This window comes from Taurulus bubalis (genome assembly GCF_910589615.1).
Source record: "Taurulus bubalis genome assembly, chromosome: 7".
NCBI lineage: Eukaryota > Metazoa > Chordata > Actinopteri > Perciformes > Cottidae > Taurulus > Taurulus bubalis.
In genome coordinates, this window is record NC_136595.1 from 13,790,077 (window position 1) to 13,862,165 (window position 72,089).

Below are 72,089 nucleotides of genomic sequence, written 5' to 3' on the forward strand. Positions count from 1 at the left end.
CAATATACAAAAGTATATCTATGAACATAAAACACAACAACGATGACAATGAAATGGAGTTAATAGGGCAAAAAGCTCAGCTGTGTGACTAGAAACAGAATTCAGTTAAAAATCATTCATTTCAAAATGCTGTGTTATGTATGGTTATGCAACAAGAGCACAGTGCAAAAAAAAGAGGTCAAAAGGGTTTCCAGAGCGCAACTGGAACAAAGATAGAATAAAACAAAGGCTGTTGGTAACTTTTTTTGTTTTAAAGGATCGTGCTGAATAATGGATTAATGTCAGTACTCCATATGTTGTCTTTGCACTGTAACTAAAGCAAATATATTTTTACTAATGATTAAGTTTGAGTTTTTTTTCCAGAACTACTCCCGGCTACTTGTTTCGAAGAATTTTGTTCTAGGACGGTTTCTTAGAACGTGTACGCTCAGCACCCTGTGGTACTGCAACCGAGTAAATTATGCAATTTATTGTAACCGTATAAAACGATTGGCTGCTTGCGGCACACTTGTCTTCTTGGCCGTTGACAGTTTTATGTTGATGTGCCAGACATGTGCATTTCATGAATACAATCGTAGTTAAAACAACATTCTTCTTCAAGTGCACAGATGCATGTAGCGTGCATTGCACTGTACTGTTGATCCAGGAATGTTTTTACAAAACATCCGGCTGGTTAGGACTGAAGTTCATTTCATCAACACATTAATCAAAATAATTCCTAGCCATTAACAAAACATTTTTGGTGTAGCTTTTTATGAGACGGTCATATAGCTGGAGGGTTTGACTATTTATATGAGGATAGCAGCATTTATGGTTTATTATTATAATCTTAAACTAAATGATGTCTACTTCTTCAAGGTTTCTGACAGTATCCCACATGTATATATATTCTCTAGCTCTCCATTAAAGCTACATGACGATTACACTGAGAGAAGTATTAAAACACAAAACTATTTGTTATGGCTGCACCATTGTATCAAATAGAAATATTGTACTATACTTTTCTCATTCATGATTTGGTATCTCAGGGACATTTTGGACATCAGGTGTATGAGTTTAAAAAAGTTGTATGAATTTGAACAATGTTTGGATGCACCTCATGAATTTATGCTGACTGGCCCAGCGAGGTTTGCATGGTGAAACATTTGCAGAGCAATTTTGAAATGTGTTGAATTAAATTGCAGTGCAGCTCACTATTCATTAAACAGAAATTAAGCAGATGTACAAATTCACTGAGACAGATAACAACAGCACAATATATTGGTTGAACAAATATATCCACATCTGCAGCTTTATCTCCATACAGCATGAGGATATTGTAGAAGAATAACCTCTGAACAACAGAGTGTATCCTCTGATTGAGTGGCTTTTACATCAGAAGTGAGGTTGTTGTCACCTGAAGTTATTTATGATGGCCTTTCCCTCTTCTTTTTGACCGATAGTCACACAGACGCGCCCCTTGCACTTCGACATGTGATCTTGTTTTCCTACTAAACCTACTCCACCATGTGCTCCTAGCTAGGGATCGTCAGCCAACCACTTGCGTAATGTTTGCTATCATTGGGCTTATGTTTTAGGGGTAGAAGGTGAAAGGAGGAGGAGAGGCAGAAAGCCTCCGGTCACAAGACAGTTGAGTCCTGGAAAACAATCCATACATGGTTTTAACTTGAACACCTTTGATAAACAATACATCACTGATATACAGAGGAAGTCTTTGGACAAGGGATTATGTGCAGTGATAAATAGTTAACAAAACAAATCAAAGAGAACATACTGTACAGTTTGACAACAAAGCACATGGTACAATAAAGTATTTGCACTTATTGGCATTTAATGCTGCATGTAGTCATTTTCTAATATCTGTATTTGACTTTAATTGAGGAGATTTTTGTAAAATAATCAACTAAGTAATAAGAGATGAAGGGTTTTGCCATCTCATGAATGTGCCTCTGTCAAATTATCATTGCCTTTAATCTCTGAAAATACTGCATGGATTTGTCATGTCTGTGGCAATATTGTGTTGGCATTTCACAATTAGCAGATGGGTGAAGAGAGCACACATTTCTACATCATCAGAGTAGATTTCCTTAATTATCACAACTATGAGACATCGTCTGAGCAGCCTCCTGCTTTGTTTGCCTTGTAACACTTCACAAAAGGTGCGCGCTTGTGTGTGTGTGTGTGTGTGTGTGTGTGTGTGTTTTTGGGCAAATAGACGTAATATCTAGCAAAGTTAGTCTGATGAAATCCAAATATTGGAGATTATTTTCTAGTTGCATCAGTGGTGTAAACTATAGTGCACTGAAGTACAGTTTTAGGTACGTTATAGTTCCTTGTTCTTTTTACTCGTCTGCATGTATTTGACAGCTGTAGTTACTGATTATTTTGTATATATGTGTAGGTTTAACACATACAACAAATGATCATCTTATAAAATTGGATGGTCATCAAACTACCCAACCGTAGGTAACACTATAAATGTAACCTTACTTGCCACAACTAAAATATTGCATTCACAGTAATCAGTGCAATCCAGTATTATAACATAAGTGACCTTTCTTTTTGAAACTGGTACATTTTGTACTTCAGTAATATTTATAGTGCAAGACTTTTACTTGTAGAGGCTTATTTTTTTCAGAACCTGAAACTGTGTGTGTGTGTGTGTGTGTGTGTGTGTGTGTGTGTGTGTGTGTGTGTGTGTGTGTGTGTGTGTGTGTGTGTGTGTGTGTGTGTGTGTGTGTGTGTGATACTGAAATACCTTAACAGCTGGGGTCATGCCAATACCCCAGTCCGAGTCCTTATAACACCCATCTGGCCATGGCCATTTATCACATGGGCATAATAATTACATTTAATAAGCTACACATGTACAATGTACCACTTCTTAGACACAGAAAGAGGGAGATGGGTAGTGTATGTCTGCTCATGCTCCTTGTGTAACATATTTTAAGTTAACTTTAGCTTCTTTTTAACGTGGCCTTGGCGTTCAGTGACAGCAGCATAACGTTATTATGATTTTAAACTGGTGGATCTGGTCCGTCTCTCTAGTGCTGACCGTGTTGATGTGAACGTACACGACTTGTCTTTCTTCTATAGATCTTATGGTAAAGCCCATAGAACAAAACAGAGCTGACTGGCTGGGTACCATTTCGTGTGTGTTAGCATCTTTGTTTCCCAGATTTACGGTCAGATATTCGCCCAAGTCGATATTAAACTGTTTAAATGACATATTTAATGAATCAGTGTCTTATTCTACGACTTCTGCACCACGTCGGGCAGCTATTTATGCGTCTGACCTCAAGAAGTGGTAACACTGTTGCAGAAAGACGAAATGGGACCGAGCCGCCATATCCGTTTCCAGAAAGCACGTGACGCCTCCGCTCTGTTGACGCAGTCCTGCGGAGGGAGGAGACAAGGAGGAGTCAGCTGGAGGGGAATAAAAACACCTCCGCTGTTGCTCGATCACCACCTTCCACGCACTCACTATCAGGCAACCCCCTCGACCGTCCTCTGCGGCTTGTGAAGCAGCGGGTCAAACAACGACGCCAACACTGGAGCTATAAAATTAACAACGGGGTGAGTGCAGAAAAAAATAATAGCCACTTGTTTTGACAATTTTAAATTGAACAGTTCTGACGTCAGAGTATTAACTTGACGGTCGCTTAAAGACTGCAGCGGCCTTCCTGCGTTGGTTAGAGCCGTCATTGTTAAACTAAAAACAGCGTGGCTTTCCAATGCATTTTGCTTATCTTACCCAAATGTTAGTATAGTAATGAGTTGTGTGTCTCATCCTCCACACTTGGCTCATGTAAACGGCTGTAGCCGACTTAACGGTTAATAAACATGGCGCTGTAACGGCAGCTAGCTACGTTAGCTGTTGTTGCACCCTGGCTGTTTCTATTGCCGTGTGACAAATGCCAGTCTCCCGTGGTCAGGTTAATTAGGATAGTCATTTATTTAAACGTGGTGAAACTGTGGTGCTGTTATGTACGTTGGTATCCGGTGTGTGGCTTGTAACGCTGCGGTGTGTGTGTGTGTTTTGTCCACAGGGCTCCCGTATGAAACGCCGCAGCAACCTGACCAGCGCAGTGTGATCACTTGCGACTCTCTCTGAAACGACTTTCTGTTTTGGAGAAGTGTAAATTGATTTAAAAAAAAGAACCCCTGCTGCCGCACATCCGCCAAAAATATCATCCCAAATCAACGCAAATATGGTGCAAAATAAGGTCGCCGAAGTCACTGGATTCCACCGCTCTTTCAAGGTGAGTTTGAGATGGTTGAGGATTAACATGCAGAGCTGCCACCATCGTGCCTTTTGGGAAGTCTCTATAATCAGAGTCCTTTTGTCAGCATGTAGGCGAGGACCTCACCTCGCTATATATAAACACATCTGTTGCTCTCCCACGCCTCATGGCTGACAAATATGCTGTGTGGCCTGGTTGCACGTTCAGTAATCGAGTCATGAAAGTAATGAAACGTTATGATGGACTGCTGTCGGCCTTCGCATTACTTGGGAACGTGCGTCAAATATTCACGATTGTTTTAAAAGTTTCCAACTTTCAGTTTTTGGTTTAAGGAGGAGAGATAACAAAAGCTTTTATCAGTTATGACTAACAATACGCTAAATATATAATTGATAAGTTTCTAACTTTAACAAGCACATTTTTAAATCATTCTCTAGGGCCAAAATCCCTTTGAATCTGACGACTTTACCAAAAATGGATCCCATCTTATGGATTCGTCATTTAATTTTGATTCCTCCCCAAGACATGGTGAGTATTTCCACTTAAGTGTTTTGTAATCTGTCACAGCCCTGTCTGTGAAGTTTGTCGATATATTCGACAATGCTTTAGTTACAAGAATTACAGTTTTGAGGCTTTTTTTTTTTTTTTTTTTGTATCATTGTGCTCTTAACTTTGGACAACCTGATTGTCGTTTGCGTTTTGTTTTCCTTTTGGTGCTTTTGTTGACTTTATTTGGATTGTTTTTCGTTAGCACATGATGATGTAGGCCCTCCTATTTTGACAGACATGACCTCCAGCCATCCTATCGACATCCCTGATGCCAAGAAGAGAAACAAGAAGAAAAAGCGTTGCAGGGCAACTGACAGTTTCTCTGGACGATTTGAGGGTAAAAGCTTTTATCTCCAGTATGATTATGTAGGAAAAACAACTTCATTACACATTGTATGGAGAGCTTCTGCCAAATATAGTTGAGTAGTTTCTTAACACCTGCAACTCTGCTACAGATGTCTACAGGCTGCATGAAGAGGTGCTAGGAGAGGGGGCTTATGCCAGAGTGCAAACATGCTTCAACCTCATCACCAACCAAGAGTATGCTGTCAAGGTAAAAAAGCATTTGCTGCATGACCATTTTGTATTTGAAAACATATTTCTGCAAGTCGGTGCTTCTGTCTCACGAGTCTGTGACTGTCGTCGTTGCCACATAGCACTTGCCTGTTGTCGGTGAGTGGTACCATGGCTAGTGATCAATATAGAGCCGTTACATTTCTGAGACCGCGCTTGGTTACATTTGAGATGCGAGTGGAATAATTAAATGCCTTTGCACATAAAGGAGCCCCGTGCCATTATAGGTGGTTGAAGTGCTAAATGTAAGGGAACCCTGCTACAGGATGTGTCGTTAGGTCCATGTTTACTTGTTTCTCTGGTAATTCTTCAGAAATCTTGTTGACAAGAATGATGTTTCTTTTCTCTTTTTTTTCCTTCCACTTTCTAAAGTGGATGTCTGCAGGCTCATCTGTGTTGTGCTACTGCTGAACTCTTTTCTTCTCTTTTTTTTTTTTTTTTTTTTTTTTTTTTTTTTTTTTTTTATTCTGAGAGCGCAACACTAGCTGCTGTTACACACTTCCCCTCAATGTTTTTACAGATGGCCATCCAATCACAGAGCTGGGAGGGATGCACCCACCCCTTTTTTCTTTACTTCTATGGCCTACAGAGGACGCTCGTTGTGAGAACATAATGTACTGGTTACTGTGCCAAAACAAAACCCACAAAGGGCGGAAGGCGGGGCGCTGGGTGAGGGTTGTGACCCAGGGTGTTTACACTGCTTTGTTCTCCTTCTTGCTGAGTAGGTTTTTGTGTCCAACTGGGTTGTGGACTTATGAATACAAGACTTGCCTCTTAGGAACTTCCTTTTCCCCCTGCTTTTTATCTATATATATATATATATATATATATATATATATATATATATATATATATATATATATATATATATATATATATATATATAGCTGATTTCCTCATTTTTGTAACAAAATATTTTAAAGTAGAACTGTGGCCTTTTTCTTTCTGTAAATTCTTGGCCCCCCACCCAAACCCACTAATCCCATATTAGGCATAACAACCAAGCATTTGTTTTTAAACTTCTAATTTATTTCAATTTGCAGTTGAAGTCTGTTACAGTTTGCGAAGAAGTGTTGACGGGTCATTGCTGGTTCCCCATAGGGCAAGTGTCCATATCATGCCGCTTAATATTTCATAGGACTTGGAGCACATATTCGGTCATGAGACTGATCTGTTAGCGTTGTTTACCCTGGGATGGTTTGGTAAATCCCTTGGGGCTTTTCCACTTCTGGGGGAGGAGGCCAGGGGAACGCCAGTGATTGAGGGTCATTTAGGAGTCTGAAGGGGTTACTGCCAGATGTCCTGTCTCTCCCCTCCCCCTCCAGACTGGGGTGAGTTGTATATGTGGGCTTTCTGTGTCGCAATTGCAACAAAAGCTTCGGCGCACCAAGGGTGAGCAGAAGGCTGAAGCTCTTTTTTGCCCACAAATCATTCTCTTTAGAAGTATTATTTCCCAACCCCATGGTTGATTGAACTTGCAGTATGACTTGGTGGCGCCTTGTCTTGCAGCAGGTTGTTGATTCTGATCTTTTTTTTTTTTTATCTGGATAAACAACCATAAAGCTAGTACTTTGATAACTGACTACCCACGTATCGGGTTGACTTTTGTGAGCTATATTTTGAAGTTTCCTATCTGCATGTCATTATCAGCTGATTGGAGGGCTGTTTGTGCAGCTGACTCAGACTGGAACAGTGCAGAGGCTTTGGACTGCTCACAGGCCTCTTGTCTGTCTATCAATCCTAGACACACACGGCATCTCTGGCCCCACTGGGCTTCAATAGCAGCTGTAATCCAACTACCAGGAAGAGAAACATGCACAGCCTCCCATGCAGACAATAACCAACTAGGGCTGGAAAATTCAGGCCTTTTGCTTTGGTGTCAGCAGTCTATCTTTCTGCCTCATGGTGGTTTAGTTCAAGGCAGAACAAAGTTATATTTAGTGATTGTTTTTTTTGTTTATCGTAATAGGGTTTTGGCTTGGCCTGTGATGTTTCAAAGAACACACATGGCTCCTTAAGAGCACTTAAGATTTAAATATGGGTCACACGTGAATGGCTAAATATAGAGATGCCGTGGCTTGTTGCATTCTCATTCTGTTGTCTCTGCTTTGGCAGGCAGCACTGAAAGTAGGTTAAATTATCCTTACATCTGTGTCACAGAGTGGGATAAAGGTAGGAAGGCAAGATAATTCTTGGATTACAGGAGTTAAAGTGTAAACCTTTTTTATAAATGCAGCAACAATGTGGCGGCGCTACATTTTCAGAGTTGTGATCTTCCTACTGCTGTGAAAATATGATGGTCTGACAATTATTTTTTTCAGTGAAATACATTTAGATAAAGTAACTGAATGTTCTGTTGCAGATCATTGAGAAGAGACCGGGTCACAGCCGCAGCCGTGTCTTCCGAGAGGTTGAGATGCTCTATCAGTGCCAGGGCCACAGGTAATGTCTTTTTGTCATGACCAACTAAAGTAATGCAAACTGATAAATGTATAGGGATGGTACCACAGACTGACTGACCCTATTTGTGCTGAATCTTTATTTGGTAGAAACCCCTTAGTCCTCTTACTCCATAGTGCATAAATCAACTTAAATGCTCTCTCTAGATGACTGACAGTGGCTAACAGCGTTCTTCTCTCTTCTGTAGCAATATCCTGGAGCTGGTGGAGTTCTTTGAAGAGGAAGACAAATTCTACCTGGTGTTTGAAAAGCTCAGAGGAGGTTTGTGAATTATAGCTGCTGCAAGATGCCTGCAGATCTGTGTTTATTTTGTATCACTGTAATGCATGTGCACGGTCTCTAGTCTGTGGAAAAGCATTCATTCTATGCCTTTTACTTGCAAATACAGCTAATATGCTCACATTATTTTGCTCCCGTTAGGGTCGATCTTGGCACACATTCATAGGAGACGGCACTTCAGTGAGCAGGAAGCCAGTGTTGTTGTGCAGGACATCGCCAGCGCTCTAGATTTCCTGCATAACAAGGGTAAGGCCACTTTGACAAAATGGCAAAACAAATTATTGCTCCTCATGATCACCAAACATTATACCATCGTTACAGAACATTTTCACATTCTTTCTTCAGACTGACCATGGGACACAAGGCCCCATTTGTTGACATTGGGAGGGAAAAAAAAAATCCCTGCTTGTTTTGAAACTGGCTTTCCTATCTTTTATATATATATATATTTTTTTTTTTTTAGGAATGGCACATAGAGACCTGAAACCTGAAAACATTCTCTGCAAGAGTGCAGACAAGGTGAGTTTTAAATAAACATGTTGGAGCCCAATTGGTTCAAAGGGCAACTAATAAGATGACTAAGTATGATATGGCGCTCTAAAATTATGATGATATGTACCTCGGCAATTGTAAATGTCAGTACAAATCTATGGCCCCACAAGTAGATATTTTACACAAATTATATGAATTTATCCAAATGTAGATTTATTTGAATGATTCTAATCTCTGTCAGATTTCCCCGGTCAAGATCTGTGACTTTGACCTGGGCAGTGGGATCAAGCTGAACAGCGACAGCTCACCCATCTCCACCCCTGAGCTCCTCACTCCTGTAAGTCCACCTGCATATTGTGCTTGTCTTGTTTGCCAAACAGTTGCAGTACTTTTATAAATGGGACAGTGCTATGGAAGGGAAACTAATACAATTACACACAATGTAAGCGTATAGCTAAGACGGTAGCGTCGGGTTGTAAAACCATGCCTTATCAAGTCCAACTGGCTGCTTGCCTATTGGGCACTCTTCAGTGGTGTTAACTGCAGGCAGCTCACTGATTGGGAGAGGGAAAGTGTTGTGAGGTTAAGGTAGTTCAGTGTTGGGCACCTTTTATCTAAAAGATGATGGATTGCCTCCTGAGTGGAGCCTCCAATCTGGCAGCTTTTACCTTCAGTCTACCTCCCTTATCATCAGCAACACTGAGACTTGTAACCCTCAGTTAAACGTCAACATCCTCTTGCTTATTACTTATCAGTTGCAAATATTGAGGCCCATGAGTTTAGAGGTTATGATTGTTTAGCTCTTCTGCTGTCGTCACAAAGCAAATGCTGCCCAGAAAAGTGGGACCCTTGCAAACTCGGAGGGGGGTGGTAAAGTTGAACTGGCAACATTTCTATGAGTCAACACACGCACTGTCTGGGGGAGGGGGGGTGATAGATGGACCACAGCAGGTGAAGGATCGTAGTTTAGCCTGCAGGAATGTATGGGGGGGAGGTTTCTACATTGGTAACTTCAGCTTTTAGCAGAACTAATAAAGCCCATGGACTATTTGATCGAGCGTTTTGTAGGTCTCATGTGTTCAGTCTACAGACTTTGATGTTGGGCCTGAATGATCTCCTGTGTTTGGTGCAGATGGATCCATCGACTACTTTACTATTTCATCCTGAAGTTTTGTTGAACAAGACTTCCAGTGAAAAGTTGACGCCTCAGGACGGTGCATAATGTGATACCCTTGAAGGCTGCAGGGAACACATTGTGACTCGTACAAGGCCATGTCCTGTGGCATGAAGTTGCAACAAAACCAAAACGCACCCAACTTTTTTTTTTTTTTCTTTTTTTTTCTCCCTGTGGTATGAGAGAAAAACATCCACCCTCTCTTTCTGCTCAGTCTCCACCCAGTGGCCCCAACCACGCTTGTGCTTGTCTGCGCTTTCTTTATGCTCGTTATACAAAGGCATGTTCTAGAAATGTTAGTCTTTCCTCTATACCTAGCAACTGGGATGTTATTGGCTAGACCTGTGGGAGGGGGAGGGTAACTGGGCGGGACAAATGCTAGTCTGCTCATGCGCTGTGGCTTGTTTTCTATGCCCTGATCACAGGAACTATGTCATCTGATTTTCATCTCACTATTGCCCCACTCCACTGCCCACATTCTTACAGTTGCTGTTGCACAACATGGCTTGCTTTTCCGTGCGTTTATGTCCTGATCCAAGTGAATGTGTTAAATCAACTATCTAGGGGCTGTTTTTAAAACCTAGAGGTTTACTGTGGATGTGTGCTCTCTAGTACACTGGGAAGAAAAGAGGGCCCTTTCTAGGAAAAAGCTAATTTTAGTTTACTGGGAACTCTGCACAAGTAACTACCAGTTTGCTCGGCATGAAATAAATCTGACTGCACAAATGTCAACGCTCATGTGCAGCAGTTGGAAACTGGGCTGACCTGCAACACGAAGAAACTACATACAAGCTGCTTGGACAGTTAAAAGAAATCAAGGGACTGCCTCTCACAGATTTAGGTGCAGCTGCATGACGACGTAACAAGTCTTCTTCCTCTAAACCTCATCAGATAATCCTGTAGTTTACAAATGGCAGAGGCGTGTGGTGTCAGTATGGCCTGACTAGTCACATGGTTTTAGGAAAGCCCCAGGTTGCGATGCCAACAAATTCTGTGGCCGCAGCAGCAGCTGATGAGCAGCTATGCATGAAAGTTTGAGGATGAGACTAATGCAAGTTTAGACGGTGTTTGAACAGGAAGGACAAATGTTAGATTGCTGTTATTGCCCCCACTTCGGCTCTTATTACTGGCAGTCCTGGACTGGCTATCTTTACCCGGTCTTGTCTATTTAATTTGGATGGCTCTGAAACAAGATTAGCCTCGATTGCTGTTCTTTGTTCAGCACAGCTATTGCATTGCCCTTCAGTTGTGGGGCACCTTGGTAGGCAAAAATATTCTTTTGTGCCGGTCTTATTTCTGTGGCAGCTGCATTTGGCCTGAATCCTGGGGTCTTCTCTGTGGGGCAGTTGCCCCAGACATGATGATGTTGATGGTGGGGGTTGTTTTTTTCTTCCCTGACAGAAGCAGCTTTGTCTGAGATGAGATTCCTGTGCAGCACATTTCATTACATAAGGGTCCAGAGAGGTGGTGGAGGAGGAGTTAGGAGACAGCTGGGATATGGTACTAGGGCACAATAGATGCCTGCTCAATGTAAACCTGCTCGCCCACAGAGGAAGGTCCACAGATGGAGTCTGTCTATATTTAGGACATCCTCCATAAACCTCAAATAATCCAAACTCAGGACATTTTCATATGAATATAAAAGCTATTGTTGATTAAGGTATATGCTTGATATAAGGCAACAATGAGATTTGCATCCTGCTCCCTTTTCCTGCTCTTAAAGTATTAAACGGCATTGGGTGTTTGTCTTTGTTACGTAACAGACGAGGGCTCAGCCCAGTCTCTGGCTCCACAGGACAACCAATCCTCTTTTCCCTGCTCAGTGTTTGGCCTAATTTCTTTCTTAGCTACATAACAAGGTACCGTCAGCGCTGAGCCAACCCTTGCCCTCAGCCTAGTCTGCCTGGTGCGTGTACAGCTGGATGGTCAAAGCAGTGAGTCACTGCTGCTGCCTGTGCACACCAACCTGCTTCCTTATAGTGTAGCCCTCCCTCTCTACCCTTAATATGTAATTGTACATGATGTTCCTACTTGGGTTTCCTTTAACGCATTGAGAAAAGCTGTATAGCACAATTTTAAATGAATCCCTTACTGCACATGTGACTGTCACAGTCCCCCTCCCGCCATACAGCCCAAGAGAAGGCACTAAGCTTTGACACTTGCAACCACGAGGCATCAGCTGAACGAAAGAATGTGGGCCGCAGCCCCTGCTATAGTTACAGCGTTCTGCTTTTCATCATCCCTGGGGCTAACAGACTTTTCTGGTTGGTTTCACAGTGTGGATCAGCAGAGTACATGGCACCGGAGGTGGTTGAGGCCTTCAGTGAGGAGGCCACAATTTACGACAAGCGCTGTGACCTGTGGAGCCTTGGAGTCATCCTTTACATCATGCTGAGTGGCTATCCACCCTTTGTAGGCCGCTGTGGAGGTGGCTGTGGCTGGGAATTAGGGGAGCCCTGCCACACCTGCCAGGTAAGAATTTGACACATAATTCAGCCCTCGGTTTTCCTCTGGCCGTTTTATAAGGCATTAGTGTAACTTAAACAACGCATCTTCTCCACCCAGGTTAAAGTAACTGGTACATGTTTTAATGTCCATTTCTAGAACACACTGTTTGAGAGTATCCAGGAAGGAAAATATGAGTTTCCAGAGAAAGAATGGGCTCACATCTCCTCAAGTGCCAAAGAACTAATATCCAAACTTCTGGTTCGGGATGCCAAAAACCGCATGAGTGCCAGCCAGGTGCTGCAGCATATTTGGGTCCAGGGGGTAAGTCAAAAATCATCTTCTGCATGTCTTTTACAGACACTTCATGTTTAGGGTTAGTAAGTACTTAAGTTTTAACTCTTCGTTTAATTTTATTCAGGGTGCATCTGACACTTTACCAACATCCATCCTGCATCAAAGGTGAGAACACTTTAGTTACAGCTGGAACGGACTGTATTCCTTTGTATACTTGACCTAAAATGTTTTAACCTTATAATTTAATAACCATTTTTTGTGTCTGCTCTTCCATTAGAACCAGCCATGCCAGGGATCTGACATTCTTCGCTGACAAGGCCATGGCTGTGAATCGGCAGCTGGCTGAACAAGATGACATCGAGGACCAGCAGCAGCAGGAAGTCCCGTTTGTTGTTACCGCTACTGGCTCCTCTGTGCGCCTCTCTCTTCTTTCCAACTCCAAGCTGGCCAAGCGCAGGCAGCAAATCAGCCAGCAAAACAGCCAGCTCAAGGGAGGTCCCGTCTCTGCTGCAGAGCTTCGTCAGCTCTTGGCCCCTCTCGTTATTGTGGGAGACTGTGCCTGAAATTGTCAATCGTGACCTCCGACCTTCCGTTAAGATAAAAGTCCAGATCTAGGACTATCCCGAGACTTTCTCCCCAATCCCGGCCCCCCTCTCTCACTCTAGTTGGCCTTGGTTCCTCTGCCATTCAGGCTCTCTTGCCTCACTGTAAAGGGAGGTGCTGCTTGCAGACCTTCCTCTAAATGCCTTCTGCCCTTCTGCAGCACTTCTGAAGCACATCAGCCCAAGGCCTGCACATAGCAAACACACATGTGCATGTCAAGGTTGGGGAGGAGGGTCAGTTTATGATTTTGGAGAGATGTTTTGTAAGTTATGTTCTCTTTTTCTCATAAAACTCAGTTTAGAAGAAAGCCGAACACTTATCTTCTAAAGTAAGCTCAGACACCAAAGGACAACCTGTTGTGCTGCTCCCACGTTACAACTGGATCCACTGTGAATTAAGTTATCTGGAATGTTTTCTTTGCCTGTATGTGCATGCAATGGCCCATCTGCACATAGGTACAAGCTTATGCAATATGCCAAGATGAAGGCTGTCCCTGTCTAAAGGGATTCAGTATAAGGGGTTGGGATGCTGTCCGTGCCTGGTGCGGTCCATTAATATGGCTGGGGACTTCAAAGCGTTTTGTCTCCATTAAGATAAATTCCTCAACACTGAGCCTCCTCTGGATATAATTGAGAAACACACTTGCTCATCTAGCTTGGTGGCCACGCACTTAATGCTCCGAGAGCAAAGAATGTCTGTACCCAGCCATGACATACTATTGCACCCATTCATACAGTATCACGTGAACATATATGCCAAATTATCTGTGGCTACATCTTTTGGTGTTTGAGACCATCAGTCAAGTTCAATGGCATTGAATTAAGCTATTTAACTTATGATGCATGGCCACCTCAAAACTAGACTTCGGAGCTAGCTCTGAAGTATATCTGGTATGTTGTATGCAAGTTTAATGTTAAATGGCTAGGCAAGTGAAATTGGGTCTGTTACTTTCATTGTAAACAATTCATGAAATGTCACCATGCCAAAACCAAACTCTTTTTTTTTTTTTTTTTTTTTCTTTCCAAAAATGTTTTTTTCTACAAATCAATTAATGCATTACATTTAGCCTTGATTATTTTGACAGTAAAGGTTTAAACTCCTTTCAGGGGTTTGAAAAGGCAATTTTGGCCAATGTGACCATGTGTCGTTTCTTGATCATTATCTCCCCCAAAGATTCTGTTGGTTTGAGACACTTTTCAAAATATTAAATTCTCATTACAAAATAAGCAGTTGAAATTTTTCGAAAAAGAAACCTAAAAAGGAAAAACATTCCACAAAAAGAAACTAGAAAAAGTCTTCCACAGACATGTAGCTGTATTAAGTTTACTTTATTTTTCAGGTTTGAAAACTGTCATTGTGCCACACTGATTCTTTTTATTTTCTCCTTTTTTGTATGGCTGTTAATAAGCTCTTATTTTCTATATGGTGGTTTTATTTCATGCAGGTGTTGTTTAGTTCAGGTGAAACACCGGATGTTTTCCTTGTCTTTTTTAAAAATTCAAGTATGTGGCGTAGAAGGTGATATGGAAAGAGTTTGTTTAGTTGATCTGGAGCGTTCATGCCCAGTGAAAGAAAGTTTAAGTTTTAATTATTTTATTTTTTTCCTTATGTGCAAGAGTTGGCTATCTTTTTATTTTAAATTCACATTAAGTTGAAGCTCATTCTGTAGTTGACAGGAAATGGACAGATGATGAGGTCTTGCCACACTAGCCATTTCACCGAAGAGGGTTCAAGTCATGACATTGAACATGCGATCATCACCGAGCAGTGAGTGGGGACTTCTGATTGTCCATGTCCTGTTGCCGGCAATGCAGCAACGGTACTCTGGAAATTGCTCTCTTGGTGTCATTATGCTGATAAAAGGACACTGTAATAGTTCTAAAAACTTTTCTAAAGATGCATCGTTATGGGATTTTTATGTCTTATAATAAGACTTACTTGAATTTGTGTACGCAGCTGTTTCTTCTCCATTTGGGAAACTGCTTTGCTATCGGTAATCTCAAAGCATTAAGCTGATGATCAAGGCAATCTTGGGGTTTTGAAAATACCTACAGTTCAGTGTTCTGCTTTTTTTTTTTTTTTCTCTCCCCCGTTGAGCATCGAACGAGTCAGTCCCTACTTTTTTGATAGGGTTGGATACTCGAATGCACAGATTTTGGCCATACTCTTTAATATCCTGAATGGTATCAGAGTTTCTTTGGTCATGACCATTTCTACTTGTGTCAAATGGCAGTAGCTTTTTGGACTGCCTTTTATTGGGGGGTGAGGGGGACAAAGTTATATCCTTAAGCCTCGCGATTTTTATATTGTACGGAAGTGTTAAAATCCAGTCATTCAAATGGACAGTCCATCATCAACCTCCCCATGATTTGAATGTAGCCCACAGGCAAAAGCATTTCCAATCCAGCAACATTGATCAAATGTTTTATAAGTGGTTCATTTCATGAACATGGTGTGGGGTCATTCTGTCTATGCTGATTCAGTCCTTAATTCTTTATTTTCAATGAAGAAAGTAGATTTTAATGCTGTCTGAATCACCCCAAACCCATTGTCTTCATGGGAAGAAATTAAAATAAATACATCCTTTAAATACAAATATTTTTGATTTTAAAATAAGCACTTTACTGTACCATGTGAATGATTGCAGTTCACTCAAGGCAACCTGACAGTTGCAGAATTTTGTATTGTTTTTCTAAAAAAAGAAAATGCAATAAAATGCTTTGAACTACACTTGTCTGCTTGTTGTGCTGTCTTTAAAGAGCTCAAGTGAGAACTTTCCCTCGTCTGATCTCTCCTGTATTTCTAGTTTCATATTAACTAGCAGTCTTATCTATCGGCCAAGGTTGAGGGCATTTCATCTGATTCGGTGCTGTAAATCCCCTAATCAGTAACACTGCCTCTGTGCCATGTCCTTGGCTGTTGGTAAATATGAGCTCACTTGTCTCCTCACAATGTGAAGGTGTTTTCACCTTGATAGTCATGAGCTGAGCTGCTGGGGGTGGCACTGTTCACAGCTGCACAGGCCTGATCCGACAAGACTGATGCAACCTGCTGCAAGAGCTGCAGCTCCTGTGTGTCACCTCACGACTGCCTGGGAATACATGACTTCTGCTGACTTAGCTAAATTCCAGTGTCATTTCAACACTGCTTCATGTCAGGAAGTGCATCCCTGTGGTTAAAAATTAAATCAAATCTGCTGTATCAACTAAAATTCCTGAAGAAACATTGCTGATCTTTTATGTAACTAAACAAGCAGTTGATTAAGTAAATGAGCAATGAAAAGCATAATACAAAAACGACCAGGAGACCAATTGGCACAAATTGAGAATTCTTTTAATTAGTTTATAAATTCATCTTTTAGTCTAGTCAATATAAAACAAACCAAGTCTACTAAAAAAAAAACAATGTCCATTTTCAAATAAATGAAAACATAGCAAATCCTCAGTGTAGCAGCAACTCACATAGCTAGCATTTGCATGTGATTAAAATATGTATCAATTAAACAGACTTTCAGCTCAACTAATATTTTACCACAGTGAACACATTGATTTTTAGGTGTCATTATTACCATTACATTTGTGTTTTGCTGCTACACAAACAGCCTGTCTATTGCATAACTTCTATTTCAACATTGCAAACGTCACAAGGCAGGAGGAAATTAAATGATGCAACTACAGAGGATTTTCTGTACAGAGGACACGAGTGATGGAGTAACTTCACATGAGTTTGTCTCCCTCTAGCGGAGACTTCTCACACCTGCACCACACTGCAAAGAGTAAGTTAAACATATGCTTTGGTTATATTTAAAACTATTTTATGAAGATAGAGTTTCTGACCAACACTTACAAAGAGAAGTTTGAACACACCAAACAGTACATAGGGGAGGAACAGATAAACCTTGTGAGAGCCACAGATCATGAGATTTAAAGTCATGGGATTCAAATCTTCTTCGATCAGAAGACGTTAGAGTGAAATCTATTTATGCACCGCGTATGAAGAAAGTAAATTATAAGATGGGGATCTTCTGACTCAGTGCTGTTTGAAATTCAAAAATCATACTTGTATAATTTGGTACAGATTGTAATGCGATTAACGTTTCTCATTTTTAAACTATTTGCTTTTACTGCTGACCTTTTTAATTTGTCCCTGATGTTAGAAAAGTGCAAAACAAAATAAATGAATATTATTATGTGATGTACTGATAGGGATACCAATACAAATCACAGTACCAGGAAACGTTACAAAGTTAGCACATTTTAAAAAGGAAATATTACTTTAATTTCTGTCTTGGTGACAGACCCCATTCCATCACCACTACCAACCCCTCTCCCACACTAATACCAGACCAGTATGTATGTATGTATGTATGTATGTATGTATGTATATATACATATATATCTTCATTATATTAACCACGACATTGCGCTGCACCTTAACTGCTTCTCTTTTGCACTCTGGACAGATGCAAACTCCATTTCGTTGTCATAGTACTATGTGCAATGACAATAAAGTTGAATCTGAATCTTGGTTTTAGCTAAATATCTTTCAGGAGTAGTGGAGACTGTTCAGCTGCTGCTTCATTGTCTCAGAGGATGCTTTGCTCAACGTGTCCTGAAGCCTCAAGTAGAATACCCAGTGTGAGTTTACAGTCTCAGTGGTAGGTTTAACATTTCTGTGAACTTTCTTGGAGAAATTATTAAATTATTGCAATGCCACATCTCAATCCAGTAATGACAAGTGAAGTAATTAAGCGTTGCAGTTACCTGGTCTTTCTTTTCACAAGATCAATACTCCCAACAGTCACCTGAGAGGAACAGTAAAGTGTGCATGCACTGAGGCTGCCAACATGCCTGCAGCAGGATCTTCTCACAGCAGGACCAACACAGGTGTCACTAACGATGGCTCCTTCTAGTCCAGTGTGCCAGCCTGAAGGAGCATTTATTCGATCATTTACACCTGTGGTTTTCCTCATGTGTGACACGTCAACGTTAGAAGATGTTTTAATTAAATGGACCCTGTGTTTTAATTAATGGGTTAGCAGTGTTTTCTGTTTTCTTATTATTCAGTCTGCTTTTCCATTCGAGATCAAAACTTCCAACGTCAAACATTTAGCTAAATGTGCAAGGTGTATTCAATCTTTAAAAAACGTGTGACACTAAATTCTCTAAAGATATGTTTATTTATTTATTTTTTATCTCTGCAACAAGATTATTATTTTATCTAAAATGGTATTTTGACACACATTTCACTTTAACAAATATTATCTAATATAATGTATAAATTGCATTGGGCCATCTTACTACTTTGAAATGTTTTTGTATTAATTGTGCAAACGTATTGGTGTTCTATTGTGGAAAAGGACCAGAATCAACAAACAGGTCACACAAATCAAGCTTAATTAAATTAAAATGTTTTAATTTTGCGCTAATAGCAGAAAAAAAGCAGAGATTATCCAAAGGACCAAACTTATATATCAGGGGTTAATAAAAATAGTTTTGAGTGCAATCATTTTAGATAATTCTTGTTTTTAAACAATTTAACAAGAGTTTAAAAGAGCATTATTTGGTATACAATTCAATACTTGTGTCTAAAAACATGTTTTCATTAAACATTTAACTATGCAATTGATGCCTTGATATAAAATACAACTTTTCTGAGGCGTGGAGTTGACTTTTGAAGACAAGACTGGCTGAGAGAGGGCCAATCATGACGTCACTGAGTGCAGCACACCTGAGAGTCATAATGATCAGGACTGGGATCACATGGTCTGTCTGTAATGCATAAAAAGCCTGAGCATGAGTTAGGCTGAAGTGTGATAGTCGAGCTGGAGGTGGGTATTGTGGAGCATTTGGAAGCAGTTGTAGAGTTTAGCGAAATGTTTTCTTTTTCTAACCCCTAAGGACATCAACAAAGGAGATAAGGAACAAAAGAGATACGTTTTGTTGAATGGATAAATACAAGTGGTAAAGTTTTAATTATTTTCCCTATTAACTATATATGTTATGCTTCTTTCAAGTCAAAGCATTTAAAAATATTAACCAATGTGTTCTTAATTTCTAGACTCCACATGTGGAAGCTTTTTTTTTTTTTTTTTTTTTTTTTTTAGGAATTGTCTTTCATTTTCCGCTGTTTAGCGAGTTGAGACAACCATTATATGTTATATATTGAAATTCTCTGCAATCAAAGGCAAGTTTCCTTAAGTGAAAAATGTCTTTATTTTAAGAAATGGATGTTTTCCACAGCAGATGTTTTGACTTGTAAATGTGAGGAAAAGCAAAACTGACTTTTTGAAATTGTCATATCACTATTTTACTTTACAATTTTGCAAGATCTCAACATGATTGTGTTTTTGTCTCATTGCTTCTCTGCATGTTTGTCAAATTTGCTCTAATCTGTATTGTTGCACGGCTACATGACATGTTAGAGTAGTCTTTGATGCTGTCTTTATGATGTCTTGTCCTCAGGCTGTACATTTTCAACCATCACCTTGCTGGTTATGAAACAACTTGCTGAGGAACAGTTGAAAATTGGCCATCTGGCTTACAATGGAAGATTTACAGAGATGTTATATAAATGTCCTTTTGTAAATGAAGGAAACCTTAACGTGGGCCTCCCTTGAGTAGCATGCAGTCTCTGTAATGTTAATAAACACCAGGGTTTTTTCCTACTGACATGACAAATGTTTGCTGTGAAAAATGTCCAGGCCTCCTGTCAGAATATGCGAGTATCCTCAGCCCTTCATCATTTCGGGCCATTTAATAACTTCAACCCCTTCCACGGATTCTTGTGAAATAAAAATGTTGAAAACGTGTCCTTATTTGGCAAAGTTGACTGAGCCTTGACTCTTTAGAAACCGTTTCACAATGTGGTGCCATCATGACGTGTCTGGCAATGCGAGCACTGAGCTAATGGTTAGCAGGTTAGAGGTTCAGCAAGGGAGAGAACAGAATAAAGTGAAGGCACATTCATTAACTATGAAAAGGTATCTACATCGCATTAAGAGTTATTTGCTTGGAAGTCTAACTTATTACATTTATTTGGCTAACTTTATTGGCGGCTCGGGAGCCACTTGAGTCGACTAACGTTACATTTGTGTCCGGGACGTTTGCGTTCCGTGACGTCAGGCAGGGCGACGAGTGTGAATTCTCGCGAGAGTTCACGTCTCCAACCAATCCAACATGGCGCCGTAGAGACGTTGTTATTGTTCTGTCGCCTCTTCAAGCTCCTGCTGTACGACAAAAACTACATGGAAAAACGGCCGAGCGTGTTCATGCGGGCATGAAAGCAACATCTGGGGATAATGCTGAGATCCACCGGCTTCTTCCGAGGCATTGACTGCCCGTTTTACCCGGAATACAGTGAGGGCAAAGGAAGCCGAAATGGGTGTAACAGACCGTACTGCCACTTCAGGCACAGCCAGCAGAGACGGGCGTCCTACGGAGCACCAGCAGATGTTAAAAAGCAAAGAGACCTTCATTCCGCAAAGAAAGGTGCCGAGTTTTCTGTAATTGAATCCCGACTTGACTTGAATACTTTGTGTCGGCAGCGAGGGCGTGCGTGTGTGTGTGCGCGCGCGCGCGTGTGTGTGTGTGTGTGTGTGTTAGTGGATTGGAGCACAGTGAGGAAACTATTAACGGTGTAAAGTGAAAAACAATTCATCCAGCATTTTACAAATTCTCCCCATGGTTTCTGTAAACTGAGGTGTAACACGGAAGTACAAGATGTATTGAGCCCACACAAGGAAGAGTCAAAGCGTCAGATGTATAGTATTAAGAGTTACTACCTATTACTATATACATTGTGAACATCTAACGTTAGATACTAAACGTTGCACGAAGAACAACAAATAAGGTACCAAATAATGTATACACCAATATAAATGATAGTGTATTGAGACTCAGATTCAGCCATGGACCATCTGAGCTTGTTATAGTTGCATGTTGTCATGTACTGTATGCTTTTTAAGATCGAGTGCTTAAAAGTAAGGAGGCCTCAATTTAAACCTAAACTCAAAGTCAGTCTGCCAATACCAATTCGCAAATGTTCCCAAAGTTAAAATCTGTGTATTGGCTGCAGAGATTAAAATTAAGTGAGTGGCCTTCTGTCACTGAATAAATGTAATTTAATGGAAAACATTTAATCTTCTAATTACAGTGACACATACACTGTTGTAATGTGCTTAAAAATGTCAACATTAGGGCAGACCAGACTAGTGCTTCCATACTTGAAAGCTCCAAAAAAGCTAGTAAGTGAATCTTTTATTACTTAATTGGTAAATCTCAAAATACTCTTTGTCATGCATTCCTGCAGAACAAGGTTATGATCCCTTCAACCCAGAAGTCGTGAGACCCCAAGTGCAGGAGAATGGAGCATCTGATGACTCGGGAGGCCTCAATGGGGCTCTGGATATTGTCAACAAGGCCATCGAGGAGGTCCGCAGCGAGGTGGAGAGGGAGAAGAGGAAGCTTTCTCGGATTGGGGATGAACCATACAATCCCAGCGCGAGTAAAACAATGTCTTCATCTAATGCTGTTAAAAGTAAAACCCTACCTTCACACATGGCTTATGACCCTGGGAGTTATCAGATGACATCTGGAGGTTATAATCCGACCCCTGGCTGCAGTAAGTATACCTTGGATTCAGACAATGAGGGGAACAATAGTAACTCTATGGAATATGTTCCTACTTCAGTGAGAAAGTCTTTATCTCGGACACACAAGCATCAACTCCCCTCTCCTCCCACCAGTCCAAAGTACTCAAACAGCACATCCTCCTCGAAGTGTAAATACACATTGGACAATTTAAAACCATCTACAGATATGGAGTATGATCCGCTTTCTAACTACTCGGCAGGAATCGCGGCAAAAAGCAAAAAGGACAGGGGTGCACAAGCTGTTACGACGGAACGGAGAAAGACGCATAAACTATTGATGCGTGTAGACCCTAAAAAATACACTTTCTCTGACTCTGATGGGGAGAGCTCTGGAACAGAGTATCGACCCGCCTTACTTAGCAGTCTCCAGCAGAGAAAAGGCAACAGAGGGTCACTTTGGAATGCTGTGGGGAAGGAGAGAGAAGAGAGAACTGAAAGTAAGCTAAATGCACTGACACAGAGGAATCAAGAGGACTATGCCGGGGACTCAGACGTCCAGGAACAGATGAAAGAAAAGGACAGTTTAGAGAAAAAGAAGGTGGCTAGTCAAACTAGTCACGAGAAAAGTGGCAAATTTGAGAACGTGCCTAAACTTGGAAAGGTTGCGAACAAAACAACTGCCAGTAAGAGTAAGAGTAGCAGCAGCAGCAGTAAAGACAAAGGGTCAATTAAGAGCTCAAACAAGGACTATGCAAAGAAGGAAAACAAGAGTCATGGAAAAAGAGACATTAGGAAAATCACAGTTCAGGGTAAAACATCTGATAAAGTTCAGAGGGAGGGCAGAGACAAAACGAGAATAGAAGGTAAGATCAAAGCTGTGGAAAAAGTAAAAATGGACTCAAGTAAACGAGATAAAGATACAGAAAATGGTGCAAGAGAAAGCAAGAAACCCAAGATATTAGAGAAGGAAAAGGAACACAGCAAGTATAAGGACCGCCAACACAAAAATGGTAAACTTGATAGCAGTAAAAGAGAAAAAGATGCAAATAAAAGCAGTTCAAGTGGTGGGAGCAGCAGTATTAAAGGGAATTCTGCAAACAGTAAAGACAAGCTGAAGCAAAACATAAGGTCACCAAATGGGAAAAGACGAGAGGAGAAACGACGGAATCTGAGTCTAAGCCATGCTGATCTATTTGGAGACGAAAGCCCAGAGGAGGTCGAACCAATAGTGGTGGATGATTATGATGATGACGACGAAGAACCCGAAGAAGTGCTCGTGAGAAAGTCTGCTGATGCTTTAAAGAGAGGCCGTCTGAACAAGAGGAAAGCGTCAGAGCTGACTCCGTCTTCCTCTGACGATGAGGGTGACCGCGGGGTGGATGGCAGCAGGGCAGGCAACGACGAGGTCAACTATGCTGCAATCGACCTCTCTGGTTTCCAGGATGATCTGGACTTTGACTCAGATCCCATGGAGGAGTGTCTGCGGATCTTCAATGAATCCAAGGATGTGAAGACAGAAGACAAGGGAAGGCAAACTAAACAGGTATTTCTGTCTTGCCACAGTGTTTCACTTAAGTTTTCTTGATCATTTACCACACACTGTCATGTTTTTGTATTTGTCATGTTTTGCAAATGCCAGCTAAACATGCTATGTTGTGCCCTTTTAGCCCTCCAGGCCTTTAGAGGAGGAGAGAAGCACAGAGAGCACTTTAACCACTCTCTTTCCCGGTCAAAAGAAGAGAGTCTCCCACTTGGTTGCCAAAGGAAGTGTAAGTTTGTCACCTCAACTTCATCTGCTCTTTCTCTGTCCTTCAATGCTGAGGCCCTTTTGAGTCAGTCAGTCAGGAGGGGTTACCACAGGATATCCCTTTATCACAAGATACGGCAATCAATAACATCATTGCATACAGTTTGTGTACAGAACAGTAATTAATTATATAATTTTAAAGGAGTACAAACTTCACAGGGGAATGCACAAAATTAGATTGTAAAGTAGCTATATTCAATAGTGCATCAAATTAGTATTATGACATGGAGATTGCTCAGTAAGCAGTTTTGATATTACCACTTGAAGTCAAACTTAATTAATCTATAAAAACATTGTTGTTGTTGTTGTTGTTCTTCACATTGTATGTCTTTGTGTTGAAAACTCACTTCCTGTCTTTGCGAGCATGCACATGGGAGGCAGAGGTCGGAAGAGCAGCACGGAAAAAACTCCACTTGTTCCAACAAGAACCTGCTGTGACCTTGTTTTATTTAATTACAGTACTGGTGGTCATTTAGGAAGCCTGCACGGTTACATTAAGACGAACAAAGAATTAAAAAACAATATGAAAATGTTAGCGCAGTGGGGATGATGTTGGGGATTTCCACTCGTTCATGCTGTATTACTTAAGTAGGACATCTGTTTTGACAGTACGCAATCGTCTGTTTCATAAACAATCAGCTGAGATATTTGGCAGTCTGGTTATCTTTTATTAGGATTCTTTTGATGACATGCATGACCTTTCTAGACTTGCAGTCTACTGCAACTGTATTGAAGGCCAGTTCATTTCTGTTTTAGTTTAGTTTTTAGCCATGACATTTTGAGGTATATTCACAGTTCAGGTTATGTATTGAAAACCAGTATTTTGTGTGTTTCATAATTGATCATAAATTAACTGTTAATTTGCTGATAATAATTGCCAATATAACCGTCTTTTCTCCTGTTATTATATATTAACCCATTAAACTAAACATAGGTCCATAAAACAGTAAATAATTCATTACAAGAGTCATATGTTCTACAGGGAAGTAGCTTCTACCAAATGTACCATGACATAACTGTACAGTTTGGTACATAACATGCAAATTTGCATGTCCTTCCACCAAAACCACCTTGGCGTCACATACTTCATTTCTAAAGAATAACTTGACTTAATCCGTGTCATTTCAGCATCATATCTGTATTAAGAACAAAGTGGCCACTTTCTGAAATGTGCTTATGTTTTTACCAGACTGACTCTATGAATGTGGCGCGACCAAACAAGAGACTCTCAGCTCAGGAAGTCTGCTACAAACGTATGCAAATGGCTCAGCATCAAGCGGCTCAGATTTCTGCCTCAGTCAAAGTTGCCTCACAAAGGTCCAGCCCCTTTTCTGGAGAGAAGAAGAGAATAGCTCACCGTTCCACCCCACAGACAACATCCTCCAAAACAAGTATGAGTGCCTCCGCTGTTCTATGTTGTAGCAGGATTCAGCTCTTGTTTTTGTTTTCACACAAGTATACCATTGCTTTCCGTTGATCATTTCTTAACGAAAATATGTTGACTGTTTAAGTAGAAAGTCGTGTGTGTGTGTGTGTGTGTGTGTGTGTGTGTGTGTGTGTGTGTGTGTGTGTGTGTGTGTGTGTGTGTGTGTGTGTGGTCCTGCAGATGTTAAACCAGCTGCCAGTCGAGTTTTATCCCCCAGCCAGACCCAGCAGACTGTCAAGGCCCAAACCATCGCTGGCATCTTGCCAAAGACTATGTCCACAGTCCTGCAGAGGAGGGTTGCACACACACCCACCATGAAGGTATCTACTGGACACAGAATGTAATGCTGCCACTGGTTGTTTTTCTAAATATTTGCTTTGTGTTGTATGTACTGGCAGAGGTGGACCGCCTCTCTAAAGAGAAATGTTTTCTTGAGCTGGAGGTGATTTACTCTCTCATTCACTCAATGTTCTGTTTCTGGTTTGACCTTTTCAGAGTAGTTCAATGAAGCGTCCCACCCTCCCCATTGAGTTTGGGGCCAAAGTTCCCAACAACGTCCGCCAGCGCTACCTCAACACTTTCATAGATGAATGTGTCAAATTTTGCCCATCAAACAATATTGCCTTCCAGATGGTAAGATTAAAACCCAGTTCACCAAGAGTTAGATGTTTTTTAGCCAACGTATGAACCTTGTATAATAATCGTTTTGAAAATGTCTCCATGAAAATGCTTCTTTCCGTAGAGAACGCTGCAGCCTCCAATCACACCCTGTCTTGAATGCAGGAGGATAATTCAATAAGTTGTGGTTTTGACAGTGACGGACGTTTTACTGTTTCAGGCCCTTGACGAGGAGAAGCTGGTGTATGACCGCAGTAGCAGTAAGAACATCTACCTCAATGTAGCCGTCAACGCTCTGAAGAAGCTCCGAAGCAAGAGCACTTGTCCATCGCCTGCCACCAGTATGCCCCCTCAATCCCTGTGCAGTATAACACATAGTATTTGCTATTAGTCAACATGTATATGATGCTTTTGTTTACACACATGAACAATAATCTACACACAAAATTAAGACTGTCTGCATTTCAGTGGTAACGTGTTTGTTTGTGTGTGTTTCTCTGCAGAGGACCCGGGGTTAGTCAACAAAAGAGCTCAGTCCCACGAAGAGGTTCTCGGAGGTCGTCATGCTGCTACAACCAGCTTCACTATCAACAGGACGGGTAAACAGCTGGAAGAGAAACTCATCGGTAAGTTACATTTTTCTTTCGTCAAGATGAATCATGTTTTCAGTTCTCTTTCTCTAGAACTGTTTTATGTCGTTTCCATTTTTCTCTCACTCTGTTTTTCTTCAGTCATCTGATAAAATGGAAATAGAAGAAACGAAAAGAACCTTTGTTGTCGAGATAGTTAACAGTGTAACAAATAACCATGTGACGATCTCTAGATCCTGTTTACAGGAGCAAACTTCCCACAACCTAATGTCAGAGGCAATTCACATTTTAATACAATTAGTTATTAAAAAAATTAGAGCTGATACAATAAGTCGATTGGTCAACTGAACATTATCAGCTTTATCGATAATTATTATTCTATGGATAATAGAAATATTCGTTAATTGCAGCCGTATTGAAAACATCTGGGTTAAATAGTACTTTAACTCTGAGTGTCAATATTTTGACAACTACAATAAATCACTTATTAATTCATCAACAGAGTAATACTAGATTAAATACCCTTATGAGAGGAATCATTAGTTGCAGTGCTACATTATTGTAGTTAAATGTAGGCGACAACATCCAAGTAAAGTTTCTTGTAACACATGTATGTCATGCCACTTGCACACAAGTACTTTTTCTGTTAGCCACCACCACTCTTTTCATGTGAGTTCACATGTTCAGTGTGTTTAAACACAGCCTTGTACAAAGACAACTGTAGTTTAACTTGCTGCTGTGTCTCACTCTAGGCGCCACCCTGTACAGGAAGCTGCAGTCGTACTTGATGACAGAGGAGCAGCTCCAGGAGCACGGATACCCGAGAACAAACCCAGAGGCTTCCGGCAAAGCCGTCATGTACAACCTCCCAGAGAAAAAGGCCATCACAGACCGTGAGCAGCTACATGACCCCACAGCTCTCTTGCCCATCTCTAATGAGCAATAATAAATGATGTTAACATATATATGATCGGTTATTATTTGATTCCATGTAATGTGTTTCCAGCGTTAAACAAGGTATGCTGCCGATGTGGAGCAGAGTATAAGATCAATATCAATGGCAACTGTATACGGAAGGAGGAATGTTGCTTTCACTGGGGACGATTGCGCAGAAATAAAGGTACGGTTGTTTGCATTTATGACGATATTATACTGCCATATTTAACTCTCCTCCCCTTTCCGACACTTTTATTTACCTCAATCTGTCCGCCTTGTTCTTTCCGGTTTTCTCTGTCAGGCGCTGGAGGCTGGGAGACCAACTACAGCTGCTGTGCTGCGTCTGTCGGTGCTCCAGGTTGCCAAGTTTGCAAGGTATTATTCTTTAATTTAGCTTCTTTACATGTTAAGAAGCCAAATATAATATATGAGCTGTCACGAGATGTTGATTCATCTTTGTTTAGTTTGTTCCCTTTCAAGGTTACATGTTTTTATCTGTGATACGTTTAAGAGTTTTTTTCAGAACTAATGGTTTTGTGTAACTTTGAATGATTAGCTGTGTCTTTTTTACTGAAGAAAACTTGATTTGAAACTTAAAATCAAGCACTACCAGGATACCTACAATAAAACGGCTGCTTACATGTATTGAAGTAATTTTCATATTCCCACAGCAACATGTTCAGGACGGGCGTAAAGAGGCATCTGATGGCTTCGTCACAACGTTTAGTAAAGCTCTACAACCAGATGGCAATGGAGGGGTGTTTGCTTTGGACTGTGAGATGGTGAGGTTTTTACCTGCTAAATGGCCTTAAAATCCTTAAAATGTGTATGTGATTTGAGAATTGATTTATTCTAGGCCTGTGTAATTCGAATGAGACTAGGAGACACAAGCACTCAATCTTTTGTTACAGCATATATTTTGTATTTGCAGTCACATTAACTTGTTTTCTCTCTCCTCTGAAACAGTGTTACACAAAGCAGGGCCTGGAGCTGACCAGGGTGACGGTCATCGACTCTGAGTTGAAAGTCATCTACGATACATTTGTCAAACCTCTAAGCAAAGTGGTCGATTACAACACACGGTGAGTTTGTCTCCCACACTCTCTGCTGTATGGGTCGCGTCTGCTATTGAATTGAACTGGTAATGAACGTGGTTGTCAGCTGTACCGCTGTCTTAAATGTGTCTTTGAAACGCTCACAGTGTTTTAAACGCAGTATAAACTGTATATCTCGAATGTAATTTGCAGATTTTCCGGTGTGACGGAGGAGGACTTGGAGAGCGCCACCATCACTCTGAGAGATGTTCAGGCCGTGCTGCTGAGTATGTTCAGGGCTGAATCCATCCTCATAGGACACAGTCTGGAGAGCGATTTCCTCGCTCTGAAGGTACCGTGGCTCCTCATTTATCATTCACCATTAAAAGTGCAAAATATATACTGCAGGTATAAGCACAAGTAATTGCAATAGTAGGAAAATGTACACAGAATATACTAGCTGGAGGTATAATATGAAGTATACACTGTAGGTCAGAAAGTATTTCCCAGATGAAAGATTTACTCAAACTACAATACCACAACAAATGATACACTCTTACCTAACTGATGAACATGATGGAGTTAACTGACCACAACGGTGCAATTTTAAAACACAAGTTTTGAGAGTTGCCTTTCGCTCCATCTCCTTAACAAGTGTGGTTTCAATACCTGTTTGGTAACTAAACTAAAAAAGGTCGATATAGAGCGTACTGTTGTGTCAAAAACTATTAATGTCTAGGCTTTACCTAATTCTTTATGAAATCAGCCAAAATAATCCACGGCTTTAACAAATACTCATTCACTAACTTTTGTGTACTATTTTGAATGACTCCGAGCTGAAACTCAAGGAAGTCTTCACCTATGTTTTTCTCTTGCGAAGCCCAAAAGTAATTTACAAATTCAAGCAGAGCAGAGCAGTGCGGTAACCGTGACATTCAATTACAAGCAGGAAGTAACTAGAAGATTCTTGTTTTTAAAGAAAACCTTTTGATGTAACCTTCTCTCTGGCCTCCAGCTAATCCACAGTACGGTCGTAGACACAGCCATCGTGTTTCCTCACCGCCTCGGCTTGCCCTACAAACGTGCCTTGAGGAACCTGATGTCCGAGCACCTCAAACGCATCATCCAGGACAACGGTGGGAAAATCACACGGAGCAACAGCAGTTTCTTTGTTGCTGTTATAGACATGTTTTATTATCCATTAGTTTTTGTGTTGACATATTAGTTTATTTACTTAAAATGTCTAATACATGTTATTTCATATTATATTATGTTATAAAGCAACCAATGTGGATGTGTGTGTGTGTGTATGTATGTGTATATATATATATATATATATATATATATATATATATATATATATATATATATATATATATATATATATATATATATATATATATATATATATATATATATATATATATATATATATATATGTGTGTGTGTATATATATATATATATATATATATATATATATATGTGTGTATGTATATATATGTATGTATATATATATATATATATGTATATATATATATATATATAAAATTGGAAGGATTCAAAGAAGTAAACTGGGAAATCTAAGATTTCTCAGAAACCATTTGAGTAGAAACATTGTTGGGATTTTTGTGGATAAAAGTCTTAAAGCATTTCATCCACATTACACACATCGTACATAATTCCCTGTCACATAAACACGGCCCCAGTTACACAAACAGGCCCCTGAGCAGCATAATCACATAATCTCCATTTGTAATCAACTCGTGTCAAATTGCATGCAAACAACAACAGATTAACTAATCAGTCAACATCAGTAAATCTTTATTTGTTGAGCACATTTCATTGAATGAGAGCCCAAAGATTCAGACCTGCCTAGTTAACATAAATTATATTTTCAAACAATCCCAGTCAAATTAACGTCAGGCACAGCAGATTCCAAAGCTCTGTTGACGACTGCAGCAGTAAAGGTGGAGCTCATTTTAAACACTTCATGTGCTGCTGAGTAGCTTGTAAATTTCACTACGGGATCAATACAATCATTCTTAATCTATAATAATACATCATCAATGTATTTGTTGATTTCTTCTTTGTTTTAATCATTTCAATCTGCAAAGTAACTAGCAACAAACACCTCTAAATATTTGTACAGTAAAAAGTACAATATTTGTATCTCAAATTTAGTGGAGTAAAAGTATAAAGTAGCAGAAAATGGAGATACTTAAGTACTTCAAAATTATACTTCAGTACAGATCTTGCGTGTACTTCGTATCTTTCGACCACTGCCTGTATCTTGTAAATGTGGCTTCGGTCAGCTGGCAAAATAATTGCAGTGATGTCCACTAAAGTTTGATTGCACTGCTTCCTTGTCACCAGCAGATGTCACTCATGTGTCAACAGTGTTAAAACACAGTTTTCATCCAATTTGCTGACACTCAAAGTTTTAGAAAGTCGTGTTTCTCCATCACTACTCATGATGTGTTCTTAAGATATTAAGGTCTGTTTAGGATTAATAAAAACCTTTTCAGAGTCAAAGATTCCTGAAGAAGCAGCAGCAGTCTCTTTGGAAAACTAAATCGTGTTGCCAATGCTTCCTTATTTCTTCCTCTCCATATCCTTCAACCTCAGCTGGGCCACAAGTTGTTCTCTATAATCAGGGGAAATGTTTTGGTCTGTCGGTTTGTTGGTCCACCTCTTCAGACTGAAATATCTTAACAACTACTGGATGGGTCACCACGACATTTTAATGCATTTAATTGCTTCAGAAGAAGTCAAATTGAATGTATGTATCTGATAGACGATTAAAATAAAGTTTACATTTATGTAATTTTAGCTCAAAGCATTATTGTGCCCAAGAACAAACTCACAGAGCTTGTTGCACAGCTGGAGTTTAAAATAAAAAACAATTCTTAAACATCTTTAGCATCAACACATTTTATAATTTCTTTCATGTTTCATCCAGATTACTAGAAATTACCTTTTATCCGTATTAATCTAATGGACACTGTAATTGCTTCTGTAGCTTTTTACATGTTCTTACGTACAAAAATACTAATTATCTTGCTGTGTTTTCAGTGGACGGCCACGACTCTAGTGAAGATGCGTCTGCCTGCTTGGAGCTGATGTTCTGGAAGATCAAGGAGGATGCAAAGGTCAAAAGATGACCTCTGACCCCTCTGCTCCACTTTCCTTGGTTCAAGTTCCTGTCTTCGTGTTGGTGCCAGTGGGACAGATGTTCAGGAGGCCTGTCCCTGCTCTCAGAGAGTTACGGTCAGAGTGTCGGCGGGGGGGGGGGGGCGGGGCTTGTTGCTACCTCCTGTACCGAACAGGAGAACTGCCAGTCCCTTCAAAGCAATAGGAGCCCAAATTAAAAGTTTTCATTTGCTGATTGGTATTTCAGTTGTAAATAATGTTAGGTAAAATGTATATCTGTTTATTTTGAGCAGTGTTTCTTTTAAAGCCTCAAACAATGTATGAATAATCCTTTCTATAGAAGAACCGGGGCGTTGTCCGCTAAACGATGGTGATTAATATCATACCAGGCTGTGTCTTCAGCCTAATTTGCACTATAGAGATGCTTGTGTTGTATAGGGCCCAAGTCTGGGTACCTCATCTATGCTCTGAAAGCATTCACTTCTAATGAATAACATTTCACCTGTTCTTTGTTCCACTTAAGTGCATTGATGTCTTCGTCTCTCGAACATTGCTCTGTAAAGGCACTTGTGTTTTTTACATCGCACCTCGTTCTCTCGTCACCGATGCTCTGTCTATCGAGTATATTTTGGTGGTTGGCTCTCAAACCGGACTAATCCTATAATATTTGATCATATATAAGACACCCGGCAGAAATGTAAAGCCTCTGCTTGCTACCTATTTGGTATCGTTGATGGAATATATCCCTGTATTTTATAGTTCAGACAAAATAGTGATACAATGTCCACCAGTGTCTCTGTCATGTGCACTGCATGAAATAAAACCACAGGAGTCATTGTGATAGCAGATATGGTCGGTTATTCCTCCAGAAAGACCAAATGAAGTTGTTGAATTAGTCCTGGGTTATTAATTACAGACCATTATCATTAAGTGAGTACCAACTAATCTCTGCTGTTTTATGTTAAAAATGACTGAACAATATTTGAGTGCTGTACATACTCCATGTTTCCTTTTGTATTTGTCCATTTTTGGTTGTTTATCTTTTTCTATTAAAAGATATTAGTTCAAAGAAGAGGTTGCCCTGTCTTTACGTCACAGAAGAAGTCGATGTATTCAAGTACTGTACAAGTTTGAGATATTTGTACTTCACTTAAGTATTTCCATGTTATGCTGCTGCACTACATTTATCTGACTGGCCGTTATAGTTACTGGTTACTTGGCTCAGTAAGATTTGACATACAAAATATTTGATTAGTGTATCAGTTACAGATTAAACAAAAAAAAAAAAAATTAAACCTAAAAGCATGTGCAATTTTAGTTCAACTTAACATAAATTACCCTGCGGCCTTAAAAATGTGAGTTAACTGAACTCGGGGTGAATAAGTAGCTCAAAGTTGTCTTATGAGTTCTTAAAATGTAACAGTCCTCTATTATACTGATGCTTTTTCAACCAATAATGGAATGAAGTGGTCTAAAAAAACCTCAAAATGAACAAAACGTACCTTAACTTTTGATATTAAAGAACATTTTGGTGATGCTACTTTCATTTTAGGACTTGTATTTGTAATGGAGTATCTTTACACAGTTGTATTGCTACTTTTTGCTCCAGTAAAGTATCAGAAGACTTCCTCCACCTCTGCTGCACAAATAGTTTTTGACAGTGTGACAGCTTTTTCTCTGTACAGTGCCGGGCCTCTTGCCGTCTATATGTCCCTTTTAACAGCAGGTGCAGCGGCCGTAATTCTCCTTTCTTCAGCAGATGTGTAAATTGAGAAAAAATAGGAGAGAAATGCTAAACTGAGAGGCCCATCCTTTCTTCGGTGTGTTTGCCTGTTAAGCTCCTCCCGTCACATGTCAGTATGCATTTCCCCAGGCCGGGCCACAGACCCCAGGTATTAAAAGAGCCAGTTAGCTGGGATCAATACCTACACAATGTTCCAGTGACAGGGAGGGGGGCTTCCTAGTGTTTATTGAGTGTTGCAGAGATTTTGAACATGTGGAGCAAAGCAGCTTAGAGGGGTCGTCTTCATTATCAAATTCGATCAGTGCCTCTCTTTCTCTCTCCCCCGTGATCACCTTTGACTAGCGGGGGTCATGAGGGGGAAGCTGCAGGCCGGGCTCCGAAACTGACCCCATGCTGAGAGATGAGGAGCTGCATTATCTTGGCAAGAGCCAGAGCAAATAAACACTTTACTGCCTGCAGACTGGAACAATCAGTCGATTAACTGATTTGACCATCTACAGAACCACCTTGCTAAGAGATTAATCAAGAAATAGTGCTTGAGAATAATCATTTGTTCCAGCCCGTGGTATGTAGGGCTGCAGATAATTATATTTTTTCTTTTCTATTTTCTTGAATAATTGTGTTTTTTTTCTAAAATATAAAAAAATGTCCGTTACAATATCCAAGAATCTCAAGTGACTTCTTCAGATGTATTGTTTTGTCTGAGCAAACTCAAAGATAAGCTCCAACCTGCAGTCTTCCATTTTTGTTTTAATAATGACTATAACAATAAATAAATATAAAAATAGTTGTGGATTAAATTGTTTGTCAAGCCACTAACCAATTATTTTACAAATCATTTCAGCTCTAAAGGTATTTTAGGAAAAAGTTCTCAATCTGTTGCATCCCTAAACAACCAATCGGCAGCGCTGGAAAGATTAAAAGTGACATATTCTGATGCAACAGAATCAACTCAATGGGACGATATGAAAACGATATTGTCCTGGTCATAACAACAATGAACATACTGTAATCCCTTTACCTTACGCTATTGCGTCACAGAAAGGACACACATTGTTTTAGTGGACATCCTTTTTAGTTCAAAACAAACAATCCTAATTATCATAAATCAAAAGGTTCCACCGCATAAATAGAGGATAATATATATATATATATATACGTATATATATATATATACGTATATATATATATATATATATACATATATATATATATATATATACGTATATATATATATATATATATATTTTTAAAGTTGGCAACATTTTGAGTCTGTTCTTTCTTACCTGTTAATTTCTGTGTTTTAAAATCGGGCTAATTGTTTCACTTGTCTACCATGATAGCGAGCTAGACAGCATTTTTAAGTCTCCGCAATCAACTTAACTTTAAATTCTTTTTAATCAAAGATGCAATATAATCCTCTAGTACGTCATCCACAGAATAAACTGTAGAAGATGGTTGAAAGAGCTTTTAACGATTCTAAATACTTCAGACAGAGAACTTTATGCCATTGAATGTCTGTATTTGTGCACCTATTTTTCATGTTTAGTGTCCATACTTCCCTGCACTCGATGGCTCCTCTCCCATCTCCCATGCAGCTTCATTCCTCTCCAGTTTGGATGAAACTCAAACCTAAGTCTTTGTTTACACAGTCTGTATTATCACTGGGTCTTAAAAGGTGGTGCTGAAAAGACGATGGCTTAGACAGGTTAGGCCCTCTGTTGGTCTGAGTTCACCCCTTGCACCCCGGTCTGGCCCATGTTTGGTGCCCTTGACCCTCGGGACACCCACAGTCGCCTGTCCCCCTCTCTCTCTCTCTCTCTCTCTCTCTCTCTCTCTCTGCCTTTAATACATACACTCTTGCCCCAATTAAGAGTCTGATCTTTACTCAGTCCCTCGTATCGATCTGCTGGTGTAGCTGCTTAAACAGCGCTCCCAGGGCCTACAGGAGATCATAATAAGCTAATTGGAATGTAATAAGTCACAAGGTCTTATGAAGGAGGCATTATGCATAGATCTGACTAATAGTTTGTTCACATAAAATAAAAGACATATTTTCTTATTTAAACTCTGCTTTGTGTGTGTGTGTGTGTGTGCATGTGTGTTTGTGTTTGAGATTGAGTTTGAGTTTGAGATTGAGAGTTTTGTGTGTGTACTTGGTGTGTTTGCAGCCAGGTCAATGTCACTCTAAGCCCTGAGTGTGTCATAGCCGGTGTCAGGCCTCACAGCTTGATCCCGGGGCTTAAGAGGACCGATTGACCCACCGCTCATCTCCCTCAGGTCAAAGGCCAGCCGGCCCTATCGATTCCCCACGATGAAGAAGCCGTTAGCTCTCCCCTCTTCGGCCCACATGCTCCCGCTCTATCATGGCGGCCCCCGAAGGCCCCTCAATTGTGTTCTGCATGCCAATCGATCCAGTTGGTGTCTGAGGGGGGCCTTCCTTTGAGATCACTGACAACTACAAAGGCCCCCTCCTGACAGGCTCTTGTCAATACAAATTTCCACTATTGATAAGTAATTAAAGAAAGCTTGAACATAAGGGGAGGACTGCTTTCTGAAATATCTGTTAAACAGGAGACATTTACAAAGCTCAAGTGACAAAAAAAGAAGAAAGGAAGAAAATTAACTGCCCCTCCGTTAATAAATACAATTTAAATTAACAAATGGGTGTATTGAGTCTGGGTTCATGAGTTCCTAATACTGCTTTTATAAGCAGTATTAAAATAAGATGCAAAATAGGTGTCAAATGTGTTTCTTCTTGTAGATTAAAAGCATAAACCTAGTCTAATAAAATCTTTTATTTTATCGCTGTTTTACTTAAAATGTTGAATCTCCCAACTGAATTGTTATCAATTCATACAGCATACTTATTAGCTATTTATTTATTATTACCTATAAAATACAGCGTTCACAATGTGAAAAGTGAATAAAGATAAGGAAGGAGAAAAACTGAAATGATCAGTCAATGGACAGAACAATTAAGTTGGAAAATCCTGATGATGAATTTTGATTTTAAAATGATTTACATCACAGCTTTTGTTAGTCTTTTGATGAATTATTCTTTTTTAAAATGTTTAGAAATCATTAAGGCCACACTTACAAAAACTTAGTAAGTCATTAACAAAGAGTTTTTTTCATCAAGTCTGCAGTTTTGAGTGTTAATGTATTATTAGGATCCCTTACATGAGAAGATAAGTGGTCAAACTAATCAAAGGGATCTTTCACATCCAGTCAACATACACGTTGTTCATGTTTATGGCTTATAACTGGATTACTCAATGATTTATTAACCATAGTTAATGAAGGTATCGCCTGGTATCGGTTTTGCAATAAATTCAGCCAGTGTTTGCTGCAGTACAGGAAAGTATGTGATATGGCTTTTATTAGCTAAACTTTAATAACTTCATGTTATTTGCCATCAGGTGGGATAAAGACGGGATGTTTTGACAGTCACTCACTATTCACGTTGTCATTTTCTTACTGTAATTCCATCTTTCTGTGTGACAACAGTTATTAAACCTGCACGGGTTTCCACCTGCTCAGCGGTGAGACTGTCAGTGATGTGACTTAGCCTTTTGTCTTTTATTCACTGTAATCCATGCATGTGTAAGTGGATCCTCTAAGAGCTGGATAACTCCCTTTAAGCGGGTTTTAAACACTACAGGAGGGACTCACATCCAGTAACTTCTCATTTACCTCTGCACCGAAGTCTTTCATGCAAAACACTCACGTCCTGGTGATTAGACCTGCTGCACCAAGGCCTGTTACAAAACCGCTGATTGCCTTCAAGGAATATGATGTTAGTGTTGTTTAGAGCTCACCGAGTGAGTCAGTCAGCACGTTTTGGATGACAAGAGGCCATTTAAACTGAACCCTGGTTGTCTTGATGGGTAGGAGGTGAAGCCCTGCCTGGCCCATAGAAAGGGAAAATGATCCAGAGAGGAGGGGGCGTTGAGTGAGTCAGTGGTGGCAGCTCTGGGATGGGGAGGGTCACACACAACCACACTCTTTGTGTGCCTCTAATCCCCCCAGCCAACACAGCTTTGGCCAGGTTTCATCATGAAAGTGCCATGAAATAACTACTTTTTTTCTCTCCTCGCAGTAAATCTCTCCTAATCCTGTGGGCTGCGGAGACAAAGACCTCTGGGACCTAATCCTGGAGCTTTTAGTGGGACTGAGGGGCTGGCCGACAGAGCCTCTTCTAAATGACTTATTTCTATCGGACACTAATATAGCTTGACAGCCAAGAACGGCGAAAGGAGGAGGAAAAAAAACCTGAAGAAAAGAGCACAAACATTTTCACATATTTTGGAAGTCTGAGCAGTTTGAGATGGAGAAGCGAACCAGGAATATTTGTGTACAAGTACACAACTGTCAAGATGTCTTACATGTTTACCTGTGATTATTAAAACACAAATTATCTGTGTTTTTATAGGCTGGAGGAATATACTATTATTTACTTTCTTAGATGAGAATGCAGGGAAGCAGCTCTGCAGTGATTAATGTATGCAACAAGTTGTACTCACAGCAAAACATTAGTTTTAGAGATTTTTCACTCAGGAAGTTTTATTCCCTGTTGCAAACTAAAACAATTCATAAATACAATTACATTTTAAATTAACTTTAAGAAAATGTAATTTGAAACAAATAATTACACTCCTGTCTCCTACATTTTTTTAAGTATGATCAAGTTGTCAGATTTTAAAATGCTTTGTTACTGTGGAGTTGTTCTTATCCAACTGGATGATGTAAATATAGAAGTGATGTATGTTGTTGGGCTATATAAATACTTGGCTTGATGGGAAATTAGGGATTAGGGATGGAAGACGTAATACAATATGTTCCTTATGTAAAAGTTGTCATTGCAGATGTTCACAATAAAAGAATTGTGAGCATTTTAAAGTCCATGTTGGCTCATGGAACACAGACAAGTAGTCTTCCATCAAAAGCTCCAGTGCAGCTGCAGCACAAAATGGATCGGTAACTTTTAACTGCTGGGCAGTGCAATTTCAAACAATACATCAGTTTATATAGCTTCATAGATCAAATCTGAATCTATAAAAAAATCAATAACTATAGCTGTCAGATACATTTGGTAAAAATTACCTTTAGATTGTTGTTCAGTAGAAATATAGAGTGGCATAACATTGACATAATCAATTTAAAATATGTAATTAAGTAAAGTAGTGGAGTAACAATAACATAACATTTTACTATAACCCCTCTATTAAATATTCATAAGCAATATCTAATACATGGATTAACACATTATACTGTAGATGTAAGCAGATATACATGTTTACTATAACTCTACCTGTGGCCGCACAGGCTGATTTATAAACAGATAAGGAATAAAACACAGTTGGAATATTATGAAGTAGGAGAAGTTATAATTACTGACAAACCCTGCATGCGCATACATTTAAAAAAATGAATGCCCCTATAACTGCATTGTATGCATTTTACAATATACTGTGTAAATGAATGTGGTGTGGGTAAAATCTGAATTAGCAAAATAATAAGTAACTTTAGATAATTTATTAAGATAATTATAGTAGAATTACTTAATTAGCAGTATAAAGTGGCATGAAATAGAACGCTCAACCTAAAAACTGAAACTAAGCCAAGTAATTGCACCAGTTAGTTTCTAAAATGCAGAAGTGAAGGTGATGAAAATGTTTACGACATGTTGTTTTGAAGTTTGTTCCTGTTTTCTGTTCCTGGGAAGACTTCTAATTTAGCTCAGCTGGATTTTTAAAGAAATAGTTCTCATTGAGGAGGTTCAGATTAACTTCACGTGGTGACAGTTTATGGGCAAAATATGGTGCCTGTTAGCAAAACAAACCCTTAGAGAGAAAAACCCCTCCGAGTGGAGACTGTCAAAGCCTGCGGTCTGGGAGAAAGAGGGCTGAGGGGGAGAGCACAATCAAAGGCTGTTATTTTAATCTGCCCTGCCTCGGAGATTAGCCGACCGCATTGTTTTAATTGTTTTAACGGGAGGGAATGAAACGCTCGCTTATAGGGGGATCCTTGGCATAAATCTCTCAAGTTCAATAGTTTCACAAACTTGAGCTCCTTGCAACCCCCCTCTCGTCCCTCATCCCACCTAATCCCGGCTAATACCTTTCTTTCTATTGGCTAATGGCTGAGGGGAGCCTGGGTAAATGCTTCTTAAATTGTCGTGGGTGAGAATGGTTTCGGAGAATTAGATTGGTGCCGCGACAAAGAGCGCTGGTGTGCGAGGATTTAATAAGGGCCAAACTGGACTAGGAAATACTGGACTACACAGCTCACCACATCCAGACTTCTGTGCGTAAGAGCGCACCTTGATTCCACCACGCTCTGGATCTCAGGTAAACTGCCAAGGACCCCGACAAACTGAAGGTTTTAATGACGTTTTCAGCTCTGAATGAAGGGAGAATTGTTGTGTCTTGATTGTAGGATGGATATACAAGGATTCTGACTTTTGAGTTGTTGTTGTTTTAGTTCCAAAGGCTGCTTTGGAACTAAATATGTAATATGCAAAAAAGTTGTCACATCTGTTTCTTCTTGGAGATTAAAAGCATAAACCTAGTCTAATAAAATCACGCTGTTTTACTTAAAATGTTGAATCTCCACCAACTAATGTTAGCCCGTCACCCCAAGTAATAACAATGTTCTGTCTCAGATTTTTTTTTGGCTTCTTATTCCAACAATTTATCAAATTAACAGATAATAACATATGCATTTACTCATTCTGCAGTAATTGCTCCTTGACATCATCAATTGAACCTTTAACAGCCAAGGTTCTTAGTTTATGGAGTATATTTCAGTAACAAGGCAATTCAACTTCAAGATTTGAGACTACTCGGGTTCGCTGTTCATATAAAATGTAAGTTATATACGTTGTTCTGCCTCCTTAGATTCAACATGAACTCCTTGAATTTCTGCGGGACGTCTGACGGTGGTGGTATGTATCCCCTCCACGGTGTTCACTCCATGCTGTTCGACCTGCACCACCAGATGGCGGAGCAGTACCACGTGTACTCGGCAGCCAGCCCCGCCGTGCACACCCTCTCTGTGGCGGAGAGACTCGCAGGTGGGTCACCCTGGTCCTTTACGCTTCAAGTGTCTGAGAAACGTGAATCAAACAGTTTAATCTCGAGGTTTAAAATCATTTTATCTTCTCCAGGACTATGTTGATATGCAATGTTATGTCACTTATTAATACACAAGGATTAGAAAAGTCTAAAATCAGGTCAATGATGTACTGCATCGCTGATAAGAAAAAACAACAACATGGAAATGTGGTAGCAAAAAAAAAAAGCAAAGCAAATGACTTCCCTGTCATGCTCCTTATTACAGAAAATGTAACTTGCTGCTCACTATATTTTGGGGATGACTTTTTGTCTCTTTCTGTCCTAACAGAGCTCATTCTGGAGGCTCGATATGGCAACCAGCAGAAGCAGCGCCGCAGCCGGACGGCGTTCACCGTGTCGCAGCTGCAGGCGCTGGAGAAAGCGTTCCAGCAGACTCAGTACCCGGATGTCGGCATGAGAGAGAGGCTGGCGGTCTGCATCAGCCTGCCGGAGGCTCGCATTCAGGTGAGAGAGCGCTACACCCAACACACGACTGACTGTAAACCTGCTGAAACAACACTGTTTGTTTGTAGTTGTTTATGGTGAACATTTAGCTGGAAACATGAATAAAACCTAAAGATCTATCTATCTATCTATCTATCTATCTATCTATCTATCTATCTATCTATCTATCTATCTATCTATCTATCTGAATAGATGCTCTTTTCTTTTTCAATTTCTCACATGAAAAAAAAAAGATTACTACCAACGGCTTTTTAATAAATGTCTTTACTTTAATTTTGATATCAGGATTGCCTCTAAATTTCCACCCACGTTCACATAGGCCTACCTTTGACGTTTACTCTCTCTCATCCAGGTCTGGTTCAAGAACAGGAGGGCAAAGTTCCGTAAAGGTCAGCGGTGCTCACCCCTCTCCAGAGACCACAGTCTGGAGGAGGCACCACATTGCAACAAGGTGGGACCAGAGGAAGTCAGGACTAAAGTCAAAAAGGATGTCACCATATCACATATTGACAGAAACATCCGTCCTTGTCTCTGCCCTCCTCCTCATGTGGCTAAAACAATGGATGTTTGCGCCCGTCGCCCTTCTTCAGACTCTGATGTTTCCCGGTGCCCCCTCAGACTTCACTCTCCTCCACTTTTCCCCTTCATGACAGGGGAGCGCTACAGCCACCCACCTCACCAACAAGGTGTAGGAGTGCTGTCCAACGAGCTTGCCCTTCCCCCGGTGTTCTGGCCTCTCATACATCAGCACGGTTCCACCCTGGAGGTGCATCCATCATCACTTACTAAAAACTGTAGCCTCTCCCTTCAGACTGCTTGTTCCAGTAAAGCTGTGCCACACCCTCACCTGAGGCTGCAACTGTAGTCCTGTTCTCCAACAGCCTGAAATCTCTGCTCCTTGTGGACTCAGGTACACCTGAAGCAACCCTGTGTGGGAAAAGACAAGATGGAGAAGCACTTACTACCTTGTTCCTGTAAACCTGACTAAAGACAGAATGTGAATTTATTGAGAAAGCTTTATTGACTGTCTGCCTGTCTGTCTGAAGGGTTTTACAGCTGTACAGTTATAGTACAGTTATATACGTCCAGGTCTAATCTGGGTCTGCTTTAATTACTATTATCTACATGTTGCTTTAAGTTAGCTAGTGAGTTTGCTTGAAAGAGGTTGTTGTTTAATCCATCACAAGTAGTGTAAACACCATTTCAAGATATCATTGTCTCCTTCAGCATTATTTCGCTGGTTATACTGTCAAGTAGATACACAGTTATAATGATGGTAAAACCATTTCAGAGAAATTCCTAATTGTAACTAGCCACTGAAACATGTCAAATAAAATCAGTTGTACCTGAATTTTCTTTTTTGTTGTTGTGGTAAATGACTTGTTGATGATTACATGTATTAATTTATCAACAGCAAAATTAAGATGACTTGATCTAACATGTTATCAGTTTTTTTTACCTTGATTTTGATTTATTAAGTATATATCAGAAAATAGTGAAGCAATCCATTACAATTCCCCAGAGCCCAAGTAAACATATTCAAATGACTTGTTTTGTCTTCCTAAAAGTAACATTTTAAGCTAATCAATACTCTAACTCCACTACAAATTCAGAGGGGAATATTGTATTTTCACAAGGCACTCGGGAGTGTATAGAATAGTTTAAACATAGCCATACCTTTCAATATTGAATTTAATACATACATTATTATAATTCACTAATATAATAAACATCATTCTGAAATGGGCCATTCTGCATAATGAGTACTTGAAGCCAATAGTACTTTAACTTAAGTAAAAGTTTAAATGGATTACTTTTACTTACTACTGAGTATTTCAACACTTGGGTATTACTTTTAGTAGTACAACATTTTAGTACTTCTTCCATCTCTGTTGACTCGACATATTGACTGTCAAAAATCATGTTTGAGAGTATCATATTTAGGACAATACCCCCCTTTCTATTAATAGTGTAAATATGTCAACTAAATCGACCAGTTTGGTGCAACTCCCCAATTAGCAACGCATGCCTGATGTTTTTTTCTTTATTCCTCAAACCAGTTGCGCAAGTTTCCCAGCGTATCACAGTGTGAGCCGGCGTGACGCGGTACCTGCCCGGGTATCGGCGGTGGAGAGAGGCTTAAAGAGACAACAGCAAAATCATAGCAACTTGAGGGCAAGAGAAACGCAATGAGAAAGATACCCACACACGAAGAACCATGACTTCGACTGCGTTTCGATAGCTGACATTTAAAGGTAACGCGCTTTCCTCTGGCGATAGAAATGTATCCGTAACTGTTGTTTTTCAGACAACGTCCCGCCGGACGTTCACGCTAATCGTTCGTGTGCTAGCGTTAGCTCGCTAAATAGCTAGCTAGTGAGCTAAACGGTAAGAGATCCAGGCAGCTTTTGCTGTGCCGTTGGTTGTTCAGGATTTAGGAGTTGCCCAGCAGTGGTCAGGTTGTGGCTGTAGCTGGAATATGAACTCCTAAAACGATACTCTTAGGTGACACAACGACCACTTCCATCACATCGGTGACATTAAGTAGCTAATCACAACGTCGCTTGGGACGTTATTTCCCAGTTATTAAGCATTTACTAACTAACCAGGTATGTTGCACAGGGGATGACAATCAATGACTCGTTTATGTTCCGTCCAGGTTACCGGTTAGTTATCTAGCGTGTGTCCTTCTGGCGCAGTGTTGTAAACAGATTATCTGACGTTACATCGCTGTATCTTTCATCAGGCGTCGGGCCAAGAGGAACGGTGTTTTTGGTCGGCGCTAGCTAGGTTAGCTGATTACTGCTATGTGGCGTTTAGATTTAGCGTTGGCAGTAACGTCAAGATACACTGCTAATGTTACTCTATATTGATTTACCTAGTTAATGCTGTTTCTATCTAGTTATAGAAAACAGCAGGCCAGGCTTAAATTGGCCGCGGTTGAAGATATGAAGCCAACTTGAGCTCGCTAACTAACGCCAAGATAGCTTAAGAGTATCTGGCCTTGTCCGCCGAACCAGACAGCTAACTAACGTCAGTAACGTTCACTCTGGGCTTTCTGACACTGGTCGACGCGGTTTGCCTGTAATGTTGTTTTTCTTATTCTCTTTTTGTCAAACAAACTTTGTGCAATCAAAGAGAGACCGCGGGTACTTTGAGCCAATCGTTCTCGTTAGAGTTAAATGACCACTGGTTACTAAGCCAGTTAACTAGTATTAGCTATTAGCCAGCATTAATGAGAGCTCTAAAAGACGGATATATCTTTTACCTCGGGAAAAGAACCGTTGTCATTCTTGTCCATGTGACAGTGTTCATTGTCGATTTGAGTTCTTCTGTTGGTAGTAGAATGCATATGTATGATGATTTTAAATGGTCTTGTCGTGTTATTTCTTGCTAACATAACTGAATTGACGAAAACATTAACTGACGTTAGGTTTCGTTTAGTTGAGGTATCGTTCAGTTTTGTGTGTGTCTCTATTGCATGTGCCTCCTCAAACCTTGGACTATGTGACTACTCAGTTTGTTTTAAATAACTTGGTAGCTAAAGTTATATCAAACAGTTGACATGAAAAACAATATACAACTTCCTGAAAGAGACCAAGATGTGGGCCAAAAAGTTGCCCAAGACAGTAACTTATTTAGATCTTTGTTGTATTCTTGGGACATCGCTGTTCTCTGTCCTTTCTTATATCCAAGCATTATCATGTTTGTGTTTTAAAAGAGTGGGCTAGTGCAGTTTTTGTCTGTCACCCTGACAAATGACTTGCTTGTTGTAGTGCATTTAACCGTTTCAGTAGTTGTTGTGATCATTTTACTTTGCTCTTACCCAATTTGTTTATTGTGCTTCCAAATCTTGTGGCCAAGCAGGCTAGTTTCTTCTCATTTCCTACAGTAAGTATCGCCATGCAACATGCCAGAAGGAAGACGGTGTAATGATTGACTGCATACCTGGCTTACAAATGTGTTCCTTTTCTCAGGCGTGCTTAATGAAAGAGTACAGACATATTTTCATTGGGTTGCCATTGTTTATTAGATCTGTAGAACAGATTACATTTACAAAGGTATTATGTGTGAAGATTTGAATTAATATTTTACATGCAACAATGCTTGCTTATCAGCATACGTATGTCTGATTATACTATAGTTTATTTCTGTGATGGCTAGTTCTTAGGCTGCCAGACACAGCTGAACTAGCTGTAGTGTAGGCTGTATCCAAATCTCCCAATATTATGCTCCCCAATGATGCAAATGTTATGAGATGAAACATTACAGCAGTCATTGATCCGTGTAAGTGCCTTTCCATAGGAAAGAGTAGCTGCCAATTACTAGTGCCTGCATTACCTGCTCTATGGACGGAGTCGTCCGCATGTGATTGTTGGCAAAAAGCAGCACAGAGATGGTCTAGTTTTACCACCAATGAAAACGGAAATGATGTTTGTGATTAATGTTTGTTCCTCGAACGGTGTCTGTTGGAGTGTATGGCATGGTCTCATATCTTGTCTTTAAAAACAAAACAAAAAGGCACCTGGATGGCAGTGTGCTTTCAAAGAATAGTTTAATTAAAAAGAGATTTTTTTTTTCTTCTCAAGCCTGAGGTCCACTTTGGAATATTTCCGCTCATATTGATTGCTTTATTAAATTTGCCTTGCGCAGGTCTGGAGCAAGATCTCATTTCAGCTGTAGTGAGGAACAGCCACAGTAGACATAATCTGATCTTCAAGTAAAAGGTTAAAGTTTTATTCTGAAAATGTTTATATCCTCACCAATCATGACCATGAAATGTTATGAAAACAGACGATTCTAAATACAAATATAAAAAGTCCAAGACAAAATCTATTCTCATATCACGGTATCAATATAATATTGATATATTGCCCAGTTATATTTAATAGAAAAAAAGATATTGTACAAATTATTAATGACTGAGTTTATTTGTGACAGATGATCCATGTTTTTGTACATACAGAAAATTGACTGATTTCTGTCTGTTTTTGTTTTTTCAGATATCCAGCTAACATCAAACCTATCGGTTACCTGTCTTTCTCATCGCTGTTTTCTTTGACTCTGGGTTGCCACCTTGGATGCAGCCCTGCAACATGGAGAGTATTCACTGTGTCACTGAAGGCTGACCAGAAGGAATGAGGAACTTCAGGAGATGTTCCAAAGTGGCCTTGTGGATGCAGTAGCTGGGTTTCAGATTGCTTTTTTATGACTAGTATTGTATGTGTGTCTGTGGGCACATACCCGCACAACCTGCCTATTCTTCAGGCACGGACATGCTACTCTGAGACTGGAGCTGGAGAAAACCCAAGATTGGAGCCCCTCTAGTAAACAAGAAACACAAAGTAAAAAAGGGAAGTACTCACCAGAAGAGCTCTCGGATTGACAGACAGGGCACTTCAGCTCATTTAATGGTCTTCTGAACAATTGCACATTTTAACAGCAACATCTTTCCTCTGTCCTGAGAGATTTTGTCTCCCTACCCCTTCTTCAAGAGTCCTCAGTCGTTGTCATTGGAGTTTCTATGGTTTGCATGGCTGGAGAATAACCGTGGAGAGGCCAGGTTATCACAAGCTTATGGATTTTGATAAGAGCGGGGGCAAGGGAGAGACAGAGGAAGGGAAAAAGATGTCTAAGACAGCAGGCAGCAGGACTGGACATGGGGGCCGGAGTTCGGGGACCAATTCTGGAGTTCTTATGGTCGGCCCAAACTTCCGTGTGGGGAAAAAAATTGGCTGCGGGAACTTTGGAGAGCTGCGGTTGGGGAAAAATCTCTATACTAACGAATATGTGGCCATCAAATTGGTAAGTTTATCCTTAAGGATGGTAAAGTAACACAGAAGAAATTAACTTACAATTTAACGTATGCTCCACATTACTGATCTGGTGCGTCTCCCATATCCTATGTGAGGAATCCTACTCACCTGTTGTTATTTTAGCGGTTAACATTATGTATTTGAATGTCCAGCAGACTCCTAGTGCAGTTGACTCTTTGACCTAAGAGAGTCAAACACAGGAAGTAAATAGGAACTGTCACCCACTCTCTCCTCCCACAGGTTGGCTCCATGTACTGTTAATGAGTCAACCATTCTCTGCTTGTGTTTATCAAAGGGGTGAAGACAACTAGATTGGATAACATCTTAAACCATGTCTTGTCTGTTGTTTCTTTTTCACAGGACAAGCAAGTTGAAATTAACTTTGTATTTTTCAGCTATAACTTCTTTTAGTTCATTGACGTTCTCAAAAAGTGTGGTACGGATTACTTGCTGTCCTCTTGACTGAAATTCATGCCTTGACGGTTTCTAAAGTCTAAACAATATTCTTTGTAAAAGCTTCAAACTCACTATCTATTCTACACTTTTCTTTGTAGGGATTTAAGTTCAGTTCTTGTGAAAGCTCTCCCTCTAATATGCTCACACCAGACTATGAGCAATCAATAATATACATTTTTGTTTTGTGTCGGTATGAACCCCCTTTTTTCAGAGCCACTGGTTATGTAGCAAATGGACAGTCTGTGAGAACGCACATGAACTGTCGAGGCCCATTGGTTTACTGATTGTTAGATTCATGCCAGTAGTGACTGCTCAACCATTTCCTCTGCATCAACTTTTCTCTTCCTCACATCTTTTCTTTGCTATAAATGTTTTGCCACTTGTAGTGCTTTGATCACTGGCAGATATGTTCTCTCTCTTGCAATGCCTTAATAAAAGTGAGGCATAACTCAGACTCCAGTTAAGTAGTCATACTGGAGCTGATGGGCTTGGCGTCATCCCCACCACATCGTATCTCCCAGCAAGGTTATTATCTCTGAATGGGCATCTACTGAAGGCTTTGCTAACCACAAAGAAGGCAGAGGTTAGCAAACAGCTGTAATTGCAGTTCTCCTCTCTAAAATCTGTAGTTGTGCCGCCTGCCTCTTCCCCGTTGCCTGTGAACCCTCCCATCTGTTTGGGTATTTTTATCCCCATGGTGTCCGGCTATATCTGGATCTGGCATTAGGGCATAGCATTGCTCCATGTATCTTGTAGCCCACTGGACCCAGTGTGTATTTGAATGTATAAAAGTGAGAATAGGAAGTAATCTAGTGGTGTCAACAAGCCAGAAAAGGCCAGCTAATAGTAGGGCAAGGACTTTAGATTGATTTTTAATTTCATTTGGAGAATTTCTTTTAAATAGATTAATGTTTTCTTGTTCATTGTATTTTTGGAGCTGCATTGATGACTCCAATTGCTTAATATTTTTTATATATAAAAAATTAGGGCTGGGCAAAGTTGAAAACATTTAACTGATTAATCACATGCTTTTTCTGTGATTAATCGCATTATGCTTCAAATTAAATAATGAATGAAAAAATAGTGTATTGCACGCTTTTATTTTAAAGTAATGTTATCAGAACAATATAACAGACACTCTCGGAGCAACAGCAAGTTAACAACAGTATATAAATCAGTTTTCTTTTTTTTTCTGAACAGGTATCAGAAGAAACATTTTATTTTATCAGGGAACAGCATAAACGATCTATTCAGTAGTAAGGGTCCCTGTTGGAGGGACAAGCGACTCCTTCATTTGTCCATGTTCAAACAGTAACGCTAAAAAAAATTCAGAAACAGTCAAAGCATGTGAAGCAACACCCACAGTTCATCAATATAATGAACTGTGGGATCTTTAAAGACCATCTGTCGGAGGGGTTCACTACAAACTGTAACTCAGAGATAACTGTGGTTACCCCGCGATGTCCAGTGGTCTTAGTGAGAGCAACAGGTGGTGCACATGTAACGCTGTCACTTTTGTAGTGTGCTCCGTTTCATACAACTTGTGTATTCTCCTGACGGTGGTGCGTCGTCATTCGTTGCGACTCTAAGGACGCTGGTGGCTGCATCAATGCTGTGTAACGTTAAGCCCCTCCCAATGCAAAAAAACAAAACATGCAGTTAACGCATGATAAAATAATTGGCGGCGTTAACGAGATAACGTTGGCGGCGTTAGAGATAACGTATCATCTTTGTTTGCTGTATTGCCCAATCCTAATATTAGGGCTGCAAGTAAACATTTTAATGAATGTAATGATTATTATTTCCATTAATTGGCTTCTCTGTAGGAAATAAATTATATAAATTCTAAGAAACAAAAAAGAATAATTGATGTGCCTTTTTTATTATAGACTACACTTCCCCCTGGTAATTAATATCAAGTCGATTCTTAACTGGACTCAGTAAACTTCTTAGGAGGTTTGTCAATAATTCCTTTGTGACTGGTCAAGTGAAGCTTTGATCTACTAGGAAACCAATAAGGAAACTTTGTTTAGATAGCAAAGTGTGATTTGTTATCTGGCTGGTTAAAACTAGCTTAATCGCTCTCCTTTGTTGCTACTTGAATTGTAGATGCCAACCTCTGCAGGACGGCACATATTGATTACTCAGTGTTGGAGCTGGTGCCTTATGTACCCAGTGTCCTGTGTACCAACTTGTAGAGTAGAGCATGTGGGTGGTGCCTTCCTGCACCTGGGACAAAGGTGAATGCCAGTGTCGCCCTGCTCCACCATGTGATAGCAGAGATAGAGATGTATGGCAGGCCAGTGCACAAGATCCTCTGTCAGTGGATCTGGAACTGCTGTGAATGCTGCTGCAAAAAGCAAGAGAGAAGGGGGAAAACTGTGGAGTGCTGAAAGGTCTTCTTTGTTAGCAGGCCTTGTCGAGACACAGTGCTTCAGTCTTTGGTTCAGCTGGATGCTTTCTCACACTGACAAACACTTATGTGATGGAGGCAGGTCCATATAGCCACTGCTGTATGTACACTGCAGGCTTTACTCCCAAGGGGAGATCCCAGTGTCTTAAAGAAACCGCAGCATTTAATGTCTGTTTTCTGTTGAGGCTTAATGTAGAAACTAGCCACTATCACCACCACGACACTCCCCTGGCATGATGGCATAACTGTTCACTGAGAAAAGTATTGTCTAATCCTCTTTTTCCCTGAAACGTTGATTCCCCGGTCCACTTTGCAAACAGTTGAAATTGACAACTTTTATTTAATTATAGCCCCATTGTATGTAGTTGGTCTTTGACAGATAGGAGGTGCCTGTGAGACATGCTACTGGCAAAACTGGCATCATCAGTAATAAACCAATTGGAGGCCTCATTGTGTGGATAAACACTTTTGACAATGACAAGTGTCTGTATGGTCATAAGAGAGAGGGAGTGATATTGGAGTGACCATATAGGGAGACAAACACAGTAAACAGAGACCTTCTGTGCATTGTGTGCCAGCCATGTACAGGGCAGTGTTTTACCCTATGCATGTTGGCAGTGCTTGTTCAAAGCACAGATGGGTTTCAGACTTGAAAATTAAATTTCCCATTGCCATAAAAAAAATACAATGGTAGTGGCTTCTTATTCTCGATAGTACCGGCTGAAATGACAAGTGTTGTCTGTGGACTTTATCAGCTGAAGCTATTTCAGGTTAATTCCACGATTTGACTAAATCACTAAATTAAACACATGGCTGTTGCCTGACTTGTAAAGACCAGATAAAGTTACACTTATTTTGGTATTCAAAAGGCGTTATCTAAGGACCTAGCCTGTGCATCTTGTAATTTAGACAACCTAATTAGCTAGCGAGGTTTGTAGTCTAGTGTTAATAGAAAATGAATGACTGAAATTTTAGTTACATTTTTAAAGCTGTACAAATTAGAACACACAATTATCACCTAACTCTGTAGTTCCCCTCAGCTCTACAGTTTGTTTTATCATCTTTCAGCTCATTGTCTTCATTTACCATAGTGCAAATGTACTGTTGGATTCAGTCTCACTGCTCGCATCAGTGTTGACAAAAACTCTAATGTGGTTTAAAAAAAAAAAAAACAGTTAGAAGGAGCGTAAAAGATGGATGTACAGGTTGTCAGATATCTGATACCAAATGATTGTATATGTAGTTGCATGTCTGCGAGATGTGTAGATTGGCAGATTACATGTTAGCCATAACAATCTTTTGAGGCAATGATGTCGGCTTGTACTGCTCTCAAGTACTGCTCTCAAGCGGCCAAAAAAAAGTTAAATGATGCTTTAAGTATTTCATACAATGTTGTGTATTGCGCCCAACGAGCACCTATGGTATGTAGTTGTTTTGTATGTATAGGGGAAATTGGAAAGTGTCAGGCAGACTTTTTATTTTCTCTGGCTGATCCAGAAGAGTGAGGTTGTTTATGTGAGTGAAGCGGTGCTCGTCAGTCGTGATACTCTGAAGGAAATCTGAGATGTTGTACGGAACTCCCCGGTGCCTCCCACTGAACCATGATAAGCAAGACCAGAATTTTGAAGGCACAACAGCTCCATCAGCATGTTTGGCTGGAATTAAAGTGACATTTTGACGATTTAAGTTCTTTCATACCCTCTCCAGAGAACATTTTGGGCAGGCTACATGAATATATCCTTTTGATATCAACAGCATGTAAAAGCCTACCTTCCGTCAACTAGCTCATCCTCTAATGAATCAGTAGCCAGCAGCAACACGGTACAGACACGTTTTTGCTTCGTATCAGTCACAGTACCTGCACAGGAAAGTAAATGTTACTGACTTCAGAGTAACAACAACAGAGAGATGTAGACAAACATTAGTGCAAATGTTGATGGCACACAAAATAGGTTTTACTAACCTGGAGAGCAGTGAGTGCGGTGTAGTTGTACCTTGCAAGTGTACATCATAGGTCATGGCAAAGCTCATCACATCATTTTTTTCTAAATGATGTTATAATAATACTTTCAATTTATATAGTGCTTTTCTAAGTACTCAAAGACGCTTTACATAGGGCAGAGACAAATGGAACAAAACAAACAATAGCAAGACAAAGCAGCACACATCCACATACGATGAATTGTGGCAATTGTCGACCTTATTACGCATAGCACTCTGATTTTACAAAGCAACATATTTTGGAAAAATAAAATTTTGTTGAAAATGCAGTTAATGACTTCTCTAAAGTATGGGAGTTATCAGCGGCCATTTGGTTTTGTCGGCGTCGTCGATGATGATGATGATGATGATGATGATGATGATGATGATCTCTCATGACAGCTTTAGTTTCTTCACCAAGTGAATCTGATACTCAGTTGGTCAGTTAACCATCTGAACCACTAAGGATAATTTCACTTTTTGGGCTATGAAGAAAAAACAAAAACTAAGATACTATGTTTATAAAAAGTCATCCATTGTGCTCAGAAATTTGAACGTGAACATCATAATGCTGAAAATGAGCATGTTAACCTCTGTTTATTGAGTTATAAATTAAACAATAGCTATGTTAACAGTACAGACTGTATGTGGAGATCTCAAACAACAAAAACAACTCTCTGTCCTACTACTTAGTGACAAATTCCTAACTATGTCAAGACTCGATAGAAAACATTTGTACTGGGTACAAGCTCAAAGTTAAACAAATGAGGACGTACACAAAACAATGCATTGAACTGATGCCACGCCGTGTGTGTGTGTGTGTGTGTGTGTGTGTGTGTGTGTGTGTGTGTGTGTGTGTGTGTGTGTGTGTGTGTGTGTGTGTGTGTGTGTGTGTGTGTGTGTGTGTGAGAGTGATGACAAAGTAGACTTGCCTCTCGTGTTCACATGAGTGGAACTTCCCCTACCTGTTTAGATCTCTTGTAACATTATGCTGTGTCTGCCTTCTACGGACTATAAAACATGTGGCTAAAGAGCCAGATTCGACATGAACGCTGATATATAAAATTGTCCAATGCTTTTCTAGCTTCCTGAGTCAATACCTATTACTATAAGCCACTTGACGTCATAACGATCTGAAGAAATGTTTTTATTCAGAATTATCTTTAAAAAGTACATGGCAGCTCTTGTCCACCCGCGACCTGATTAGGGATGGGTATCGTTAGGATTTCATCGGTGCTACATTACGTTTCATTTAGCTGACGCTTTTATCCAAAGCGACTTACATTTTTGCTCTATACACCGTAGACACGGCAACGGGGAGCAATTAAGGGTTAAGTGTCTTGCTCAAGGACACATCGACATGGACTAGCAGAGCCGGGGCTCGAACCACCGATCCTCTGATTGAAAGACAGGCATCCTAACCACAGTCGCCCTGTGCTAGTGCTATTACTAGTACTCTTATCGATACTGTTTATCGGTTCGGTTCCTTATCAATACTCTTATCGGCTTGTTCTTAGCAACAAAGGGCTAAATAAAGTTCAACCAAACAGCTGCTCCCCTTGACAAACAACGCACTATACACTGACAGACTTATTAGTTGTTACCTAAATGCCTTTGAGTCCACTGTTGAGAAGGCGTGCAGGCCTTTGACAATAAACTGGGTGACAGCCCTGTGCCATCTCTCCATTCATTTAGCTGTACCACACCTCTCCCTCAGACCCTTAGACATATTACAATTCAATTTCAACACGATCAATGTTCATCATCTGGACTAAATCACAATGATTTGTCTAACTTGGCACATGAAGAGAACCAGTGTCAAAGGTCACGGTTACCACAACTCTATTCAACTTCTCCAGAACATTCAATTGATGTCTAATTCTGTCTGATTTCAACCAGTGCTAGATTAGTGCTCTGCATTTTGGGAGGCAGCTGATGGCTCCATCTGGCTGTGTTAAATCTGAGCTGAAACGGGAGAAGTGCTGGACGGCGGCCGGCTGTTGCTCTCTGACACCACTCGCTCCTCAACACCACCTCCCAACCAAAGACACCTGGTCATAAAGACTTCATGAATGGAGAAACACACACACACACACACACACACACCTATATCCTCTGTATTTGTTTTAGCTTTACAGTTAGCATCATTGCTACCCCTGTAAAGGCTGCTGAGTAAAGAGGCACTATTTAGACATTTGAGTTGCTCTGTCTAAAATGAGGAGAGTCACATTGCCAGTTGCATATTGTGAATTGGTTTACAGGGTGTCAGGCAAAGGTCAGGGTCTATTCTGGGCCTCATGCATAATGCTTGGTCTGTTCCCCTGAATATGGCACACATAGGCATACATGTGTGCACGTTAAATGTCAGATTGGCTTGACACATGATAAACAACACAGATGTGTCTTTATGTGTTACATTACATCATGGCAGCTGTCTGTTTTACTAAACCATGCTGTTTCAAAATGCAGTTTATTGTTTGTGGGGTCCCTTTTTTTTATATTTCACCACAACATGGCATCATGTGTCTAGCAAGTAAGAATGTGTGATATCAAGAATTTTTACAATATTGGCATTTTGGAGGATTAACAATAGTAATATTAAAAAGGAACAATTTATTAGACTCGACTGTAGGGCTTCCTGCTAATAACAATTATTTGTTATTGATTCATTTTTTTAATAGATTGATTAATTGTTTGTCTATAAAATGTCAGAACAAAGTGAAAAATGTCCATGTTTACTTATATAAATTGTTTGTTTTATCCAACCAACAGTTCACAACTCAAAGGATATGCAGCTCAACGTGTAAAGGCTGTGGTTTATTGTTACATATCTGTTATTTGCTGCCCATCCCCCTTCATTTGGTGGTGATTACTCCATCCTGTCACAGAGGTCAATTCTGATCTTTCTCAGCTGTGTTGGAGCAGAGATCAGATTTAGCCCAGATGACATCATATGCAGAGTCGGTTAATCCCGGGAAGAGGACTTTGTGTGGTGCTGATGGCTCGCTCCATCCAAGTCTACGTAGGCTACCGCATGCTAAAATACAGAAACCACCACCACCTAATCCGTCATGACATAATCATATGTTTATACGCGCTTCAAGTGTTTTATTCTAAGCGAGATCCTTGAAATGGCATGTATCATTCCACCTCGCACCCATCCCCAGGATGTTGTAATTACAGGATTTTATCCCACTCGGGAAGTATTTGCTGCTAGTGCTGATATCGACAAATCTGTAAGCCTTTTAGCAGCAGCTAGTATAAATCACTTGCCACTATTTATATGCTCAAGTCCATCATCCATGCAGTCATTGTTGTGATTTGACTGAGAAGCCTGCAGATGAAGGCTGAATGGTGGTATCTGATTGTTGGGATCCCACATTGTTGCATGTAAGGTCCGTCTCTAAAAGGCACAAATTTGTGAGTTTGGTATAACTGGCAGAAACCACAGTTCTGGTAGCATGTAGTCTGATTTGAGTAGAAATTAACAGTATTAACTCAACTCACTAAAATATGACAAACAAATCAGCAATGCAACAAACTGTTAAACTGCAGGCACACAAGATTAGTTAATTTTCAAATTTGTATTCAACTCGTTAAACGGTCGCATTTGGTGGGTATATATATATATATATATATAGAAAAATTTGTATTCAACTCGTTAAACGGTCGCATTTGGTGGATATATGTGTGTGTGTGTGTGTGTGTGTATATATATATATATATATATATATATATATATATATATATATATATTAGGACTGCAACTAACGATTATTTTAATAATCGGTTGATTATTTTTTCGATGAATCGGATAAAAAAGCAAAAAAACATTACTTTCCAACCCTTTGTTCAAAAACAGAAGTGAAAGTGCAAATTCACAGTGCAAAACATGTTCAGAAAGCACAAACAGGTTGCTCCTTGAACATCCCCGAGCTGTTAATTAAACAAATTAGATTAAAATGGACTAACACTAAAAACATACACATGTATGCTTTACATCTGCCTTTTTACTGTAATTGATCTCCTTGGAGCAGAGGCTGCTTTAGCATGCCCTGCTTTATCAATATGTATGAAACACTGGGACAGTAGGAAGCTGTACTGCTCCTCTCACGTCTGTTTTGATCGAAACCTCCAGGCCCAGCTCCATCTCATCTCAGCTCTGCATCAAGCTGTGCTGCATATAGAGTCCTCTTCCTTAAACTATTTCATTCTGGGCCTCTTACGACCACGAAATGACGTTGTTGGCTAAGCCCAACTACGTGATTTGATTCAGTCTACTTTGAGTAAAAAAACAACCTGCAGCCAGATCCGCCAGTGTGCCGATTTAACGTTAACGAGTGACAGCGTGAACTGAACCAGACCGGGGGGTTACGGCATGTTTCACCACGTTACGGTTTTTTACAAGCAAGACTGAACTGTAACGGAACATAACGTAACTTTAACGACAATACACAACCCAAACACGTTAGCTTACGTGATAGCAAGCTAGCAAGCTGACTAGCTTCCATTAACAACAAGTTTGAGGGAAATAAAGCCGCTGTAGACGCTTAACGCTTAACGCTGGTTGGCCAAGACTCGACACGTCACATCCAAGATGTTCTATTTTTGCTAAGATCACGACTTAAGCGTTTCTCAATCTCTCACTCCAATCTCAGACAAGCTGGCGACTCTGCGCCGCTCTTTTTGTTTTTTCCTCCGCGACTTTATAGCTGCCGTAATAATCGCGCGACACAACGAATCGATAATGAAATTCGTTGCCAACACTTTTGCTGATCGATTTTATCGATTCGTTGTTGTAGCCCTAATATATATATATATATATATATATATATATTAGTGTATATGTGTATATACACTCACCTAAAGGATTGTTAGGAACACCTGTTAAATTTCTCATTCATGCAATTATCTAATCAACCAATCACATGGCAGTTGCTTCAATGCATTTAGGGGTGTGGTCCTGGTCAAGACAATCTCCTGAACTCCAAACTGAATGTCACAATGGGAAAGAAAGGTGATTTAAGCCATTTTGAGCGTGGCATGGTTGTTGGTGCCAGACGGGCCGGTCTGAGTATTTCACAATCTGCTCAGTTACTGGGATTTTCACACACAACCATTTCTAGGGTTTACAAAGAATGGTGTGAAAAGGGAAAAACATCCAGTATGCGGCAGTCCTGTGGGCGAAAATGCCTTGTTGATGCTAGAGGTCAGAGGAGAATGGGCCGACTGATTCAAGCTGATAGAAGAACAACTTTGACTGAAATAACCACTCGTTACAACCGAGGTATGCAGTAAAGCATTTGTGAAGCCACAACACGCACAACCTTGAGGCGGATGGGCTACATCAGCAGAAGACCCCACCGGGTACCACTCATCCCCACTACAAATAGGAACAAGAGGCTACAATTTGCAAGAGCTCACCAAAATTGGACAGTTGAAGACTGGAAAAATGTTGCCTGGTCTGATGAGTCTCGATTTCTGTTGAGACATTCAGATGGTAGAGTCAGAATTTGGCATATACAGAATGAGAACATGGATCCATCATGCCTTGTTACCACTGTGCAGGCTGGTGGTGGTGGTGTAATGGTGTGCGGGATGTTTTCTTGGCACACTTTAGGCCCCTTAGTGCCAATTGGGCATCGTTTAAATGCCACGGCCTACCTGAGCATTGTTTCTGACCATGTCCATCCCTTGATGGCCACCATGTACCCATCCTCTGATGGCTACTTCCAGCAGGATTATGCACCATGTCACAAAGCTCCAATCATTTCTAATTGGTTTCTTGAACATGACAATGAGTTCACTGTACTAAAATGGCCCCCACAGTCACCAGATCTCAACCCAATAGAGCATCTTTGGGACGTGGTAGAACGGGAGCTTCGTGCCCTGGATGTGCATCCCACAAATCTCCATCAACTGCAAGAAGCTATCCTATCAATATGGGCCAACATTTCTAAAGAATGCTTTCAGCACCTTGTTGAATTAATGCCACGTAGAATTAAGGCAGTTCTGAAGGCGAAAGAGGGTCAAACACAGCATTAGCATGGTGTTCCTAATAATCCTTTAGGTGTGTGTGTGTGTGTGTGTGTGTGTGTGTAATAGTAATAAGATATGTCGTCAATCAGAAAATTATATTGGTAATATATTAGCTTTGAGTAATTTATCAAGCAAGGCTGAAAGATAATTCATTGATTCTGGAATTTCTCAAATGTGAGGATCTTTTTAATAATTGTAATCTGAATATCTTTGGGTTTTAGATTGTTGGCAGGACATAACAAAATGTCACCTGGAGTTCTAGGAACTTGTGCTAGGAATTTGTCACTATTTTCTGGCATTTTATTTACTTGGAAATTAATGGAGAAAATAATAATAATAATCCATAAACAAAACAAAAAAGCTCATTAGTTGCACTGCTAATGTCCAAAGTTCAATTCAACATAATTGTATAGACGAATGAGATGTAATGGCATTGGAAAAGAAAGTCTGGGTCTTTTAAAGACCGATGTATGGCAACACATGTAACCCAAAATGTATGTTTCAGTCATTGAAAAACCTGAACAGCCACAAATCAGAAAAGGTCCATTTCAAAGAGAGGATACAGCTCGACAGAATCCATCACGATGTCCGTGGCAGTCACGAGAGAGTATATCAAGATATATTACTGTATTGATTGTCCGTTCTATTGGCTAGTGTCATGGCACTACCTGTGGGGAGACTGTGTCTCAGTGGTAGAGCAGGGTCATCCTTCAATTAGAGGATTGGTGGTTCGATCCCCGGCTCCGCTAGTCTATGTCGATGTGGCAAGACACTTAATCCTTAATTGTTGTTCCTGAATGATGACATGTAGTACAGTCCTTTTACCATTTACCTGATAAAGGTTCATTTAAGTCCCTTTACTAAAAAAACGATGATTTTTTTTTTTTTATTGCAGCAGCTGTGATCTTTGTTGGAACATTGTTGGAATTGTGGTCTTGAAAATAGGCTCATGTAGATCATCTTGTTTCTGGTCTCATGCCGAGACCATTTTGATTGTATATACATTGAACCCTGATACACAGAAACGCACACAGCTGCAGTGTGAGACAGCTGAGGCGGAGAGGTTACTGTAGCAGCAGGTGAGACAGGGAAGTACCCTTCTGGCCTGCGGGTCAGCTGCCCCAGACACAGTCCAGCACACATGGTAAAAAGCTGCTCTCTCCGTGATACCGTACCGGTTAACCAAAACTCTAGTGATCCCAATACCAAAGGTGGTAAGGTAACGAGTGAAGCCGACTTCATTTTTTGGATATATGCTTGGGAGAAATGAGTTATGGGTGTTCTGACCAAAAATATATAGCACAGTATTTTTTTACGATTTTCAGTGTAACACAGTATTTTTTTTTGACATAACTGGACCTTTTATATGAGTTTAAGGTGGCTTATTCTACAATAAGGAGTACATAGAATATATACAACGTTTTATAGATAGTTGCAAAACTGACAACAGGTCTTTTGTTGTAGAAAAGTGTTGTGTTGTTGGTACTTTTGACCTAGCCAGGCATGCCTCGAATCCAGTGTTTTAATCATTGATCCTGTCCTTCTCGACAGGACCATGTCTTTGCATAGGTGGATATTTATTGCGTATGTAATGGTGCTCCACCGCTCTGTCAAGCGATGTCTGACCCTTTTGGCTTTGCTGTTTCACTGCCGCTATTGACGGCCCTGAATTCAACGATTGCAATCACACTCTGTGTTTGTTGTTTTTTTTATACCAATTTTTTTTTCCAAACAGACATGGCTCTTCTCTTCACAAGTTATTGTAGTGCATCTCCGGTCTCACTTTCTTCAACCTCCATCTCTCTTTTCTGTTCTTTAATGTGCAGGAGCGCCAGAGCCTCTCTCAGCTGTTAACGGACTGTTTTTACCCAACATACCATTCGGCAGTCTACATTTGGAATTGTACAATCGTTAATTTTACAAATTGTTTGTGTCACAACTTGTTGTGTGCCATGATGTTTTACCCTGTCAAAGAGAGTTATTCGTGGGTTATTAGTTGTAGTGTTATAACTGTGAGTGAGAAGGGCACACGGTTAATATGGGTCCCCTCTCGATGCACTCGCAGGTCTTCCCGGTCGTAGCGCTCTTCACAGCTGTTCTTCGGTGTGGTCGTATATGAAAAATATAAATTGCACAGGAAGTGTAAACCGGATGAATCGTTACACCACCCTGCATTAGCCCCAATACATTCCCTTTTACAAAAGTGCTTCTGTGGGTGCTGCCCTGCCATGTCCTGGGTGCATGTCTGCATTGGGAGCAGATCAAAGATTATTTGATATGAGCTGGGGCTGTGAAAAATTCTTGTCATATATGCAATAATGTCAGACATTTGCAGCTTGGTCCTGGTCATTTGCACAGCCATAGCTTAGCCCATCTGCTACGAATAGAGCTGACTCTTAAGTACGTAAAGCTGCCATAAGCCTCTGTTTCCTATTGTAAGCTGTTTTAAAGGGTCCTGTGGTTTGGCGCCATCTGCTTTGAGTCATTATTTATATATTTTATATTTTCTTTTCCTCTCCTCATTGGCATGGCCTGACTTGTGGGTGACATGCTCGGTGTCCATGTTCATGTGGGAGGAGGATGACGCTACAGCAGTTCCCTGCTCCGCCTCCCAGACTAGTCACGTGTCTTCCTCCCACAGGCCTCCACTCCTCTGTATTGCCTCCTGTCTTTCACTCTCAATTTCTAGCCCCCAGCATGCACAGAGGCTGCTTACTTCTCTGCCACTTTTCCTTGTTGGCATCATGTTGCAGTAGGATGCTGAAATCTTGTTTTTTTTTCCCCAACAGATAATCGAAAAACATCTTTGAGTTTGTACATGTTAGCATCATATAAAGACATGAGAATGCATCTGGTCTCTGATGAGTTTGCATGCCTGAATATAACAAACATTATACAATATTTAAGACATTGACACGGATAGAAACAGAGAGACGTTGGACGAGAAAGGACCTGCTCTGTCTCTCTGCCTTCACCTCAAAACATCAAAACGTCTCTGACCAGCATCTAGAGTGGATCATGCTGTAAGAATAAACATATAAGCTAGTTAGTTAAATCTGAAAACGGATTTAAAGACATTTTGAGTCCTTTCTCTGTTTTATTCAACCACCAATCAGATATTATTGTTTTGGAAAAGGCAGGTAAAGAACAAATTCAGGATTATATGAGAAACCCTTTGGATTTTTTTCACAATCAGGACTATTAAATATATTAACAGTCTAGTTTGGGGATATTATGGCAAAGTTGGTTAATAACTAAACCATCTTTTGATTGATCCCTTAAGTGAAACCACAGAACACATCCCATAGGATTGGGACTGGTTATTGCAAAACGATGGAACAGAAAGTTCCTTATTGTGTTGAATACAGCTCATATTTTGTGTGTGCACTCCTACGTGTTAGGAGGGCACCAAAAGAGAAATGCTTCTGATTTAATAAAGGCCTAATGGAGTGAATGTGGGAGCTTAATAGCTTTCAGCTTTTAGTTTATATAATTTGAAATAGAAGTGCTTTGGAATTAAATGCACATGGGAAAGATAATCTCACTTCAAGCACCTCTTGAGAAGTTGGCTATATACATTTTAAGGCATTTTCATAAATGTGTATATAAAATAAAAAGGTCTTACAATAGAGCTAAATGTTATGTATGGCTGTTTCATATTTGTTGGCATATCAGAGCTGACTATCAATTTGACAAACAAGATAATGTACACCTTTGGACTTGCGTAAAGCCAGTATGGTTGGCAGTGTGTAAAAGGGGGACTGCCTACTGCTATTGGGGACAAGGGCTTTAAACGAGCTGTGGCACAGCTATTGAAGATTAAGGAAAGGAATTAAGTTGGATGTGTGTTTGTTCTATCCTTTTCATGTTTGTCTATAATGCCCTTGTTATCATAAGAGTGGGGTTAATCAGATTACATTTTAGGTTGTAAAGCTGGCGTTGTAAAGCTAGCTAGCGATATAATGAACAATATGTCCCAGTGGGTTGATTATCTGCCATGTCATCACAAAAGCCCGCTGATCACTAGCTGGAAATGCTCTTTATCCTCTCCCATCCCACAAGTCTGACCTGAGACTGAATTTAAGTTATATTAGGCATTGAAATAAGTACAACATTGTACTGTAGGTATTTAACTTAATTGCAGACCAAGATTATCCTGTTGATGTGTATGTAAGGTTGTCACTCACACACTTTCTTGTGCTTTTGTGATGTTGTAGTGAGTCTATAATTCCCCTTGACTGTGTGAAAGCCATGCAAGGATTGATGTTTCAAAATTACTTTACAAATGAGCTTTTTTGTTGTTGTAACAAATGCACAACGCTCTGTTTTGTCCATAGAGAATAATCCCCCCTGCAGGGTTAACTGAGCCAACCAACCCTCATTGTAGAGAAAGGATATTGACATGACTGATTTCTTCAATGTTATATTTAACACTCACTTTTCCTTCTTTTTTTCCTCTCTTCTCTTTCAGGAACCTATAAAGTCCAGGGCACCACAGCTCCATTTGGAGTATAGATTTTACAAACAGTTGGGGAATTCAGGTAAGAAAGATGCCGTCTGTAGATTATTAGTCTCTGATAGACAGCACCATAGTGATGAGTTAAATGTGAATGGACCTTTTCAGACTAGGTTGGGGGGGGAAGAGAAAACCCAGACTTTATATTCAGAAACAGACAATGATGTGCAGCTGGATACACACTTTGTGATTGAGATATTAAAGAAGGCAATGTAATTATAATATGTGGTTGTTATTTAGTTAACTTAGCAAGCAATGAGAGGGAAATGGAAGAGGACATAGATTGAATCCTGAATGTTCACACTCTGATTTGGAGTTTGCTAAATATGTTGATTTTACTCAGCTGAGTGGATTTATATAGCTTGTATGAGATAATGTTTTTTTTTTTGCTGTAATGTAACAAATGTAAATATGATTTACCTTCCTCTGTAGTCCTCCAATTCGCTAGATTGTGTTCAATTCCAAAAAGCTTTGTTTTCCTTTACGCCGCAATGTGAGACCTCTGTTTTCAGATTCAGCATCTATTCAGCAAAATCACTTTTTGGAAGGCAAAATGTAAGGAAATTATGCATTTTCAAATGTGGATATGTAACAATAGGGTAAACAGACACACTGAAATGACTCCAACAGCTTCAATTCTACTTTGGGCTAAATTTCACAGCATGTGTCTTCCCAGATCTGTGGAAGCCAATGGTTGCTATGAAAGCTGCTTCCTTTTTTTTCTAATTCCACCTCTCCAGTACCCAGCATCGTTCCTCTCATGCAGCACTGCTCAGAACATGTTGATGTGCTGTGATGCATAGCTCTGGCTCCAGGGCAGCAACTCTTTTGATCTGGTCTGGCTGGTCGGATAGTTACAGAGGGTGAAAGAGAAGGCAGAGTCAGCTGGTTGGGAGGGTCTTCATTTTCTTTAACAGCACCGCGGGGCTGGCTGTTTTCGGAAAAGGCTCACTTGTCATGTTTCTTAAAGTTTGTGCTGACGCACGTGTTAATTTTATTGGCTCTCAACTCTCATGCTCAGTATCTAATTCAACATCTGAAAACATTATTCATTATTTAGTCAAACTGAGAGGAAAAGGTAGTTTAGGTCTGTGTAATCTCCAACTCTGCAAACAGCCGCACCTTCATGTCCAATCAGTTCTTTTTTTGTCTCTTCTCCCAGACAACTTCCTTTTATAATTTATTTAAATGCAGGACATGTCCTGGTTACTACTTAATTGCATAATTTAGTCTAAAGAAGGCTAACTTGGTCTATTAAAAGGTAACTACACCCTCAAATTCTGCTAGAACCGCTTGCTACTGCTAGTGCAACCAGCAGCAATGTGTGAGAGGCAAAGCAGGGAACATGGTTAGCCAGTGTAGCCAATATGTGTTGACTGTGTGCTGCCTGCAGATTGCAGGGAAATGCTCTAACATGCATTGCTAAAAGAGTGTGAATTTTTTTTTTCCCTTTTTTTATAGCCGTTTTAATCCATCATTCTGCCCTGCGAGCAAATCTTACTGTCTTCTTTTCATGCCCACACATACATAAACTCAACGTTAGGTGGTATTTGCCTGATAATAGGATAGGATTCTCTGGTCCAGGCTCGTTGTCTCTCTCTGCCTTTGGTTGTTTACTCTGGCACATGAAACACATCTTGACCTTCCCTTCTTCCATTGAGACCGCTACTGGCCTTCAGCCTTACTCTTATTGTACGAAGTCTGGGGCTGTGCAACATGAGGGAAAGAATATTCCTCGCCCTGAAACACAACTAGACGACAGGCAATCTGCACAGTAGACTGGCTAACAGGCTGGTGTAATGTCGGCTACGAATTTCCAAATGCCCACTGAACATTATTGCACTATTGCTTTACACAGTTTCAGTTATAATTGCTGCTGCACATCTTTTACATATGTACACTGTAAGCAGTAACCTTCAGGAGTAAAAAGCCAATACTTTATCATTACCTGTTCAACAAGCATGAAACCTGTAGAAAAGCAATATTTCAATATGCTCTGTCGGCAGTATCCCACCCACCGCCTCTGTTTTACACAAATACTTGAATTGTGACAAACAAACCTTCTGTAATAGGGGTCAATCGACAAACTATTGTCATCAGTGGAACTGGGCTCCGATAGTTGCTAATGGCTGTACATCCGCCACCAGTCATGTGAGTTATACATCATCGTGTTATATAGAGGCTATATACAAATAATGCTAAAGTAACTGACAGAAGTAAAACACCTCAAAAACTCCAGCTGATGTGGCAGTAGGAAACCTCACTTCACTTTCACTTCTCTCTTAAATAAGCGGGCTCTCGCTTTTTTATGATTTGAGCTGTTTGCGTTTCCAGCTTCAAACTATCGTTGGTTGACCTCTAGTCTGTCAGTAGTCTGTTTAGCTTAGTTTGCCACATTTTTTTATTTATTTAGCTGCTGACTGAGACAAACCAGCCACTTGTCTCTCTTGCTGTGGTACTTGCAGGCATTGATTCAGCAGAGGGAGCAGGACAGAAGACAGGATGAAGGTCTGATACTGACTAATGTCTGGGTTCATTCTTTCTAAAATTCGCTCTGTACTGTATTGTGAGGTCAGGAATATAATTTACTTTAGTTTATGTAGTGACTTTGCTTTGGTAAACAATACTGTTTCTGCTCACCATTAAGCCTAGTTCAATTTAAAATAATCAATTATAATCCGGTTTTGAATTTATAGACAACCAGGTTGACTATTGGAAATGTATAGCTAATATGCGGTCATATCATCATCATCATCATCATCATCACCACAACCGACATCACAAATTTTCCTGATATTGTGTTTGCCTAGTGCAAGGTTTCATAATGTTGCTTAAGTGTGACTGGCAGACTATAATCAAATGTCCATTAAATTGGCAAGCAAATTTTAAGTAACCTTTTGAAATTTTGCAAAAACGTAATGTGAATTAGCCGTGTTTCCATCCACTGGAGGGAATACACTAGGCTTCAGCGTAGTTTTGTCAGAAGTTGGCGCTATAGGCTACACTTAATGTATGGCTATACTCTAGTAAACATTGTAGAGGATGTAAAGGTTGCGATCTGGAAACAAAACTTTTTTTTTTCTTTGGCCATCAAACCATCCACAAGAGCAAGGTTTTACGGCATTTTTTCCAGTTGGGTTGGTTTGAATTATTGTCCTTGTGGACAAAGGCAAGCATTTGCACATCATGTTAAATGTATTGTGAATGTTCACTAAGTCAGAATTTATTCAGCAAATGTGTTTCCATAATCTATTTAGTACATCAATTATTTTCTTGACAAAGGCAAAAATCACCTCAAGAGAGGATAACTTTTTTTTCTTTTTCTTTTTTTGCAATTGAGGAAGCACTTTAAATACAAAAAAATTAAATAAGTGCAGATTATTAATATATTCATCCCATGTTAAGGTTAGACACTGTCTATTGGTTGAGACAGAGACACAGCTGATGACTGGCTACTACATGATGATATGACAGAAAGGCTCACTTGACTGTTTAGCCTGGGAGGAGTCAAGGCGATAGATTAAATCTACTTATGTTGTCAACTTTGCTAAATGGGGACATGTGACCCTGTTAGTCCTGCTCAACCCAAGAGCCTCAAATATGTCACAGCATGGACGACTCAGCACTTAACGCCCAAGAGGAGCTTATCTGCACACTGTTAATTCTCTTCTGTCCTGAACGAATCCCACCAGTTGGGAGTTGTCCTTCCCAGTAGGGCTGCAACTAACGATTATTTTAATAATCGATTAATCGGTTGATTATTTTTTCGATGAATCGGATAAAAAAATGTTTTTATCAAAAAAGTAATTAAGTAATTGATCCCTCCAGAGGCTGCATTTAGCATACACTGCTTTATCAATATGTATGAAATACTGGGACAGAGGGAAGCTGTACTGCTACATATAGAGCGTCCTCTTCCTTAAACTCTTTCATTCTGGGTCTCTTATGACCACGACGTCACGTTGTTGGTTGTTGTCAAGTATTTTTGTGAAAATACAAAAATGCTCTGGTAAAACTAAAATGTGATGGTAAGCAAATCTTGTACTAGTCGGCCTAAGAGTTTGTGGTTTCAGTCACTTTACCACTGTCAGGGGAAAGGCTGCAGAGAGGTTGCATAGTTTTTATGGAACCAACTATCATTTAACGGTTGTTCACAGGTCGATAAGCTCATGCAGTCATGGATACATGATTGTATGGATGTTACTGTAATTCGTGTCACAATAGGAGGTTTCCTCTTGAACAATTTTTTCGTGGTTGTTATCCACGTGCCTGTGAATATTCATGAGTCACATCATGGCTTTTGAGGGCATGCTATGCTATGACCGTGTCTATGTTGATGATATTAAATCATTAAAATCATGGATTCGTATGCATGCCATGTGGAACAATTTTACAGATAAAAATCAGTTAATGTGTTGACTTTTGTTGGGATAGATGCACCATAGCAACAAACAAAAGAAATATCAAGAAGCAATTTGTGTAAATATATTATAATGATATTTAATAGTTTTGTACATTTAAAGGAGCAATATAGCATTGGTTTTGTGTGAAGATATATAGGAGTAGTGTCAACCTGAGCAGAGAATGAAATCAATCTCCCTCTGTTTTGTTATCCAAGCTTTTCCTAGTTTTGTCGACATAGGCGACACCGGCTGCGCGTGATTTTAGTGCATGTATTTGCATGTCGGCGTGCCCCACTGTCTCACTGTGCCGCTCCGCACTGCCCTCATATGGTATTTACAGCTGATGAGGCCGTCCAGACCGACCCACCCTCCGGTTCCCCCTAAAGTAAACTGTTTTCTCTGTCATCATGTCTGCAGTAGTTTGTACTGTTAGCTCCGTTAGCTATGAGCCGCTGACTCAGGCGGTGCCATGTTGAGAGCCGTTGAGAGGCAATCAAAATGCCCCCAATCTTGTACTATGCACCTTTTTAAATATTTTGGCATGATTTATAAAAGTCGCAGGCTGTACGTTCTCATATTATTTCACACAATTTTATTATTTGGCAATCAAATTAATAAAAACAAGTCTTGCTGTTTTTAGTTTTTCCACACTAGTTATTCAGCTCTATGGCATTTTGCTGGCTTGTTTACTTATGATTTATGTTTTGTTTATAGCTTCAGGCTCAGCCTGTGCGAGCCCAAGAGCTGATCACTTTTCACTCTCAGTGCACTTTACTTTCAAAATCAGAATATTTGATACATATTCCCTGCCCTGTCCTCCGCTCTTCTCTAGCCCTCTCCTCTTTGGCCATTAACGCTGATGTTTAATTGTAGGGCAACATTGTCTTCAGCTGACATAAAGCAGCCTTCTCTCTTGCTGTGTAGCCTGAGCAGGTCTGTTTGTAGATATAATAGGTTGGATTGTCTCAAATTGTCAAGACAGTGGGGTTCAGATTCTTGTTGAACTAGGCTTGCAAAGAAAGCCAGACCATATTCCATAAAGCTGAACACAGACTGATTCAGTTTGCTTATTGAGTACAATTGAGAGAAGCCAACTGCTGAAATTGTTTGTTTAGTCAAAATATTGTTGCCTGATCAAGATGATAGTTGGCAGGGATGCTTTATCAATGTTGCTTTTGAATTGCTCACGGTTCCTTGTTAACAAAACTGTTGAAATTACTCTCTGCAACAACTTTTCTTTATGTTTGAGTTTGTGTCAACCATCACATTTCACAGAGTCTCACATAGTCCTATTTTACACAGCTGCTGTTGGCAAGTTATATCACAGTATATATTAAAGTTTAGACAGAAATCACCCCCAAAAATGTGCTTTGGGCATTTTCCACCAGCTTACAACTGCTGTGAAACACCAATCTTTTCTTGCATCCACCGGCAGTAGATTAAAATACACTGTGTGCTTTTCCTTTTGTGATGACGGTGTTTTGAATGCCCTCTAGATTTGGGCCAAGCTCTGATGAGTCAGCCCTTCCCGTGATCTCTTGTCACTGCCTCATCTGTCTTTGGCTTCATTAACTGGGAGAGCCTAGAGACTAAAGGGCAGGTGTGTGTGTGGTAGTGTGTCTTGTCGCCCTGATGAACTGATGTTGAGGGGTATATCAAGAAAACTAAATTGTAAACTCTCTGTCCCCTGGCTCACAGCTGACACACAATCCAAACTGAAGTTCCATTCTTAACTCATTTATCTCTGTCACACATTCATTTTTCTTACAGACAAGTACAGTACAAACGTGCTGGCTCATTCTCTCAATCCCTTTCCCATTTTTAATCCAGATCTTAATCCCATTGACTCTCACTTCTGTCTGCTGTTGGAGCACCAATGTGTTGTCTCGTGGGTTGGTGTGCTTTCAGGGAGATGGCTGGCATATAGATACTGGGCATTTGGCACCAGAGAATGGTTCAAAGTTTTTTTTTTTTATTGCTTCCTGGTGACACAATCAACTCGTCAAGGACTAACCTGGCAGCGAGGACTGTGAACCTGGAGAATGGTGGTTTTAGTTTTAGGAGAAGTGGATTAGAAATCGATGGATTCTCTGACATTGACATTTCAGAAGCATTTTATAACTAGTGGACATTTTAGCTTGAGGGCTGATTAATATTCCAGATAAATTAGTGGGGTTTTTTTGTCTCTACGTAGCAGTATGTAATTTTTTTCCCAGTGAGCTGTTGCATGTTATCAAAGGCTGATTGTGTAATACAATCTGGTTCCTCACAGGCCTCAGCAGTTCACTTTGTTTTGACAAAGCTGTCACGTCTGTAGCAGGCAGACATTAGGAAGCAGCAACTTTAGGCCTCTGGGAGTCTGCTTGTTTTTTTGTGGTTTTTAGTACCAAATGCTGCACCTAATTATTAATACATTTAAATTTACTGATGATTTTCAGATGTGTTTTTTTTTTCTTCACAATTAGAAATACGGTGAGCGTTGTTCCAAACAAAAGGACATGCTGTAGTGTTTCGTCAAACCCTGGTTCTCCCACTGTCAAAACACTGTTTATCCATTTTGCCACTTCAATACTCTGTAATACATTGCAGAGTACTCAACTTAGTTGTTAAAGTTAAACATATTACATATCAGTGCATTTGCAGTTGCATAAACCTCTGCACCTTTATCTCTGAGCGACCCCATGGTTGAATGGTTTCTGATGTCTTTTTCTACACAAAATAAATATATCTTTTCAGGGAAGAAGAATAAAAGCACCCATTAAAGAGAATGTTATTCTGTAAGACATAGCAACAATTGTATTGTGGTCATTCAATTAATAGGCCAATATTTTACAGAAGTTCACTAACTTCATTTGTGTATTTGTGTCTCCACAGAGGGAATCCCTCAGGTGTACTACTTTGGCCCGTGTGGGAAATACAACGCCATGGTGCTGGAGCTGCTTGGGCCCAGTCTAGAGGACCTGTTTGACCTCTGTGACCGCACCTTCTCCCTCAAGACCGTCCTCATGATAGCCATACAGCTGGTAAGGCCTGGAGGGGGAGTGCAGCAGGTGTAGATGAGTTAGCTTTTGTGAGTTCAAGCTTAACAGAAAATAAAGTGAAACTTTGACTACATTATAAATGTATAGTGGAATGAATGCTAAGGTGCTCTATGCTAAATATTGTGGCATTGTTTACACTACACTAGTTTTGATTAGACATTTGAAATATTTTCAACTCAAGCTGACAGTAATAATGTAACAAAACTAGGAAATTTACTGAAAGCTTCTGTCTTCAGTGTAGCCCCAGGTAATACAATAATCCATTGTGTACTCATTACTCGAAAGAATTGGTCTTCATGTCCGAAAACTGTCAGGATAATTGAGGGATTTTTCATTTTCATTGACTAATATTGATCTGTTTATTGCTTGTCTAGATAACACGGATGGAGTATGTCCACACCAAGAGTCTGATATACAGAGACGTGAAGCCAGAAAACTTCCTGGTTGGGCGGCCAGGAAGCAAGAGGCAGCACACCATCCACATCATTGACTTTGGTCTGGCCAAAGAGTACATAGACCCTGAGACCAAAAAACACATCCCCTACCGGGAGCACAAGAGTCTGACTGGGACGGCACGCTACATGAGCATCAACACACACTTGGGAAAGGGTAAGAACGCCTCTGGAGCAGGACTGTGGCCCAACAGATTTGCATAGATGAGCTTTGCCCTAATTTACATCCAGTTTAATGGTTAAATGGTTTACAAATACATCCCCAACATGTAGACAGCATTTTAAACAAATACTGTACACAGTTATTTGTTTCACCGTTGGAAGTCACTGTAAGGTGTTTCACAATTTCATCTGTCTTTAATATGATTTCTCTGATTTAATTTCTCTGATTAATTTAACTTTATGGCAGTGGTGGCCAACCATTTACTTTGAGAGTCAACAGTCTGCGTGTTTAAGTCACCTCAGTTTCACGGATTAGTTCCTTCCCTCTACTTGCCAGAGTTCTAATCAGTGAGAGAAAACCTGCAGACTGTTGTCTCTCCATGGCACAGGATTGCCGCCCTACTCAGCCTAATCATAGCCTTTTCTACTGTGTTTGGTTCATTTAAAGTCCTGGATAATTATTATGCTGCATTTCCTCCTGCTCATTGCCCGTTAACCTTGCCAGCTGGTTATAAAATGAATGTATTTCTCAACAGGTAACCTAATTTTCTTCTGCCTTTTTCAGAGCAAAGCAGAAGGGATGATTTGGAGGCGCTGGGTCACATGTTCATGTACTTCCTCCGAGGTAGCCTCCCCTGGCAGGGCCTAAAGGTACTAAAGCGTATTGTTTCACATCATCCAAATACACGTACTGATTTATATCAGACTCCGGTAATCGTCTTAATGCTTAGCATAGAGATGTACCTTTTCCGGCTGCACTTGTCAATACAGTATCTCCTTTATACCTAGCATCCACATGACCTTAGGAACAGAGATCCTGTTGTTTACAACATCATGCTGTCACACTGGTGACATTTCAAGGTCTCCCCAGTGATGTATCTGTATTGTTTGTTGAACCTAAAAGACCCTCTGTGTCACTCAGACACAGAAACTATTGAGACCTATGTGATTGTTTTATTTGCTGTTGCTGCACACAAACTTGATTCTATTTGTGGTGGAGTAATGCACATTGATAAGGCGCTCAGGGCAGAGGCAACATTAAGCAAAGTGGTGTTCCCTGTGCCAAGTCTGTTCTTTGATTAAACACCCGACGTAAGATAGATTGTTATACCACAACCACTTGCCAACAAACTCCCGTACGTCATCAAATCCATGTATTTGCAGCATTTACATTTTCTCACTTGTTTATATTTGAAAGATCATGAAATATATTTTCCAACCTTAGAACTCATGCTGCTTGTGTAATAACAGCTGGTGGCAGCAAAGGGTGCAGCTGGTCCCACCAATCACCCCAAACCCACAGACCAGCATTTTAAACTACTTTCAACTTTTCGAAAGACATTTTACTGATTTTCTGCTATGACATCCTAAATAATAGCTAATATTTGTGCAAATGGGCCACACACCACTTGTCTTTGTTTTCATGACAAGCTTCACCATAAATGCCCACAATCAAATCTATACAGCATGTGACAAAAAAAACAGACGCCACACTTGTTTTTCATTTGGACAGTTTCCTGATAAACTGTAAAGCATTAAGAAACAAAGGTTTGATAACGGGTGCAGGGAGGGCAGGTTGTAGCTGCAGAGTTTCTGGGCTTTTTGCAGGCGTCAAAATCAAAGGTGTACATAGAAAAGACTAGAAGACACGACGCCTCATCTGAACATTTGCTATGTGGGAGGAAGCTCGTGGTAGATGAATGTGAGCGATGTATAAATGTGGGGGATGTTGGGTGGCTCAGGCCAAAACAAGTTCTCACCAACACACAACATGACAGTAAGCGTTTAAATACAATGAAGGAGTAAAGGGACCAGATGTAGTGGAACAGTATTCAATTCAGGGTGACTGTTGTGTAGAGCAGCGGGTTAAGAATTATCATCGCTAGACTGCTGATGAGTGGAAGACGTTTTTCTGGTCTGATTAATCCCGGTTGGTAGTCAATATTACTAAATTGAGCGTGAGAAACTTTCATGTATAGTTGAAAATGTACAGGCCAGTGGGGAAAGGGCAACCATTTTGGATGTATCAACTGGTATAAAGTGGCTCTTTTATTGTCTACACTGTGACACCCATGTATACCATAATATTGTAGCAGACCAGAATGATCCTATCATGGGAATCCTGTGTCCCCAAGGAGACTACGTGAGATTTTGCTCAAATATATTGTCAAATGCAAGAATCATCTGGTTATAGTTAGAAAAACAGTCAGTGG

At 40.1% G+C, this 72,089-nt stretch overlaps 3 protein-coding genes across 8 annotated transcripts in view; all 3 read left to right on the forward strand.

The window, feature by feature from the left end:
• Nucleotides 1–3,473: 3,473 nt before the first annotated feature.
• Nucleotides 3,474–15,846, forward strand: mknk2b (MAPK interacting serine/threonine kinase 2b). Its single transcript, XM_079220755.1, has 14 exons — nucleotides 3,474–3,576; nucleotides 4,050–4,262; nucleotides 4,682–4,772; nucleotides 5,029–5,130; nucleotides 5,249–5,346; nucleotides 7,729–7,808; nucleotides 8,014–8,087; nucleotides 8,247–8,351; nucleotides 8,569–8,624; nucleotides 8,839–8,934; nucleotides 12,049–12,243; nucleotides 12,376–12,540; nucleotides 12,638–12,678; nucleotides 12,791–15,846. The coding sequence occupies exons 2-14, from the start codon at nucleotides 4,212–4,214 to the stop codon at nucleotides 13,074–13,076; spliced, it is 1,440 nt and encodes a 479-aa protein (XP_079076881.1). The 5' UTR covers nucleotides 3,474–3,576; nucleotides 4,050–4,211; the 3' UTR covers nucleotides 13,077–15,846.
• Nucleotides 15,847–20,416: 4,570 nt separating this feature from the next.
• Nucleotides 20,417–31,309, forward strand: rexo1 (REX1, RNA exonuclease 1 homolog; the record flags this gene model as incomplete). Its single annotated transcript, XM_079221135.1, has 16 exons — nucleotides 20,417–20,606; nucleotides 21,427–23,252; nucleotides 23,377–23,478; nucleotides 24,706–24,907; nucleotides 25,123–25,262; nucleotides 25,438–25,575; nucleotides 25,781–25,901; nucleotides 26,064–26,186; nucleotides 26,903–27,043; nucleotides 27,157–27,270; nucleotides 27,388–27,461; nucleotides 27,758–27,868; nucleotides 28,053–28,168; nucleotides 28,334–28,472; nucleotides 29,136–29,256; nucleotides 31,194–31,309. The coding sequence occupies 16 exons, from the start codon at nucleotides 20,417–20,419 to the stop codon at nucleotides 31,280–31,282; spliced, it is 3,747 nt and encodes a 1,248-aa protein (XP_079077261.1). The 3' UTR covers nucleotides 31,283–31,309.
• A 14,866-nt stretch (nucleotides 31,310–46,175) lies between these two features.
• csnk1g2b (casein kinase 1, gamma 2b) overlaps nucleotides 46,176–72,089 on the forward strand; it is a gene marked incomplete at its 5' end in the record, with an annotated part of 30,740 nt that continues 4,826 nt past the window's right edge. For all 6 annotated transcript variants that reach the window (XM_079220693.1, XM_079220692.1, XM_079220694.1 and 3 more), the window contains 5 exons: nucleotides 46,176–46,403; nucleotides 61,774–61,843; nucleotides 69,096–69,244; nucleotides 69,637–69,871; nucleotides 70,442–70,527. In XM_079220693.1, coding sequence (XP_079076819.1) covers nucleotides 46,176–46,403; nucleotides 61,774–61,843; nucleotides 69,096–69,244; nucleotides 69,637–69,871; nucleotides 70,442–70,527 — 768 coding nt within the window. The remainder of the gene's footprint in view (nucleotides 46,404–61,773; nucleotides 61,844–69,095; nucleotides 69,245–69,636; nucleotides 69,872–70,441; nucleotides 70,528–72,089) is intronic.

Bases quoted from the DNA above. Each gene is read 5' to 3' on its own strand.
- mknk2b (XM_079220755.1), top strand. From the start codon at position 4,212: ATGGTGCAAAATAAGGTCGCCGAAGTCACTGGATTCCACCGCTCTTTC. The intron at 4,773-5,028 runs GTGAGTATTTCC...CTATTTTGACAG, and splicing joins TGATTCCTCCCCAAGACATG to ACATGACCTCCAGCCATCCT. The intron at 12,541-12,637 runs GTAAGTCAAAAA...AATTTTATTCAG, and splicing joins AGCATATTTGGGTCCAGGGG to GGTGCATCTGACACTTTACC.